Here is a 56,229-nt window from a genome sequence, read left to right on the forward strand (position 1 = left end):
TTGGGGAGAGTAGCAAGATACCCATCATCTCTAATACCCGTAGAACCACCAGACCCAAGAAGCCATCCATCGCAGATGTCCGAGAGGTTGGTTAAAACTTTTCACCCAATCATAAAATCTATCGAGTGATGCTTTATGACTGACATACCCCCCCTTTTTTTACAGACCTTATCCTTCCTCATCGAAGAAAACGACAGCGGAATGGTCGAACTTTCAGATTCCGACGACGGCGAGCCAGCAGAAGCATTCATGCATAAACGCCGCAGAACAGCAGCGACAGTGGTCATAGACCGTGTCGCCGCCTCAAGATCCAACAGTGCCATGAGCGAGAGCGCGAAAATGGCTTTCCAGTCAGCCACCGAAACCCAATTCCGAGTTCCAAGTCTGCTGCGCAGAGCCACGACAAACATGTCTTCTACAAGTGGTGATTCTCAGGGGTCTTATTCCGGCGCCTCCTCCGCTACCGCTAGCAGTGGTAAATCTATGGAGGGTGCCATGGGGATCAAGCGGGGCGGGAAGGCGTCTAGCTCTATCAATTTTCACCAGAGGGAACAAGTTAGGGCTAAGGTTGAGAACGAACGCGAGTTGAAGAGGAAGCAGGAAAGGAAAAAGCAGGGTCAAGAGAGGCAGGGTGTTTTGGGGATGCTGATGAAGGGGAGTTTTACCTAGGTTTTCTTTCTCTGTCCACCTGTCCGTCTAGCTATATTTTCAGTTCTTCGTTTATTACTTTTGCATTGGTGATTAGCTTCGCGAAGGGATGGAGGGGTTTCTGGCGCTTTGCTGTTTGTAGGATATGGGACTACAATATCTCGCGAGTGTTCATGAAATAATTAGAGAATACCATGTTGATAATGCTCCGATGTCTGTTTATCCCCGCTTATCGTAAAAGCACATTCATTACTTAGCCGACCCCATCGAAATCATAACCATAATCATCATCGCATTTCCTTCTCCCCCTCCCCCTCCTCCACCCTCCAGGCGACCAAAAACCTAAACTTCACCCCATCAACCAAAACCTCCCACCACGGCGACCCATAAACCACCAAACTCCCAACTGCCAACCCCCTGCCTATGCCACCACCCGCAACAATCGGGAGTAGAAAACTCCCCGCATCTTCGCTCTCTCCCTTGACAACAAATACCCCATCACCACTTTTCACTCCAGCAACCACCACCCTACCCCCCCCACCAGCATGCACGCCAAGGAAGCCCTTTTCAAGAACCCAGCCGGCAACTTCAGCCGCCAGACCCCCGGCAGTCCAGCGCTTTGCAGCACGAGTTTTAGCGGGTGACCAATCTAGTGGTATCGCTTCCTCCCCCCCTCTTCCCCCTCCCCCCTCTCCTCTTCCGGGAGGGGGCTGGATGCTGCGATGGTAACTGACTATCGTATGACCTTGTGCAGCAACAGCTGTAGTCGTAGACGTGAATAAGAACCTATTCCGTAGCTTCTCCGCCTGGGGTTCCTCGGTATCGGATTCGTGCGGCGAGGGTGGTGGTGAGGATGCATTTTCTATGTCTTCACCGGGGTGGAGTCTTCGTTTCTTTTGGAGGGGGCTAGTGGGCTCTTCTTCGCTGTGGATATCGGCGTCGACTGAGTCGCGGTGGTAGGATTTTTTAAACAAAATGGTTGTGCGTGGGGGTGCTGGTGTGGTCGGTTGCGTACTACCGCTACCACTAGGGGCATAGCTAAAGCGTGCCCGTGCGGGCGCTGGGGTGCTGGCTAGAGCTGGTGATGGGATGTGAAAGCGGCGAGCTGTGGATAGGAATGGTGGGGATGCTGAATTTGGTGTTTGAGCTCTTGAGGGCTGGGTTACTGGTGGCAGCCGCGATGGGGGGAGGGTTGGCACAGGGAGGGTTCGGGGTGTCGGGATGTAGAAGCGTTTTGATGGGGCGAATTGTGGTTTTGGGGTTGCTATTGGTTTGGGCGTGGGAGTGGGGGTGGAAGCGGAAGCGGGTGGTGGTGAGGGTAGGTATAGGGTTATAGAGCTTGATGTGGGGTCTGATGTGGTAGAATCCGGAGATTTAGGCTTTTGGGAAGGCTTAGTGATGAAGCGGAAGGGACCTGGTGTCTAGGGTTGTTAGCTCATATAGTGGGGCTGGTGGGGAAGAGAGAAGCTTACTACTGGTGGCATTCGGCAAGCTCGAGGGGATAACGAAGAGGAGTTAAAAGAAGTGTTGTTTGCTGTCGCAGAGAGCAGTAGAAGGAGTCGAGGGAGGTGAGTAACTAAAGTGTCATAGGTGATTGAGTGGGCCAGTAGACTAAAGTTGACTCGGAAGTCTCTTGTACCTGACAGGGTTAGGGTTGTGCTAGTGAACGCGTAAATTCTCGCAACGCCAGGGTATCACGTGAGAATCTTTTTTCTTTTGCTTGCCATGATAATGTTATGATACCTTCGTAGTTTTAAGTTTGGGTGGAGCGTATCGGTGGGGCGTTTGGACTTTGGAACTTTGTTTGTAAATGCCATTTGAGGGTTTGTGATTTCTCAATCACAATATTATCATAGCATTACGATACAGTATTATTTGACATACGACAACTGATATTGTTAGGAGGCCTAATGCGAGGTTTCGCAAATTTGGCTGGTCGAGTTACTGGTGTCGGTGAACATAGTCTAGCCACCGTAGTTGCCGATACTTGTAAGTCCGCGGTGCCAAAACATCAAGCAGAAATTCTGGGCTTTGTAACTCGAGAGAACCGCCATGGTCGCATGCCAGATTATCACTGATATCGGCCCTCGAGCACTCTAGAGATCTTCACATCTGCCAATCCAAAGCCCTCAAAAACACCAATCCCGTTGAAACATTCCCGTTCATTGATTCGGTAACATTCTGTGTACGGAAACTTAGGGAGAAAAAGAGAAAAAAGAGAACACCGCTCCCAGATTTTATAAACTCCCCCGGGGGCCCCCTCGCGCCCCCAGCCGCCGAACCGACATGATTTATCGCATCTATTACGAAGATCAGTAACCCCAATCCTACATGCCCAGCACGAAACTTCACAGGGAGAAACATACCTTGACGAAACCGATATCGGTGGACTTTTCCCTAAAGCACTGTCTGCAGATGTTGAGTCCGTACTTACGGATCAAACCGGCCCTGTGAGCGCATACGCGGCTACCCCCCAGAAAATCAGCCCTTGATTCCGCAAATTATAAAAACGTAGAGTTGAAAAAACATACCAAGATCTGCTACCCTTTCCGTAGGAGCGAGGGCGAGAGTACCAAACTGTCTCGTGAGCCATGATTGTCGAGTGTTGTGTTTATTTTACCTAGGTTCGCTCAACCGAACGTTAATTTCAGGAATCTAATAGAACCTCCCAAGATGTCTTTTTTGGAGGGGAACCGAAGGGGACATACGTTGGAGCTAAAAATTGGCCGTGCGTTAGCGGTTGGATTGGTATCGTCGTCGTCGTTGGCTGTGGTGTACTTGTTCCGATGACGGTTGTGATAATATTTGGTAGGGAAGGTTGGTCGTGGGCGTGACGGTTGGTGGTGTCCAGCACGGGGGTTAAAACCCTAGGTTGGTTGATTTGGCGTTTCCACACAATGTCAGGCTTGAGTCAATGCCAAGAGTCGAGGAAGTCTTTGATGCCTTACTTAAGCGATCCGCATTGGAAACACCATAACTTCACAGTATACTGGGGAAGGGATCAGTTAAAAAGCACCAAAAATTGGGAATCTGGAAATCTCAACCGACGTCCAACAGTAGGAAGAAGAAATTCAGAAGAGTAGGAGATATTTCTAATAGCGCAGTACCATGTGCTATATTTGCCTTTTCAGAGTTGCATTCCGACGTTTGATTTGTTGAAAATTCTGTAGTGAGAATTTGAGCAAGATTCACACTCAAAATGATTTACTTCTGTGTCTAACCAGCTTCCCCCAGTATGTTATCGTAAACTAACAGAGTACAGTGTAGTACATGTGGTTGTGATACGGTTTCTCAACAGTGTCTCACTAACAACCTGTGATAGTATTCAGGTTTGTCGGTCTCCTCAAGCTAGCACTTACGCCGCCAGGTCACGGAATCCTGGTTTGCTGACCCCCGGTGTTTAGTGGTCTGACCTCCAGATTTCCGCGGTTAGAGTATCATATTTGAAAACAGCATAGCCTCAGGATTTGATTAAATCAAGGCCTTTTCTTCCTCTCTTGGAACAATCCTGCGAGTCCGGTGATCTTTGGTACGTAATTCTAAAGGAGCCCGGAGGTTTAGTGCTTTAGATTTAGCTAATTGAGTGTCCGTGCATAGGCTCTCATACTTCTGTGGATAAAGTTCATAAAGAGTCACTCGTACAAATGTTCTATCGCAACTTTGAGGGTCAAAATTTATGAGCTTACAGTACTCGAGTATAGCATCCTAACGCCTAACCAAACTAACTGCACTTCCGGAAAGGAATAAAAAACTCTTAGGGTAAAGATCATATATTTCAATAGGTTCTAACGAAAGATAATTTTCTCTCTGAATCAATAACACAATGCCCGCTAATTTTGAGAATAAAAAACTACTAAGATCCAGCTCAAGTAAAAACACCCCCTCCTTCAAACAATAAGAAGATCCCCATCACACTCCGAAACAGACAACCCATAGTAAAGGTGCTCCTTGTTATCCTTCTTCTCAAGAACATACCCTCCAGCACCGAGAAAAGCGCACTCGGTGAGGACCTGGTTCAGTATCTTCTCGCAATCCTCGCGAGAAGCCTCGACGTCACCGACGTTACCACGGATCGGGTGAGTGATGTAGACCTCGTATTTGAGTCCATTGGTGACATGTTTCCAGGGAGCCCCGAAGCTATTACTGGACCTGCTCCTGTCTTGCTCGGGGGCAGATTTGATACACATCGACGCCGAGACACCGTTCTCGCCAGGCTTCTTCGTACTTCTCGCCACCAAAGTCAGCCACTCTCCGAGCTAAACGGGAAACCAACCCTCAGCAGCTGGACATACAATTTCTTTGGCCCCTCGGGAATCATAGCCTTGCACTCCTTGGTGACCAACTCCTGCCCTTATATCCCGTTCAGGACCTTCCCGTCTCCAATCAAAAGCGGGTAAGAATCCAACGAGTTAAAGAACCCTCCGAATCCAAGATCGGGACGCACAGCACAGTTTTGACGGTCACGCATGCGATCCGACACCACCGTTCCGATGGCAGGGATGAGTGATCCCGCGTTTACTAGAGGGCGCCTCAGCAGGTCTTCGCGCCCCGTGAATACCCTTGACGTTGTTCCTAGTATTCCGCTAGAGCGGGTCACATTCTTCGATGGATCGGACGCTGGTGGGAGTGCGGTGGCGGTAGACATAAGGGTGGGAAGGAGAGCAGATCTGTAGAGCATCCTGGTATTATGTGGTGTATTTTTTATTTTTTATAAAAAAAAACCCCCCAAATATGAAGTGAGAAAAGAATACTTATGCACTAGCGGAAATCGGATAGAGAAAAACAACGAACGTGTACAGAAGCTCAGCCAGGAGCGCCGTGTTGAATCTTGCTAGTGAAGGTGATAATGGGAGAGTGGAAATTTTATCTGGCTTGGGATTCTGTCATTTATAATACCTACATGGTGGACGGAGTGCTTCATCCGCCGGGGAGGACTCTGCACCGGTCCACGACTTGTGCAATGAGGACTCGGTCACTAGTGTCATTTTTCTTGGGGTTTGTGTGGGAGAGGAGTGTTATTCCATTTATCATATTCACCGGAAGTCTTGAATGAAGGGGTAGATATAGGCGGGTGGATATATACCGGTATATGGTTCCTCGACTCTGTGACCTGTTCCTAGAAGATTTTGCATCCTACGGCGGTAATGACTGTTATCAACTTAGCCCCCGGGGAGCAACCTTAAATCTCATGGATTGAAGCTAAGCTAACGGCGTCCAAAAGCGCAGAATTTATAGAGATGACGGGGATTGTTTAAAGTTTGCACCGAATGACATTTTGTGAAGGGTTGCTACCGGAGTTGACTCAGTTGGGCCTTCGGGCAAACAGTAAAGCAAATGGAAAAACCTGTGACCTCCCCCAAGCGCGGTAGAGTAGGATGGCGGCCGGCGGAACGAATGAGGAGTGGTCGCAACATATAAATTTACCAGGGCTCTCTTCGCCTGGTTCCTGAAAGGTGGAAGGTAAGAAAAATATGTCGGAATGTTGTCCTTAAGAGTGTTAAGAGTGTGAGGCCTTGCTTTCCCGTGCATGGGTACCACTACCCGGGAAGCCTCCGCCTCGGGTTGTACTGTGTACAGTACTTAAGTTGGCCGCAAGTCGCCGGTTAGTTTCCATGTAAGTTTTTTTTTTTTTCACACAAAACAGACGTATTCGAAGGGTATGGTACAGTATAAGGTATACCCTAGTTAGGCTGAATTCCCCTCTACACTTACGGTAGAGTAATATCATACTAGTAAGGGGCAGTATATGACTGCGGAGTAGTGATAATGTGGGCTGCTTCCCACCACGGGTTCTGTACGAGCACTGTACTATCATAGTACTCTACTCGAGCACAGTGCAGCCCTATCTACGTTCAAGCTACTCGAGCACAAGCACTAGGAACAGAAAACTGCCTAGGATAAGACAAGCTTAGCTCCAGTAGCTTAGCTATGGGAAGACCCAGGAGGTTCCCCGTGACCTTAAGCTTTTTTTATCTGTTGTGGGGGTTCCTTATCTGCACATTTTGAGGCTGAGGATAACAATGTTCTGTGCCGCGGGGGATTGGTTGGAATGTTCAATACCGGTAAGTATCGTATCAGCACGAAACCTTAGAATAGCCTTAGCTCCAGGCCACCATCATCTCCTTTCATTTCATGTCGCTCCAGGGAGCAATTGCCACTACTATGATATATCCATTCAGAAGTCAGAACGTCTTAACTCTTTCAACGATCGCACATAGTATTCCAACGGATAAGATGCAGACTCTGGAGAAACACGGTGTTAGACTACAGGATGAAAAGGAGAATGTCGGCTCGTTGCCCTGCAGACTGGAACGTGGCACAGTTCGTGGCGTCTAGCGAACAAACACACCCGTCGGCCCCGACAATCGGAAAAACCAATGTCCCGCGGCACCTTTTGAGCACCCTGCGGATCAGACGTCACCTTCCCTTGGAGGATTGAGCTCAAATGCCCCGAGATCCTCTAGCTTTAGCGATGGAGACACAACATTAACTTGCTTAACTTAAATACAGAATGGTACAAGTATCGACAACGGTAAATCTATGATACGGTACAAATTATTGGAACTTGCTGGAAACAAGCAGGTACAGTACATGTTACCTTCTTCATCTGGCCCGCCGATATAATGGTGATTAACCTTGACCCTGCTGCCTCGGCCCGGACAGCAATCGGGTGGAGGACCTCCAGACCCGAGCAACCACTACGATACTATGATATATCAATTCAGAGGGAGCACAAATTAGACCATTCCAAACTCAAAATCAACCTTTTATTCAGCTCCGCAATACCTTTGATCAGGCTAGAATTAAAGGGCCTGCTTCCGTCCTTCTCTTGATGCAATTCCTCCTACTTCCTCCAACTCTCCGTCTGATAATCTTAAGGCTTCGTTGACCATTAGCGATCTCTCACAAACCGAAAACCACCATATAACTATCATACATACACGACCACCACCAACTCTCCGCTGTGCCAGCAAGCAAACTCCGAACCCAATCTAAAGTCTGAAATGGCTTCCGATCTTTTAATCCCCTTCAGTTCGACTCCGGTGGAGTCCATCGCCCCGGCAGTTTCACGTGTCCAAAACACTTTCACATCGCTCAAGACGCATCCTCTTGCCTATCGTGAGGAGCAGCTACGCAAACTCTACTGGGGTGTCAAAGACAATGAACAACGGCTCATCCAATCCCTTAATGCTGACCTCGGCAAGCCTTATTTTGAGGCCGTGACAGTAGAAATAGATTGGATTGGTGCCGAGATCCTCTACGTGCTCAAAAATCTCAGAAAATGGGCTGCAGATGACAAGGTGGATTTACCCTTTCTGCACAGGCTTGTCTTGTCCCCGCGTATTCGGAAAGAGCCCATGGGAGCGGTTTTGGTTATCGGGTATGTACTAGTACTTGCACGTGCTGCATCTTGGTTTCTGTTACAGTTGGTTTTTATTGCTTTTTCACCTCCTAGGCCAGATATATATATATTCTTGACAAATATATTCCCCTTTCCATGCTTTATATTAGGCTGACGCTCTCAACTCTCCGGTATAGAGCCTTCAACTACCCAGCTCAGTTGGTTTTGGTTCCCCTCATAGGTGCGATTGCTGCTGGAAACACTGCCGTTATTAAACCATCAGAGCAAGCTCCGAATTCGGCAGCCATCATCACTCAAATCGTAGAGAGCGCTCTTGACCCCGAAGCCTATGCTGTCGTCAACGGTGGCATCCCCGAGTCGACCGAGCTTCTAAACCAAAAGTTTGATAAGATCTGCTACACAGGAAATGCCGCGGTTGGTCGTATCATTGCTGCTGCTGCTGCAAAACACTTGACCCCGGTGCTTCTAGAACTGTAAGTTGTCACCGAATTGATGGCAGCTCCGACATGACCGAGGTCCCAGACTAATCGACCTCTTTCCCGGTGTTTAGTGGAGGCCTGAATCCGTGCATTATCACCAAATCAGCAGATGCAAAGCTTGCTGCGAAAAGAATTGCCTGGGGGAAAGTTCACAACTTGGGACAAGTTTGCCTTTGCCCCAACTATGTCATTATACACCCCTCTCTTGAGGCCGAATTTGTCGGCGCATACATCCAGGCCCTGAAGGAATTCTTCCCTGAGGGAGCATCCAAGTCACCAGATCTAGCACGCATCGTCAATAAAAGACATTTTCACCGCATCACGGAACTGTTGAATAATACCAAGGGAACGATCTTGTACGGTGGCGAGCAGGATGAATCGAGATTATTCATCGAACCAACTCTAGTCAAAATCACCAGCCCGGAAGACAGCTTGTTGAGTGAGGAGATATTTGGGCCTCTGCTTCCGATGCTCACTGTTGAAGATTTGGATAGCATGATATCAGTGGCTAGAAAGGTTGGAGATTGCCCTTTGGCATTGTACATCTTCACCAGGGAAAAGGAGGAGGAAGAGAAAAGTAAGGGGACCACTTTGAAAATTTGTTGGGGGGCAAGAACTGACCCGTTCGCGTAGTCCTGAAAAACATTAGGTCTGGTGGAGCGACTGTGAATGAGTAAGTCTGAGCCTTGACAAGTCAACCACTCATCTAGACCGAATCTTGCTGACAATCGATACTTTGACGATGTAGCGTACTTTTCCATGCGGCAATTCCATCAGTTCCATTTGGGGGGGTGGGAGAGTCCGGTACCGGGTCCTACAGAGGTGAGTTTGTTGCCCACAACAGAAAAGTCACGATTGTTTTTTTCTTCGAGTTCCTCTTCCCCTTTGTTGTGCGCTCAAGGCTTGTATGAGAGCCACCGACAGTGGAGGAGCTCCCTTCCTGCCCCTTGCTTTTGCGGGGGAACACTGGCACAGGCTACCGCAGGCGACACGGCGGCAGGTGGACGGCGCCGCACCAGTGATCAGTCTAATGCAGCATGGATTTCATCATTGCTATTTTCCCTTGACGACCACTCGAGTACAATGGGGCTCGTGCCGAATTTTGACTGACGATCACACTTCATCCCAACAGGGAAAGCCTCTTTTGATGCGTTCGTTCACAGACGACCCGTGGTGAATCAGCCGTTGTGGATGGAGGGTCAACTTCGCGTATGTTTTACCAGTACTCGGGTCAGGGCGTAAATGATGAGACGGACGGGGGTCGGAAAATGTATGTATCTCCATACATTTTCCGACCCCCGTCCGTCTCATCATTTACGCCCTGACCCGAGTAGTACCCTTTTATTTTCCTTTTTCCTTTTCCCAACTTTTGAGCTCTTTTCTCCATGCACCCCAGCTCCACCTTGCCAATGCACGATGAAAAAAGAGTACGACTGTCGGCCGCTCGGCGCCTTGTCGGCAGTTTCAGGGCACGGACTTCGGTTCTAAGCGGACTTCATTCTATTTCTCCAGCCGCTTTTAGGATAGCTCTGTACGAGTACTCGAGTCGGTGTTGCTAACCAGAGCCCCGTTGTGAAAATGGTAGATGCGGTACCCACCATTTACGCCAACGAAATTCGACTTGATGAGGAAGGCCGGCGGTACCGTCAAACCCAATTTTGATAGAGATGGAAAACTTCTACGCAGGTCTCTGGTTTCCTGGATCCTTCTACTCGTACTAGGAGCCTACAGTAGGAAGAGAGCCATATTTAGGTATCTACTATTGATGATCGGTAAGCAGCATACGCCCCCTCCGGTAATTTGGTTCCAGGGGAACGAGAAAAGATGAGACGTCATATGGTCACGATGTCACGATGTTCGTTACAAGTGCTGATGTGTACCGTATGAGGATGCAGGAGCTGCGTTGGTGAAAACTTTTCTGTCCGCCAAGAGCCAGCTTGACACCTCCCTGAATCTCACGATGCTTTTCGCCATACTCTAGAGGAAGGGCCACACGAAAAACGGCTCGGTGAACTATTTGAGTAGCAAGCTGTTGCGCCAGTGATTTATTACATGACCTTTGTATTTGTTACTGTTTGAAGTCTTTTCTTTCTTTTTTTCCCATCTGGAAAGGTTCTGCGGGCCATACGCCTCTTTCTTCTTCTTTTGTGTTCCCCTTTCCCTTTCCTAGGGCACGGTTTTACAGGGTTCGATGGGAAGACGATGTTCAATGAAATACCAGAAGGCTACAAGAGCCTCTCTTGTGGTTGTCGGTGACAAAAAAGAAATGAAACGCACAAAAATACATTGCCCGCTTCTTTCGCATGATAAGCCCTGCCCGGATTGCTTGTTCGTATCGCTTTTTTGTTTCCAGTTGGTTTCCCTGGTTATCCCTTGCCAGCTCCCGGATCATAAGCAGACGGCAACGGTGTCCGCTTGGAATGAAATTTTTCTCGGCTCCTTGATGAAAGCAGAGAAACAGCTACCAGTACGATATCATACTTGAAGTATGGCTCCATTGCATCAACTGATCTCCCACTTCCCAGCAGGTTGAAACGGAGATCACAGATCTCACTCACCTCTTCAACAAACTTGAACAAAGGGAGCGTGAAAAAAGCTGAAAGAGAAGCCGTCTTGGAAGAGAGCTCCATGGAAATATTTCAGGCCGACACCAACAAATCCCTTCGCGGAAGTCCGAACCTCGGCAGGTCCCTACCGTTTTAGGCACCTGACTAGCATCATTTCCTTTTTTCTTTTTCAAGAAATTTTTTTTTCCCCACATTTTAGAAAATATTTTGGAAGGAAAAAAAATTTCGCCATCGATCCCAGGAATGAAAGCTTGGCGGTACCTTGCAGCTTGGGGCAACTGTGTGCGATGCGCGTTGCCTCGTGGGTCGATTTGTGCCCTCCTACTCGAGTACCTTATTCATAGAATCATGAAATAGTGGAGGAGGCCTCCTCCTGCAGCTAGCCTACTCGAGTAGTCTACCGTGACTCAAGCTTGAGGGTGGGAGGTCTCTCAGCTCTCTGCCCGCACCTCTGGTAGCCACGAATGGCAAACGCTGCTCGGGAGCTGGATCGGGGCGGGGGAGCACCGGTAGTCTAAGGTATCATACCAGGGCAGCTGGGAGGAAGAATGAGAAGGTTTTGGGAGGGATGAGAGATTCTCAGCATATCATACCAAGAGGACACAGACAACCAATAGTGCCATGCTGCAAGAAATTTTCCTTCTCTCCCAATAGGGAGCTTGCACGCTGTTAGTTCTTGAGCAACCTTGGGATCCACTGGTACAGGTGCCAGGTGAGGGTACAAGTACCGTACTTTAAGTTACTCACAACTAATCCTAGGAGGTGAGCGAACAGTTAATTTGGGTTCACCCGCGAAATAATCCCTGATTATTTGGTCAGTCAACCTGAATTAACTGTTCGCTAACTTCCTGCGGGAGCCTGGCAGTTTCGGGAGCCAATCCTAGCGCAAGCTCCCCCCGTACCGTATTTGTTTTTTTTATTTTTATTGGTAATTACTTCTATTTTTCTCGCTTGTTTGTCTGGGATGACGTTGTGGATCTGACAACTTTGATAGAAAAATCTTTCTCAAGTGCTCCTCAGCGCACCATCACCCCGCCGCCACATTGAGCCACTGCAATGCCATCCGTCTGATCATTCGTTCATCGCGAGAGCGTGTTTTTCTTCCAAGTTAGTAGACTAATGCCTCTTCTCGATTGCTTGCGATGATGGTGTAGAGGAAAAGGCTTCCCCTCCCGCCCCCGCCAAAATTCGCCATCCCTCCTTACAGTCACTAAAATGACGAGGCGAAACTTGTTCCTTTCCAATTCCGGGTTGTCAATTACGAGAGAAAATCTCTCCAGGACCCACCAGGTGGGAAAAGGATAGGGAAGGTGAGTACTGGTGGGAAAATACTCGTACAAAGAGACTCTTAGTGCGAATGGAGCGAAACGGCGGTCTGTTGTTCACATTAGCTATTACACTGGGTACGCTAATTTGTGCTTCCAATCAAGGTACCCAACCATCTGACCTCAAATATTACAAGAGCTCTCAGTTTTTTTTCCTTTCTTTTCTTTCTTTCCATCATACGGTAGGCGAGGGGAAGGGGTGGGAAGCAATAAATTCAGGGGGGAGGAAATTCGTCATTTTCACGATGTTCGATGGAAAAACTCCTTGCCATACATAGGACGTTACGTCTTTATGCCTCCACAGCTAAGTTGGTTTCTACTAAAGTTAGCTGTAGCTGAACCCTATCTGCATCTCCAAGCGAAAACGCCGAACAAGCGGGTAGTCTACCACACTTCCAGCATGGGCTGGCGCTTGTGTATGGGCTGTCGGCGCTGAGAAAAAAAAAAAAGTTTATGCTTCCTTTCGACGAGTAACGCATACGGTACTCGAGTACACACCCTGCCTTTTTTTGCCTGCCTCGGATTTCTTTTGTCCCTTCAGCCAATCCAATTTCTTCTGCATTGGATCTGGGATAGTTTATTGATGGGCTGGCTTGTTCCCGTGGACTTTGGCAGCTTGCTCGACCACATCGACCCACCGGTACTCGAGTACGGTAGATCCTAAAGGAAAAGGGAAAAAAAAAAGGGAAAAAAAAAAACCCTTTCCCTCTCTCCAAACTTGTGCAGTACCGCACGCACCTGCTGCGCTTGGTACGCCCGGAGCCTCCCACCCCTCAAAAAATGCTTGCACCGTATGGGGTAACTAGTATTGTTCGTGCGAGAATTAGCTCCATTGCCGGTCGGCTCAAGCTTGAGCCATCCCTCCCCACCACCAACCATTCACCCCCCCTGTCACAAGATCGTTACCCCTTCAACTAGCTAGTCTATGCCGCAAGGGCGAGGCTGGTGAGGAATGGATGATGTGGTGGTGAGCCACCGCCTGGCGACATACTAAAGAGTTTTGGAGGCACAATTTGCCCCCATTTGCTGTTAGCGGGATCGTCAGGGCAGGCCTCACCTGGAATATAAAGGCCTCTTTAGTATCCACTCTGGATAGCTTTTTATTTTAAAGCCATTGACTCAGACCTTCAGACTACTATTCCGCAGTTTATATATTTAACCTTGCCCACCTACCACTACCTACTACCATCCACCACCACCGGTACAATTTGCTACTGCCTCGCTGCTGTTCTGCTTCTACTGTTACTACCCATCTTATAAAGCGATCGATACTTCCTACCTTACTGCTCAACTAGTAGCGTTTAAACAAAGCTTCTGCCTTCTCCCTCTACAACTACTACTACCACCACCACCTCCTCCACCAAATAACTGCAATGCCCTTCCAACTCACCGAAGGTACCCCCGTCCACGACGCCGGCTCCTACTACCACGCCGGCCGCGGCGGCGCAGGCAACTACCGCCGTCTCCCGAGCACTACCTCCCTCCCCGCAACTGTCGCGACAGCCCTCCCAGCCGCTACCACCCCTTCAAACCCCCGCGTCTTCTTTGGCGGCCGCGGCGGCGCCGGAAACATCAAGCCCAAGTCCGAGCGAGCAATGTTCTCCTTCGACGAGGAACTCGAACGAGACCGTCTCTTCCACGAGCACCACGCGCCCGTGTACTCCATTGGCCGCGGCGGCGCTGGCAACATCGTCCCCTCAGAGGCCATTGCTACCAGGTCACACTATAGCGTTAGCCCCGCTGGGTCCCCGGATTCTACCCCGAGATCTAGCACCAGCTCCCCCAGCTCGTCGCCCAGGTTTTCCTCGCACAGCTTGAGGAGTGGCGCAGATAGGGTTTGGGGGAGCATTGCTAGGGTTAGATCTTCCTCTTAGATTTGAAACTGCTAGAGTTGAAGAGGAGGGTTTTAATAATCGAAGAAAGAAAAAAGTTCATGTTGGTGGGCTTTCTTTTAGTTTTGTTTTCTTGTTTTCTTTCTTTATCTAATGGGGATTTGCTTGGAGTCTGGTGCATGACTTGTGCACGGCGTTTATAACTTTTTTTTCCCGCATACTTCTTTCCTTTCTTTCCCCCCTTGTGTAGTTGTGGTTAATATGTTTCCGTTTGTCGATTGGTATCTTAAGGAAAACCGAAAAGAAAAAAACAAGGGATATTAGGATCTGAACTGGACATTTGGAGATACGGGATTTTTATTTTTTTGCCTTACCCAAGTTTTATTTCCTTGACACCCTTATCCATTCTATCCGGTCCTTCGTCCTTGAAGGATAAGGAAGGGGGTGGTTTGTTAGTAAGGAAGGGATAAGGGACCTATCTGCCACCATACTGTACTTTACTGCCACGAGTTTCTCTCCTCCATTCTCATTACACTTTGTTTTTTTATTCCTATGTTTTGCCTTTCCTTGCTCTGATAGTGTAATTACAGTACAGCACATTAACAAGTATCATATCATACAATACGGTACGGTATCCTACCAGGTGCCGCTATTCACATTGTGAGACCCGGAAGATTTTGCCCTGGACCTGCAGTCCTCGAGTGTGTTCGCAGAGATCGGAAACTAGGAGTTGGCAAAATAGGAACCGAAGGGATCGGGAGATAACGGTGGGGCCGTTCCCTGAGCGGTCGAAGGGGGGATGGGGGGACCTGGAGCCAATCAGGGGAAAGTTCTAGTCTACAGACTTACCCTTCATACCCGCTGTTACACTCCCGTCTCCTGCAATACCCATAGTGCCGGTAGTATGATTATTACTGTGCAGCGCCTTCAAGAGGCTTTCCACCCTCCCACCATCACAAGGCAACCCGTAGCGAAACCCTCGGCAGGCGTGCCGTAAAGTACCCCGCATTTTCATCCAACAATAGACTAGATCGTACGGTACTGTACTCGAGTATACTACCGGCACTGTACTCGTACGTACCGGTAAAAAGGTAAAGGTTAAACTACTGTATCGATTTTCCAAAACCCTTATGGAGGGAGTCAACGGGGTGGGAGGAGGGGCGGAAGGATGCTTCGATAAAGTTTTGGCCGGCTTTTCCTAAGCTGGTGAAAGATCGTGTGTGTGTCCCAGGAGGATAGGGCACGTGTAGCCAGGTGACACTGAGGAGGGGGGGGGGAACTCGAAATTAGAATACGGTAAGTATAGGAAGTGGCCCGTGGAGCGGGCAAAGAGAGGCAGTGAGAAAATGTTACTCTACTCGTACGAGAGCAGTGGGGCAGAGGAATGGGGGAGGAAGGCAGTTTGGTTGAAAGGATTGTGTAGAGAGAGATGTGCCATAGCCATTTAGCTAGGTGCATAAATGAATGGTAATAATAATAATAAACTCATAGTTGCCCTTCTTTCTTTCCGCTACGCTACTTGTACTTGTGGGCTGCTTGTACTCGAGTACTGGTACATGCAGCACAAGATCTCACTTGCCCGCTTGTGAAATGATGCGGTACCGGTATGCCATTATGGGGCTACCGGTACGGTACCCTGTCCGGGAGTTTTGGGCAAAATATAACGTAATGTGGTATGAATAATGCAATGCAATGCGACAACAACAGCCCTTACACGGTGTGGTGGGTTTCTCTTTAAAATTTATTGGTCCTGGGGGAGAGAGGGAAGGGAGGGAAGAGGAGAAGGGAGAAGTTGTTTCCGGGTATATATTTCTCCTTGTCTACGTTGCTATGGTGGGGTACTGGGGGAGGCTAACTACCGGTGCTCGTGTAAACAATGGTGGATCTGGCTTTCGCTTGCTATCGAACAACAATAACCGCCAACTAAGAGAAGGGAAGAGGATGATAAGAAATAAAAAAGGTCTAAGTAAACTTCGTATGGATTATTTCCGGATTCTCGTGCCAGTCATCGATGCTGACCCACATCTGCGAAATAACCGTATCAGCATCATGGTATAATTAGTGGTGACGCATATTTTTCACCATGTGGGTTGTGCGGTATTGGGATGGAAGTGTGCGGGTGTGTGGAGAGGATAAGAGGGGTAAGGGTTCCAATATGGAAGGAAAGCGGGCGGGCAGCAAAGGTAGGGGGAAGGCGGGAAATTTTCCTCTCGTAACAGATATGCGGGGCAGTGATACGAAACGTAACAACGCAGGACGGTAACCGGCGACCATGAGATCAACGACCGGTGAAAAGGCGTGATGTGGTAGCGTCGGTATATGCATGAAGAAAGAGAAAGCGTAGGAGTAAATCGATCATAATAAGATCATAATAAAGAGTGTATGTGTGTGGTATGTGGTGTGATGGAATTTTCAAACAATGAAAGCACTAACCTTTCTAAAAGTACTCAAACCAGCCAGAATTGAACCTCCAATCCACGTGCTATATTTCCGCTCAGGAGGCGCAAAGATCTTGATTTTCATGTCCTTAACCGCTAGTCTCCGAACTTCAGAAAGCAGTCGATCACCGAATCCTATCGTTCGAACACACCATGAGTTCATCCGTCAGCCGTTAAACTTTGGCGGAGAGGCGGGAATAATTATATATATAAAACACAACTACTGCGCAGTAGTTGAGCTCCGGTCGAACCGGAAGTGCAGGGATTTTTTTCCCCGTGAAACCCTGGTCTGGGTGGGTTGCGCACCTTACCTTTCGTTAACGTCGAGCCACCGGACAGGACAATATTCCCAAATAACGACTTTCTCAAGTCCATGTCAGTCCTATTAATCGCATCAACCACAATCTGATGGATGCCCGGGTACTCGAGACCGATGATTTCAGGGTCGAATAAAATCTCCGGAGCCCTAAATCTTTCTGAACCGAGCTGGCAGGGACGCACGCAATTCAGCGATGTTCTCGTGCACCAGACTATCCTTGCCCATGCGCTGGCATGAATGAAAAAGGCGGTGAATCGGGAGTCTCACCTTGAGGATGTGTCCGTCCGGGAGTCTGTATTCCTCGATTCTCGCGGACCCACCACCAGCCCACTCCTTCTCCTCCTTCTTTGGATCCAGTGCGATGTAGCATGCCTTCTCCTTCATCGACCGGACAACTTCCTTCTCAGCAGAAGTGTGGAATATGGCTCCGGCTTTTCGCAACAGGACTTGGAGGTTCTCCGTCACGTCACGGCCGGCAACGTCGATTCGGCGGATAGCAGAGGGCATCGCGAAACCCTCGTATACAGGAACGGCATGGGAAACACCATCTCCGGAATCGAGAACGATACCCGTTGTTCGGCCGGAAGCGTACCTAACGATCCACAATTAGCTAGGAACACCGCCAATGGAGCTTGTAAAGCTAATAAAAGAGCTAAGGTTCCATACAGTGACAAAACAGCTTGTATAGAAGTGAACAAGGCAGGCACATTAAACGTCTCGAAAAATATCTGTGCAGCGGTATCTCTATTTGTCCGAGGATTTAAAGGTGCTTCAGTCAGCAAAACCGGATGCTATTCCTCCCCCAGCCCCGATCCCACAATTAGCTCCCTTCTATAACCTCTCCTATACCACCCGACAGCCATATATCCTACCCCAAACTCACCTCCTCGGATAAAGTCTTCAACTCCTCGCTATAAACATACTGCCATATCCTCTCCATATCATCCCAATCCGTAACGATCCCATGCTCAAGCGGGTACTTTATCTTGAGCAGCCCTCGCAGCTCCTGTGCCCTCGATCCAATGAACACATCCCCTTCCAACGCACCGGCGAGCACACGCGTGTGTTTTGGCCGACCGACGAACGACGAGAAGAAGCATTTCGGCAAGTCCTCACCGGCGAAGCCAGCTTTGATAGTACCCGATCCATTGTCTATCACAACGGGTTGGTTGAGCAGTGAGTCTAGGGCCATCTTTTTTCGTCAGCTCGTTCAGCCCCCTACCCCGTTATTTGGGATTTGGGTCCCCGGGGGAATTAGCTACAGCAGGGAGCTTTCAGACGCTTCGCTCAAGGGAGGAAGGAATTGCCGACTAGAGATGGAATTCCAAGGGTCGAAGTCGATAGATGTAGATCAATCAACAGTTATTTTATGCGGGTGGAGGGGAGAAGGTTTTCCTCTTGGTTCGTTGTCTGCGATTGTCGAGGATTGTAACGCTGGGTCACTGCGTTCGTTGGTTGGTCGGTTACCCTGCAATTATCTGCCAAGCCACTTCTGATAAACAGGGTCGGCCCGATATGCTTAAATTTTGGGGTCCCCTCCCCCACCTTGGAACCCCTCTATCGCAATCATTTCCAACCACCACCGATTACGCATTAACCATATTTACGGGATCTTTGTTAAGAGAGAAGGGAAGAAAATGGGCACAATTGAACTCCCTCCAGCAGCAGACTTCCACACTCACCTCCGCGAAGGAGATATGATGCGTGTCGTCGTTCCCACGATCAAAAAGGGCGGAGTATCACTCGTTTATGTCATGGTATCCCTCCTCTTCTTTCCCCCTCGTCCTCCCAAAACCCAGAACTAACTCTCCGTAGCCAAACCTCGTCCCTCCGATTACAACTGTACCCCAAGCCCTCTCCTACCACTCCGGCCTCGCAGACCTTGAACCCTCCGTGACCTTCCTAATGACCTTATATCTCTGCCCGGCGATAAACCCGGCAGTAATCGAACACGCAGCTTCCACAAAAAGGATAATAGGAGTAAAGTCCTACCCGAAGGGCCTGACGACAAATTCCGAAGCAGGCGTGGTCTCGTACGAGGAGTACTACCCTGTCTTCGCGGCGATGGAAAAGCACGACCTGGTACTAAACCTGCACGGGGAGTCACCATCCAGCGAGACCACGACGATCCTAAATGCCGAGGAGACCTTCCTACCAACATTGCTAGACCTACACGCCCGCTTCCCGAAATTAAGGATCGTGTTGGAGCACTGCACCACCGCAGCGGCAGTAGAGGCGGTCCGGAAGTGTGGCGATACTGTCGCGGCAACCATCACCGCGCATCATTTATTCCTCACGATAGACCAGTGGGCGGACAACCCGCACTGCTTCTGCAAGCCCGTTGCCAAGCTCCCATCTGATCGCGCTGCACTCGTCGAGGCGGCCACGTCCGGGGATGCAAAGTTTTTTCTGGGAACGGACTCGGCGCCGCACCCGCGGGAAATGAAGATTGGGTCGAAGAACGGGAGGACTGCCGCTGGGGTGTTTACGCAGCCGTACGCTGTGCAGTTTGTCGCTGAGGCATTCGATAAGGTGGGGAAGTTAGATATGTTGAGGGGGTTCGTGTGCGACTTTGGGAGGAGGTTTTATAAAGTGCGGGAGAAGGAGTTGGAGAGGGAGCTCGGTGCCGAGGTGGGGATTCTACTGAGGAGGGATGGGGATGAGGTTGTTGTTGGTCAGATTGGAGAGAAGGATAAGATTGTTGTGCCGTTTAATGCTGGGAAGGGGGTGTGGAGCTTAGCGTGGAAAGGGGAGTCTAGTGGGGATTATTAGATTTCTTTCTACTAAGTATGATATCATAATAATAATATTATGAAGGTCATGGTATCATAGCACCTTGAAACAATCCCCAAGTTTATCAAGTGTCACTCCTTCTTAATTCCCAGCAAGCTACACCTGCCTTCCGAAAATCCTCAGACCTAGTCAATATGCTCTCCAACAACACCTAAACTTAAACCACAAGGTGCCCCCTCCCTCCTCCCCACCTTCTCTAAAGTCTAGAAAGTACTACTAGGTACTAATCGAGTGACACGTGATGATCAAGGTTCAATCTAAAATTCTTGGCAAAAACACACAACATGATCCATCTCATCCATCCGTCCGTGCGTGCAGAACCTCACGTTTATCCACGCCTCCTCCGCCTTCCTCCCAACAACTGTCGCAACAACAACCAAGAGCACAAAACGACCACCCCGACCAACGCCACACTTTCCAGGCAGCAAGAAGCTCAGCTCGCGAAATAAACAAAATGTCCCTAAACCACACACCCCCCGCGAAGCCCGCAACAAACATCTGGTCGGTAATGAACTACCAAGTGCCTCGCGGCAAATGTGTCCACAAAGTACCCTTTCCCCCCCCGCCCGTAGGGTCCCCCCCGCCGGCACCCTTCCCTCCTCCAGCCTTCCCTGCTAACATTCACCAGCTCGGTGTCCTAAGCACCTCCTGTCCCTGCCTTCGCTTCATGCTAAACCCGCTACAAGCTGCGAGCAGCTTCGCATGCGACGGCTGTGGTCACCACGCTTCGTTTCACAATCTGAGTAATCCGGGCGAGGAGTACGAGGTTACATTGATCGCCGAGGGCGAGCGTGACGGGAGGAAGATGGTGACGAATGGGAGTGGGAACGGGAGTGGGAGGAAGAGGAGTTCGATGGTGGCGGGAAATGGGGTGCGGGGGCAGCTGAAGAATGGGAATGGGAGGGAGAGGGGTGGGGATAAGGATAGGGGGGATGACAGGGAGGAGGGGGAGGAGGGGGATTTGGAGTGCCAGGTTGTTAAGAGGGTTAGGAATTAGTTGTGTGCTTGTAAGCTGTGGGGGAGGGGCCGTTGGGGGGTAATATGTCACGATACGGGTTCAAGTCTTTTCTTTTTTTTTTCATGCTGGAGTTTGATGTTGTCGTCGTGGTCTGTTTCCCTGGTTTCGCTAAGCTACTACTGACTGCTACTACTACTATGTCTGCCTTGCTCGTCTGTTTGTCTGATATAATATATACCCACCAATTTCTGGGGAAGGTCCGTCTCTGCTCATATCTTTATTTGCCTACCGGCATCTATGGCCAAGCCAAGTAGTAAGAACTTAATAAAAAGTCGATAGAAGTATGAGACCAACGATCAGCGGAAGATTGTCCGTGCTAACCATCCATCCCTAATCCCACTCCCACTCCTCAGACCATCTCACAAAACATCTCCCTCCCTTTCCCTATCCACCGCCCACACACTCCCGCAAGTGCAGTACCATGCGTACGCGTCCCCAAGCCCAAAACACCACGCACACACACACAAACACACCCTTCACCGCCAATCACTCACAACCAATTTGAGCCAATTATCACGTGAATCACTCCACACTTTTTGTGATATTGAGCAAAACTCGTTTAACGCGATCCGGGAGAAAGAGAGAGGGAGAGAAAGAAAAGCCATTCTTATCTAAGCCGATGAATCATGATGCCGGTATTGCCCCTCAGCTATCCACGGTGTAATCTAAAGATCTTATCCCATTATCAAAGACTCGGGTTGTCTTTTTTTCACTTTTTCTTTCTTTCTTTCTTTCACCACGAGAGATGTCCCGCGGAGTTATTCCTCCTCCACTTTTGCGGTCGGGACTGCACCTTACGAGTATACCGTACAACATCTCCCGCCGATCCGACTCATAAACCGGTTAATTTACAATACCGACGAATTGCCGGGATCGGGATTAATGTACTATATCGTGACCCCGTCAAGTCAAAAGTTATGAGCGAAGGGGCGAGGGAAAGAAACAAAGAAGAAAAAGAAAAAGAAAAAAAAAGTTTTCTGATAGCTATTTTATATCAGGGATGAGATTCCCATCTGCGAAGTAGAAGAAGTACTACCGTAGGGGGTTGACAAAAGTCGGGTCTCTCCCAAATAAGATGCGGCATTTGTATGAAGACTAAACCAGGTTTGGAAATTCGAGTGATAACTAGTGAATGACTTTTGGTGTTGGCAAAAAGTCAGGTCTCTTCCAAAATGGGTTATGGCACAAGTGATATATTATGGATATGCTGGGCAAAGGAAAAAAAAAGAAAATAGGAAAAAAAGAAAAAAAGGTTTATATAAAAACCAAAATACAGGAATCAATATCTAGTAGGTCCACCTTTGACATCAATGACTGCTTGAAGACACTGTGGCATATTCTAATGAGGCTTTTGAGCTGTTCATTTGGAATTGATGGCTAAACAATATCCAAAGCTCTTTTCAATGTAGTTTTATCTCCTATCCAGCTCCAAGTTTCTCCCAGCTCATTCTCCATATCCAACCATACCACCTCAATTAAATTGAGGTCTAGTGATTGTGCTGGCCACTGGGTGGTTTTCCTCTCATTAAGGTTTCTGTAGTGGTCAGCAAAATCATTATGATCGGGTATGCTGTCCTCAATAACTGTAACCGATCAACAATTTTCACAACAATGGTGCCAAAAGTGGATGAGTTGAGGATGTATGATTTCACTAACATAGAGTGCTGGGTCCACCTTAGCCTTGCTAGGTATTGTTAGATGGAGATGATCTGAATAGACTCAGAATCATCTAGGCCAATTGAGATTTGTTTTGTAGATGGACATTTGTCTAAGAAGGCTCAAAGGGTTACTCATTTTGTTTATGACTACTAAGAGTATGATAAGGTAGAATTGAATCGTAAAAACAATATTATATTGTTAAGGTCTCTTCTATGTTGCTTGATGATATCTAAAAGCTCAGGAGAAACTTTGATATTTATATTCCATGTTAGAGTGTTTGCGGACTATAACTATTTCTGATACAAATTATGTATCTTTCTAACTTCTAACTATTTCTTGTAACATTGGGTATTCTCCTAAAGTCGAATACTAGGAGATCCTAAAAACCATCATATCCTCTTTGGGAATTACTATTTCGCCAATTGGGATTTGTATAGTTTCTAATAGTAATTATCTGTTCTTTGGAATTATTAGACTTCTGGCCAAGTTCTTAAGTTGACTAACATCAGCAAAAAAAACCCTCTCGCAGGATGAAGAATGTCTGTGTCCTGACATAACCCATCAATTTTCTTCGTTCTAAGCATCCTAACTGTCTGGACATTAACTCATTTCATTCGTTCCACCTGACATGTTCCCACCCTACTCTCTTCACTTCCACTATTTTACTCGCATGTTGCTAGCTCCCTTTATCCCAACACTGATGGCAATTTTACTCTATGCTCCTATTTTGTCTGACACCCTTCACTCTATTATTCACGGATTATTATCTCTTGAATGTGACCTTATTGGCCCAACTCGTCCATGCGGCCCAGATCTGTCTAATAACATTCTATAATGAATTCTTCACGTATAGTACGCCAGTATAATCCTAGAAACTGCCTGTCATCCCACACCTATATGCCTACTCCGATCACCCTTCTCACACTAAGTGGTTGTTTCTACTACTCTCTCTTGTCCTCTTTACTTTGGCCATTGTGCTGAGACGGTACCAGAAAAACCTATATCCTATAAAGATGATGGTAGGCATTGGTGTAAAGGTACCAGACAGTTTATGTTTTTTTTTTTTCAAGGCAGCTGTCACGAATATGGCTTGGCATGAAAAAAGTTTTCACGTGATACATGATTATGAGTCACAGGTATGTTATTATTTCACACATATGACTCATTCGAGTCATATGATTTGTTATGTGTGGGATTTGTGACACTTGTGCACATGGCTCAAATATGAGTCATGGGACGTGTGCCTGGTAAGTATACCTTGCGAGTGTGCCTTGCGAGTACGCCTTGCACATATGGTTTATATTTCACACATGACCTCGTTATGAGGTCATGGGTTTCACGCATATGACTCAGTCCAGTCATATGACTTATTTATTGCGTTATGATTGGTTTATGAGTTTTTGCACATGACCTCGCTATGAGGTCATGGGTTTTGAGCATGTGACTACTTTAGTCACGTGACTAGTTTGTTATGATTTGGTTTTGCACATGTGACCACTTTGGGTCACATGACTATGGGTGGGAAGAATACTATATAAGGAGGCCGATGCGGTCGAGGAGGATAGGTTCTTCATGCTTTGTTCTAAGTACTTTCCCTACTTATTACTTTAATGAATATAAAACACCTTTACGATCTTTATCTTTATTGCAATATTATCATTATGCCAAGGAAAGTTCTTCTCAAAGAAGAGTTAGAGAAAGCTTACGATAGGCGTCCTCAATAGAAGACAAAGGTCTTGTACTATTGGTAACATAGGCAGAGGCCTAGTGCTATCGTAAGATGAAGGAAGAAGAAGTGAGAGAAGAGAAGTATCGTTCCCCATCGCCAAGAACTAACCATTCGTGGAGGGTTCGTTACAGCTACTCACAGAATGAATTCTGTCCAGCCCCAATTTGTACTCTTGATATTAGTACTACTTGTATTACTTCGATCTCTGTACATCCTTTCTGCTGCCAGTTTTAAATTTTCAGTTTACTTAGCTAGTAGTAGCATAATCATAATCTTTATATAATATTTATTAGTATACTAGTATATTCAAGAATTTAATATAATGTATTTGACCTAGTAATGGAACAATCACTAGTTATGTGACATCATATGAAATATGACTACTTGAGAGAAAAATCATTATAACTCAGAAAGTATTATATTATATGAGCTACAAATTTATATACAAATAGCCAGTACTCATAGCAACAACCTCCTTTAATATCATCTCTATTGAAGGAGTATAGCTATATCTATGAGTAACTATATACTGCAAGTGAGAATTCATAATTGACTTATAAGGTTAAGGTTTTTGAAGAGAGAAAAAATTGTAAAAGCATTCTACTTCTTGGGACAGGTAGAGCTGGTTCAGGGCCTCAACTGGTAAGTAGTAGTATGTGGATTGGAGCTCTGTTGGAGGTAAGTCATTAGTTTTACTAAAAGTAAAAAATAACTAAATAGAAGACTTACCTTATGAGTCACTTGATATAGTTGAGAATTAACCATTTCTTCATTACTACTGCTCTTAGACTCCCCGTTATTAGAACTAGATATGTTAACCTCCTCGGCATCATCCAGGTATATCACCTTTCTTTTGTTGGTCTTAGATTGTGCCTTTGTCCAAACTAGAGCTTTGGTCTCCTTATGCTTTGCTGCTGCTTTAACCTTTTTCTTATCGAGTTCCATACGCGTGTGATATAGTATACCCAAGTGCTTGGAACTCAGTAAAAGTCTACCACATAGCTGTCATCTAGCCACCTGGACCAGATTTGCTAGTTGGCATACTTTATCAACCTCTTTCTCTGCAATAATCCTAGCGTCATTGATAATGCGCGCTTCTTTAATACACTGAGTTAAAAGATTTTTAAGGATCTTAGTAGCTAGCGTTTCTTCAATTTGCTGACTACTTAGCTTGATATGATTAGGCTTGGGTATTCTAACAACTCTCTCTGTTGAGGGTCAAAAATCAGGGCATCTGGTTGCGAAAGGAATCTTTGAAACCATCTTTGCCTGCAAGATAGGATCACTTAAAACGTGATTTCTGTTAAATGGGATAAGTCCGGAGGCACGCCAGGCTGACCTGATGGTTTCGGGCTTCAAGGTCTTGGTCCTTGACCTCTGAAGCATGAGAAAGATATTTTCCTTCATGATAGTACCATAGGGGTCTTGTTGACCTACATGATCTTTAAGCTCTTACTTGTAGTAGCTTGTAAGAGGGCCAAAGATGCCGACATCAAGAGGATGGAGAATATAAGTCAAATAGGAGGAGAAGCAGACAAGATGAATATTGTGGTAGATGACATACTTGATGAACTTATATTTTTCTACATGTGTTGAATGGTCATCTAATACGAGAATATAAAGCTACTTGATACTGCTTACAGGAAGTATTCTTAGTTCAAATACCTCCTGAAACTACTGAAATGTTACTTCAGTATTAGTATAACCTTTAAGAGAGGTGGCAAAGAATGCATATTCCTTCTCTTCAATCTCAATATTGGTGTGGTGTTCTATCTGGTAGGTATTAGCCTTGAAGATAATCAGAGGAGGCAAGACTTGTACTTCTCCTGATATTGCTTCAACAATAGTGATTCAATCACGACCATCATCTTGGATGAGGCTGGGATTTCAGCATAAGGCATGGCAGATCATGGTTCCTGTTCCTCCTAATCTAATAGCAAATTCCTTCTCATTTGTATTCCAGTTATCTTTATCCTTGTTGTGAAACTTATACTGAATGTGATAGAAGTGATCAAGATGCTTTCGAAAGATATCCAGGTCAGTGGCCAGAGTCCTTTCTCTATTCAGACATCATCCTACCTTGGAATTCAAGTCAGGATAGTGACCCAGAAAGTACTTCAACCAATTCTTTCCAACTTGGTCACTCAAATTCCGTGCAGGAAGAAGACTCTGAACCATTTGATAGACATGTTTGCGGCGAGTTGGAAATCCATAGTCATCTCACTTCTTGATCCCGGAACTTAATGCCTTCTTCTCTGTATTGGACAGGAGCTGTTGCGATTTATAAGCAGTCTTTGCTGGTGTTGTCTTTTGTGAGATTCAATTCCGGAGGGTAGATTTTAGTACTTCAAACTGGGGAGACAGTTTGTGGACAGAAAGGGTTGCATCAGCTCCATGGGCCTTGAGGGCTTCTTGGAGATATATCTTACTGGTATCCTTGGGGGAAAGCATTTATATTTGTTGAGTATTCGAGGTAGTATTTCGAGAGGTTGGTTGCTTTGTATGTAGTATGAGAGAGGTGTAATCAGAAGATGACAAAAATAACCACATGTTAAAATCAACGACTACAGTTAAATAAGAAAGGAACTGCCACAGTTTTTTAGAGTATTATAAAACAGACCGTAAGAATAGTCTACATAGAAAAATATTTTCAAATTTACTTGTTTTAGTCTGTCAAATTACTCATCAATATTGGTGTTGCAAATTCTTTATATATTACTATTTTAGGTCAATTACCAATATTCATCTACAGAAAGAACAGATTATTTTTTCATAGGCTGAGACTAGAGATGATATTCTACAATATACTTGAGTATTAGGTTCTTTAATCTCCAACTGGCTATGCTATTTCAATTTCAATTTTGTATGTCAGATTTTAAAAAGTATTCTATAACTAGTGAGTGTCCTATTACTAGGTCAAATACTTTATTTTATTAAATGTTTGCAAATCAATCTAGTAATTTACTATAACCGGTATCGGTACTCGGTTATTGGTTTTGTTTTATGCTTTGTTTTAAGTATCGCTTTGATACTTGGTTTGTTTTAAGTATCGTTTGATACTTAGTTTTGTTTTATGTTTTGTTTTACTGAACAGATTCGTGTATTTAAAGACTGCCTGATTCTACGATGGAAAAGGCAGACTTCGACAGACAGTATTTCAATATACTTCGTTGAATGGTTACTTCTTTGTTCCTCAGTACATCTTCGAAATCTCCTTTAGTTCTCAGTTCTCGCCTCCTCTCTGATAGAGCAGGCCACCTGCCAACTATCATACCATTTACCGATAACATGATTAGTACCTTGCGAACACGTTACAGGACTCCCTTCCATACACCTCCAACGACATGGTAATCAGTGCCCAAAGTCTAGAATCTTCTGATACTGCTTCAGCTTTTTTCCTGTCTATCAAACGTCATTGAATTGTTATCCAGTCGAAACTGCCAGTTATGAGGTGGTAATGGCAGTAGCAAGAAACCTTAAGATGTCGTCCTAGGAAAGTGTTGATAATCAAAACATGTTAGGTAAGGGTCATCAGAGGTCTGGACACATCCAGAGGGGTAGAGTGCAGGTAGCTCATACTTGAGTATGAGGTGGCTCCTGGGGCACATTGGGGTGCACCCTATGTATTCAGAAATATATACTGTGTCTGGACACAATAGATCCTTGCAGATTTATCTGAATTGAGAGTTTACATTATGAGCATATAAAGCGTCTGATGTACAGCATGTACAGGACACAGGTATTTATTTTTGCTGATGAAGTCTGCCCTAACTGTTGCTCTTATTGATGAAATGATCAGTTTTATCTACAGGTCGTGTTTAAAGAAGTAGTTTTAGATACAACTTTCTTCAGTCGTCATCTTCAAATTTCTATAACCCCTGATTGAACCAACAGACATTCTCCGAATGACTTCCTACTAATTTGCAGGAAGCTACTCTACTGAATTAGCAGATTATTCCTCTATTGGCAATGTTGTTAAGTTGTGTATATAACCTTCTTAGGTTACTCATCTTTGAAGCTTAATATCTCCTGATTTAACCTACAGCATTCTATAAAGTAACTTTCCTCATGTAGAGGAAAAGTACTTCTAAAGGATAAAGTTATAATTCTTCGGATGGAGGTCCTCAGTTGTCATACAGGAAGCCTTGCAGTTACAAGTATTATTGGTAGAAAATAATACAATACTAGAAATAACTATAATGATACTTAGAGTTGAATATGTGACCTTCTGTGAGAAGTCACATGACTTTCCAATTGAGTTATACAACTATGATCAATGTATATAATAATGTATAGGCCTAGTAAGAAGACTAGCTAGAAGTGTTGGAGACCAGAGATTCTATTTCCAAGTGAGGTTATTCTACTTACGGTGGTTGCTAGGTATCAGATTCTAGTAGTACTCCTAACAAGGATCCAGACTAGTCTAGATCTCATTGTCCCACAGAAGACTCCCCAGACCATTTTCTATTTGTATCCTGACTTAAAGATTTTGTCAATACAATTGGTATTGTGCTTCTTACTTGTCTTGCGTATAACTCACAGAAGGTTTCCAAAGCTGATAGTGGATGACGTTGACTTGTCAGTCCCAAGCTATTAGGTGGAAGTCAACAATAGTAGATGTCGTGAATACTTAGGCCGGAATCTTTGATGTAGTCCAAGATTGTCTAGGAAGGCTCAGTAGTATTCTTTTCCTTTATGACTTGTAAAGTGTTCACAAGGTGCTATTCATATTATCGATAAAAGGTACAATAGTTGGCAGGTGGCCTACTCTACTAGAGAGGAGGTGAGATCTGTGAACTAAAGAAGGCTTCGTGGGTGTACTGAGAAACAACCAGGTAACCCTTCAACAAAGTATATTGAAATACTATTTGTCGAAGTCTGCTGTTTCCATCGTAGAAACTGGTAGTCTTTAAATATACAAATCTGTTCATGTCTAGCATAAATGAAACTCTTCAAAGGTATCAAATGATATACTTTGGTAAAACAACTTAAGTATCGAAATGATACTTAAAACAAAACATAAAACAAAACTAAGTATTAAATGATACATAAAACAAACTAAGTATCAAAGTGATACTTAAAATAAAATATAAAACAAAATTAAGTATCAAATGATACTTAAAACAAACTAAGTATCAAAGTAATACTTAAAACAAAGCATAAAACAAAACTAAGTATCAAATGATACTTAAAACAAACCAAGTATTAATGCGATACTTAAAATAAAATATAAAACAAAAACTAACTAACCGAGTACCTGTACCGGTTACATGACTACTAAGAACTCGCTAAGACAATAAAAATATTGTGATAAAGATTTGTAGGTATGACAATTATTATAGTGTTAAGATTTCTTCTCTATTGCTTGATGATGTCTGTAAAGCTTGTAAGACACTTTTATATTTATATCCTGAGTCTGAGTATTTGCAGGCTACTTCTAACTACTATACAACTAAATACCTTTTTCTAGTTTGTGCGTAATAGTCTTTGGTCTTAATAAGCGTGAACACTGTTTGACCCCGAATTCTTTCATACCATCTTTGTACTCATTAATAATAAAATCTTCATTATCAGTAGATGCACTTTTATCTTCCAACTGATAGTCTTCAATTGATAGAGTTGAATAGACATCTTTCTTAAACTTTAGCCTATTTAACTATCATTCCAATAGTCTCTTCCAAATACACCAAGTAGCTAGCTAATTTGTTGAACACCTATGCATAATGCTGGCTCAATAGACAGCATGCCAATACCATATGTCTACTGCCTATAAGGTCTTCTGAGTCTGAGCAGCTTTTCCTCAGTTTGCCTCACCTTTAAGAGAACCATCTCTCAAGAGATCCTGTCTCCAGGGTCAACCAACATACCACAGCCTTCAGATAGGTATTAGTGTTATCTCTTTCTCCTATGGCTTCTGGTAAACTGTAGGAATAGTTATGGATTATTGTAACAAAATGTCCCATTACTTTCAGCCCATAATTGGGATACTCAGCTTTGAAGCCTAGTAACTCAATACACCTCCAACAGATTTCCTCTGTTCCACTTCTCAGAGATACTCAAATGTACCCAGAAGTACCATCTTGTATATCCTGTGAACAGCTTCTGGTTGGATAGATGGTAGTGACATATATGGCATTGTAAAGTGAGATTTTTATTGAAATAACATTATAGTCATGGGACATAACTGTTCAAAATCTTGCTAAGAATGTGTAGGCCTTATAAGGGGGCTGGAAGGGGGTGTTGACAGCTCCGATAAATGAGGGTCTGCGTACTCTCATATGTCTAACAAAAGCACTCTGACCCAGTTATCATAAGTCCACCTCCAGCATTCACTACACCATACAATCCGAATTGGATGATTGGCAGGTTGTATGGCAAATTTCTACCATCATACATGGTGATGATAACTCATGGACTACTAGCATCATGCTTTTTACAGTCAGTGTACTGCAAGTACAACTCACCTCCAGAACAATCTCTTCCTAGCTAAGCCGTCTTATTTACATATCATACATTATAAATGCTTCTAATTACGTGTTTCTCCATATTATTAAAATTAGGTGAACAACTGGAGCAGTGAGTATTAGATGGGGTTCAATTCTCCTTTGCTTATTTGTATATCTATAAATATAAAAGTTAGTATTCATTTAATTCAATAAGCAGACTCTGATATTTACCTGTTGATATGTGCCTGGATAAATATTTAAATGTTGACCAATTCACGTCCATGTCCATTCCATATTATCTCTCAAAGTAGTAACCTTGAGATGCTCATCTCAAGTTACTTCATGATGGTAAGCACCTTCTTGGTTGTGCTTACGAGTTCTCTTTTGCTTTATGGTTCCAGCAGTATACGATTGTATTGGAATAATATAGAATCGAGGGGTATGTTGATATGTTACAAGTATGCAGTAGAAACTTTCTTCTTAGGATGTTAGTGGAATTGTTGATCGGGTGTGAAGGACTAGTGTAATGAGACCCCAAATACCCTTACACCTGGGTACTTGTACATACCAGTATGATATTATACCAGCTGGCAAAAAGAACGTGGTACTATATCAGTACTCGAGAAACATACTTGCTCTCTTAGAAAAACTGATAGTTGGGTTCCTACTACAATACGGTACCCCTTTATTGATATGATAAATTGCAATATTATTGTTCAAAATAATTGATACATGTGGGTACTATGGTTACGGTACAGTTGTGTCTGAGAAGTCTACATACCCCTCTTGGCAACGCCATAACCATTGATTACCTCGACACCACCCCCTCCACCATGGCGCTACCACATTTTTAAACCCCTAGAGAAGCCTAGAAATGGGAAATCTATGCCATATATAAACATAGTGATATGGGGTATGGTAAAATTTCAAAGCTTATGAACCTCACCAAGTCAACTATTTCAACAGTAGTCAAAAATACAAAATCCAGAGATGGAAACACCATTGATGCCCCCAGATCTGACAGCTCAACCAAGATTACTGATGCCAAAAGGCAAGTAATTCTTGATATTATTGATGCTGAGCCTCATTTAGCATTAAGAGACATTACCCACAAAGCCAATATTGGTTTTGGAAAAGATACTGTTAGCAAGATATCTAAAGAAGCTGATTTTAAGCTTAAGATACCTAGAAAAAGGCCTTTTTAGAGAAAAGAACAGAAAAGAGTTTGCTAGGATCAGGAGGAACTGGACAAGAGCTTGGATATGGGTTGTTTTTGTGGAGGAGGCTATAATTGAATATGATTCAAATCCAGTGGGAAGGAAGATCAGTCTTAGACCAGGTGAAGAGTTGGAAGAAAAGAACTTAAAGTCTAGCTTTAAGTCAGGATGCACCAATATAGGTGTATATGCTGCAATGATGCATGGAGGGAGAACTGAGCTGATTCTTGTAAGGAAGAGGAGTAAGGAGGAAAGGACCAGGAAGAGAGACAGGCTTGGTCTCAATGTCCACCAATATTCAACTGAGATCCACTAGCCATACCTTATCCCCTTTATAGAAGGGATAAATAGGACTTCTGAAATCATCTATATGGTTGCTGATAATGCATCATAGCACAATGGAGCAGAAAACAAAAAATTGCAGAAGGACTGTGGATATCAGTGATTGGCTTGGCCTCCCAACTCACCAGATCTCAACCCTATTGAGAATGCCTGGGCAATTCTCAAAAAAGACCTCAAAAAGCGATTCTCCAAGGTTGAGAGAAGGTCCCATAGTGCTGCTAAGTTATTTCAAGCAGCAAAGGAAGAGTGGGACCTCATTCCCCAAGGGACATTTGATGAGTGGATTTAGAGAATGCCTGAGAGAATTCAGGCTGTATTGGATGCAGATGGAAGCCATACAAAATGGTAGCATTAGGAAACTGTTATTTTCTATTTCCACTTTCATCTATTTTCAAATTGTACTCATATGATTTTTTTGGTGTAGTTAATATCATTATTTGTGGTGGCAGTGCTGTTGCCATGAGGGATACGTAGACTTTTTAGACACGACTGTACTGGTAGTGGGGGCAGGAATACAGTTACCGTAGCAAGCATTATTATGCAGTACTCGTAACTGGTATAATATAAGAGTGGAGGAAATGAGAATATTGGTATACTGTACTGTACTGTACTCGAGTACAACAGTAACTGGAAAACTCGGGCAAGGCAACTCCCGCTCAGCTAGATAAATAAATAACATTATAATAATATTATTATATAAAAAAGTACGGTATCATACCTGGGTTAAAAAAAAAAAAAAGTATTGATGAAATACCCCCCTTTTTTGCACCCGCGATTAAGGTGCTCCAATCACTTCCATATTCATTGTATGATGGTTTTCACAAGGAACTGTATAATATCACCACTTGTGAAGTTAATTTCATATATGGGATTGAGTTTTTAGTCTTCAAAGTCGACACTATCATACCGTACTCTACCAGTTGCAATGGAAATTTTGTTGACACTGTATAACTTTTTCCATATTCCCACCAGGCTGACTAAAAAAAACAACGGGCCTAAAGTGACTCAGTGACCAGATGCAAGAAGTCGGTTTGGAGGAAAACAATAATAATAATAGTACAATGTATCGTAGGTCATGAACTGTGTGGGTATGGTAGTTGAATCCGGCTTCCTTTGGTATGAAAAGCTCTTTCCACCAAGACCTTTTGCCACAATACTATCATAAGAGAGAAAGAAGGACATCAATTCAAACAACTCCAACTAGCCGAAATAACCACTTCTCACCATAGCTTCCAGCACCTTAGGAACTAGCAACGGAGCTGCGAGTCCACAACCTATACTTACGATAGTCTCTCGGTTTCGTTCGTATCATACGTGGAAAGGGAAGCGTTATATGGTGTTGCCACACGATAGCAAGCAAGCAAGCAAGCAAGAACACAGCCAGATGGTTAATTACTTATCACAAGAAATCACTCGTGGCGCCGCTCCGGTCCCGGTCCCGGATGATTGTCTCGTTTTTTATGAGAATAGTAGTGCCCGTACTGATGCTGTAGGTACGGTATCATATTCGGGACGAATCAATCACGTTTTCTATTTGCCGTGTCATGGCGCGATTTATCGTAAAGGCGACTGCCTGCCTGCTTCTCTGCCCTCATCGTCGCCATTTACCACAAGGGCCAACCGAACCCCTACCCCCCCCACCAAGTCGATCAAGAAATCCTTTAGATATATACACACATGCAAGAAGAAAACATGCAAGAAAGCAAGCAAAAAAGTAGAAACTAAAAAATAAAAAATAAACTTCTTCCCAGCGTTATTTGGCGGTGCGGGTATGATATACGCCAACTCATGCTCTTGAATAAGGAAGGAGATTCAAGGTGGTGACGAGTGATCCTTATGTTGTTTTTCCCTTAGTTTCGTACATCAGTTTGCGTTGCCCCATCCAAACTGCCCCAATCCAAGAGGAAAGAAAGAGAAAAAGAGGAAAAAATAGAATATAAGCTAACGCTATACCAAAACTCAAGAAAACAGAATCAGAAAAAGAGAGAGAAAAATCTGTAGTAGTTATAAAAAGTACGAGGCCGAAGCAGAACAAAGACTAAAAACTTGGAGGGGGGAAAAACATGGAGAAAACCCTGAGGAGATTCGTATAGATGGTCTCCGACGCGGTGCTCGGAGCAAAAAACAGATAAAAGACAAAACCTAAGACAGCCCGAAAATGAGAGTACCACGCGGAAAAGAGAAGGGGAAAATGATGCCAGGATACAGAGCACAAGGAGATTAGTTAGTGAGAAAACAGTAAAAATCAATTCAACGCCGGTGTTTTTTTATTTTTATTTTTTATTAGCGAATTGAATCGCAAACCCAAACCAGTCTTTATTTCGTGCTGAGGACGACGCCTACTCCTCGGGAACCGTAAAAAGACCCACTCTCATGCGGTGGCTCTATACACTAAGTTAGCAAGGTAACTCTGGGGCTAAGTGTAACTTGCATGTGCAGGGCGATAAGATGAATCTGTTCTCGGATGTGCGAAAATACCACATCTGACGATAGCAGCAAGGGGGGGCTCACGGAAGGTAGTTTAGGAATTACAACGGCCAGTACCGCCAAACAATTGATGATGAAATAAGTGAGGTCGTAATGTGTGTAATGTGTGCTCATCAAAAACCTATGGTCCAAGAAGTCAGCCCAGCCCCCCCTATAAGACAGAGCTAGTCCCGAGACATCCGGTGCTCGGACACAAGCCACGGGAAGCTGGAAGATCCCGAGAAGCCGCCGGTAAAGGGGTGAAGAATGAAGAGACAGGGCAAGGAAGAAGAAAAAAAACATACAGTACTATCGGTACCGTCAATAGAAACTTCTTCGTCGGAGTGTACTGATCGCCATTGTCGATTTGTTCCCACATGTTGAGATTATCGTATGCCCCCGCGTTGAACTCGAAAGGAATGCCTTGAACCCAATGAAACATAAGATAAGAGCCCTACGACATCCCGATATACTCGTCAGCATCTCCATTCCAGTGCAAACCACGTAGAAATATAACCTTCCAAGCTCCCGGAAGCAGTGTAAGAAGTGGAAACCGAACGGGTAAATACGCACAGCCATGTAGGAGATATTGGTCAAGGTCCAACTAGTCTCCTGTGACACCCCGGGCATGGTATCGTAGAATATCTTCAAAGCGATGATCAAGACGACATGGATCGTCCAAGCACCTGCAATAATTCCCCGTCAGCTACCCATCACCCTTTCCCCAGATCGCTTCCGCAGCTAGCCGTACCTTTACTGTTGACCCAGCTCGCATTCAAATTTGGAAGAGCAGCTTGATCAGACTGCTGCTCGATCGTCTCTGGAGGCTCGGTGTATATGAGCGAGCTTGAGCGACGTCTCCGTCCATGAGCGGCGTCCGACATGGCGCCAGGAGGGGTTGTGCGGGGAAGGAGAAGAGAAGGAATTTTGAAAGCTTGTGGTGGGGATGGCCGTATAAGGCGACTGGTTGGGTTGAGCTGAGGTGGGGAGGGGCTTAGAGATAGGGATGAGGCTGAGAGAGTGTAGAGGGAAGGAAGTCGGGTTGAGTAAGCTTGAATGGGTATGATAGCAGAGGTTGTGGGGAAGGAGGTGTACGAGAGATGCTCCGGAGGCTGAATAGAACCGGAAGATCTCAAAAAGGACACGGGTGTCGGAAGCGAAACGGAATTGATGAGAGAGCGAAGGGGGTTAAGGGCAGCAATTGTAGGGCCGGGGGATTAAAGCGAGTGTGGGTCCTTATTTTAATTTTTAACTTTTTGCCTTTTCCTTTTGCCTTTTTGGTGACAGTTCGTGCGGGGGGTGGAAGGGTAGGTCAAGGAAAGGAAAAGAAGGGGAAAAAAAGAATAGAAGGAGGAGGGAAGAAGGGTGAAAGGTCAATAATTAAAAGAGTGATTGTAGGGAGAGATGGTGGAAGGGTCAATCGAACACCAAGAGAGGTGGAAGAAGGGGAAGAGAGGGAGAGAGAGAGAAGGCGAGAAGAGGGATGATGACGCGTGAGAAGGGAAAATGTGAAGACTTGAAAGGCGGAATCGGGAAGGAAGAATCTCGGGTCGGAAAGGGTACAGAAGTATCATAAAAGAGGCACTCAAATAACGAAGGGTCAGAGAGGGAGAGGGAGCGCGATTCCGGCTCTCTTCTAGAGCATCAATTTCCGGGTCAGTTCACTCTTTTACGATGCTTTTAGAGTGAACCTGGGCCACCATCATGCTCTAAGACTGCCCGATACCGGTATGATAGAGGAACTCCCTTGGTGTTTTACCCTACGATACTGGTAAGTTACAAGTACTTTACTCGTGGTACATTAATTACTCTATCGTACTATTATGGAAACGAGGAGGGATGAGGAGAGACTGCCTCAGCTCAATTATGGTGACACCCTCAAGCAAGCCGCTTACCGCGCATCTCTCCAAACGAAACTTTCTTTTCCCTCTCACCACTCATCAAAAAAAAAAAAAAAAAAAAAAAAGGCGATCAAGCCCATAATAAGCTTCACACCAGGTACTGTACTGTACCGCACTCAAGCGCACGGTACTGCACTGTACCTGCAGATGGCCGCGATAGCAATTCTACAGTTCACTCTTGGCAACATCGCTTGACTGTACGAGCATACCAAAACCCTATCAATGGTCTATCTGAGTTCGTGAGTTCGTGAGTATGAGGAATAGAAAAGGAGATGATAATTTTGGATGCCAGGCGGTATGAGTGTGATACTGCTGTACCCCACTTACATACTGAGTACGAGTACATCATAATAGTACGAGCACCAGTACTATACGTCTTATCACAGGGGATATGTTTGAGTACAAGTATACCGAAGGGTAAAATTGTCTCATAAATACTCGTACTGTACAGTACCAGTACACTGAACGAGTGGAGTAGGCTTTAGTGCTCTACTGTGGTCGAGTCGTCGCATACGCCCACTTCCATGCCAAGATATTTTGCTTGTCAAGACTTGGGTAAGTGGATATTGGGTAAATAAACCATGTGAGGACTCGGCGAGGCGACACCCTCAGCGAGGCGTGGCAAAACTTGGCATTCTTGGTATTGGTGACTAGTTAGTAAAGTGAACAACATCACCGAAACCACAGTAAAGCTGATGAAACACAAACTTTTATTGATTCCATACCAATCACTTTAATCATGCCTCCAATTCTCATACAAGTTCAAGAGCAAATGGCCATTGAGATGGCTGCTACTGGAATAGCCCCACGTTTGACCATCGCAGTAGCCATGGTGGGGTTGGTGCTGAGTACAGTAATGCAATAGTGGCAAGGATGGAAAAACTATAACAAGGAGTCAACGAAGAGAGAAGTTAATTCCCAAAGAGGAGTGAATAGTAGAAGATCAATGTTACTTTCACTGGCATCTTGGATTCCCTCTTACAATATGGCAATTGTGTGAAATTGCCACTTACATTGTTCAAAATTGAAACCCTAGCAGGGGTTTAAAAAGCGACATAGAGAGGTGAAATCAAATTTATCAAATAATTGGATTTCAATCACAATATTTGTAGAAATGATATACAGTTAATGAATAGTTTTTTTAATAAAATACTTTGATGTAACGATCCCTCTCTGGATAGTTAGTTCTTGGCGATGGGGAACGATACTTCTCTTTCTGTCTTCTTCTTTCTTTATCTTATGATAGCTCTAGGCCTCTGCCTACATTACCGATAGTACAAGACCTTTGTCTTCTATCGGGAACGTCTATAGTAAGCTTTCTCTAACTCGTCTTCATGAAGGACTTTTCTGGGCGTAACAATAACGGTGCAATAAGGGTAAAGATCGTAAAGATGTTTTATATTCGTTAAAGTAATAAGTAGGAAAAGTACTTAGAACAAAGCGTGAAGAACCTATCTTGCTCGGCCGGCTCGGCCTCCTTATATAGTATTCTTCCCACCCCTAGTCATGTGGCTTAAAGTGGTCACATGTGCGAAACCAAATCATAACAAACTAGTCATGTGACCAAAGTGATCACATGCTCAAAACCCATGACCTCGTAACGAGATTATGTGTAAAAACTTATAAACCAATCATAACGCAATAAACAAGTCATATGACTCGACTGAGTCATATGCGCGAAACCCATGACCTCATAACGAGGTCATGTGCGAAACATAAATTATATGCGCAAGGCTTACCCGCAAGGCACACTCGCAAGGCATATTCACCAGGCGCACGTCCCATAACTCATACTTGAGCTATGTGCGAAAGCATTACAAATCCCACACATAACAAATCATATAACCCGAATGGGTCATATGCGTAAAACAATAACATACCTGTGACTCATAACCATGTGTCATGTGAAAACTTTTTCCATGCCAAGCCACGTTCGTGACATTTGAATTCTGTTTTTGTATTATTATTATTATTATTTTTAATATTCAACATTAATGTTTATATTTAATAACTGTAATTTAAATAAACACTAATTATATATTATAATAGTATATAGCTAGAGACTATTAATAATGAGTATAATATTCAACCTCAGAATATATATAATATTGATGATGTTAAGTTTCTACTTGGTTTGAGTCAATCAGAGCAGGTATTTGAAGTAATAAGAGATTTAAGGGAAAATAGGAAATTGAAGTATTGTGCACAGAGTTTGTTTCTCAATTTCTAAATATCATAAAATTAATAATTAATGAAATTACTTACAATAAAATAGATAGTACATGAGAATTTATAATAGTGATTAAAGGAATTTGTGGTGATAGAACAGTTTTAAATTCAACAACTGTTTTGAAGGCGGAGAAGTTTATTGCACAATAGTTTATGAAAAAGAAAGGCATTTCAGAGGATATCTTGTTTAGACCCTCATAAAATGTTTGGACTGACGAGATTATTGCTAAGGAGTTGTTACAGATGCGATACAATTTCACATATGACTCAATTATGAGTCAATGGATCTCATGCATTTGACTCACCCAAATCATATGACTTGTTCATATTATGATTTGTTATGTTTCGCACATGACTCAATTATGAGTCATGGGTCATGCACATATGACTCACTCGAGTTATATGACTTATTTAAGTTACGATTTGTTATGTTTCACACTTGACTTAATTATGAGTCATGAGTCTTGCACATATGACTCACTCGAGTTACATGACTTATTTATGTTATGATTTATTTCTATAGTTATTTATTTTACAATTTAGTGGTATGTTTTAAACATAATAACTAGTAGAATAAATACATCTATATTTGAGCCTGTTTTAGTAGAAAACCCACTCTCGGGCCACAACTACAAATAATTTATTTAAGCTTAGCCAACTAGCTAGACATCTAGAGTATATATTCAGTAGCTCAGAAAATATTATTTGTCATCTAATGACCTCTGTAGCACATTTTATACAGGAAAAACTGAAATTTTGAGATTTTCACTTTTTGCCATATAAAATAAGTTTTGCTCTCTGGGATTCTTGTGGTCAAAGAATTATTACAAAAAGTTTATTCCTTGCAGCACTATTTCTGTTTCATGTTAGTTGCTTATATTTTCAATAATTGTATTTCTAATGCTACTGTTTCATGCAACTAATAGATTGTGCTTATATAATATGAGTAATATGATATGATAGATATAGTATTAGTTAAACTACAGTGAAAATGTAATAAAAGATAGATATATTTACTATGAGTATTAACTTAATTGTCATGAACGTGGCTTAGCGAGGAAAGGGTTTTTCACGTGATACATGGTTATGAGTCACAGGTATGTTATTGTTTCACACATATGACCTATTCGGGTTATATGATTAGTTATGTGTGGGATTTGTGATGCTTTCGCACATAGCTCAAGTATGAGTCATGGGATATGCGTCTGACGAGTATGCCTTACGAGTGTGCCTTACGGGCAAGCCTTGCGCATATGATTTATGTTTTGCACATGACCTCATTATGATGTCATGGGTTTCGTGCATATGACTCAGTCGAGTCATATGACTAGTTTATTGCGTTATGATTGGTTTATGAGTTTCGCACATGACCTCGCTATGAGGTCATGTGTTTTGAGCATGTGATCACTTTGGTCATATGATTAGTTTGTTATGATATAGTTTCGCACATGTGACCACTTTAGGTCACATGACTAAAGGCGGGAAGAATACTATATAAGGATGCCGATGCTGCCGAGGAAGATAGGTTCTTCACGCTTTGTTCTAAGTACTTTTCCTACTTATTACTTTAACGAATATAAAACACCCTTAAGATCTTTACCTTTATTGCAACGTTATCGTTACTCCAAGGAAGGAGCTTTACGAAAAAGAGTTAGAGAAACCTTACGATAGGGGTTCCCGGTAGAAGACAAGGGTCTTGTATTATCGGTAACGTAGGCAGAAGCCTAGAGCTATCGTAAGACAAAGAGAAGAAGAAAGACAGGAAGAGAAGTATCGTTCCCCGTCGCCAAGCACTAACTATTCAAAGAGGAATCGTTATATTACAAAGCGTCACCTAGTGCGAAGTTAAACGATACAAGACGGCATCCTTCAACCCAGACTGGGAAGGAGATATTGACATCGATGATCAAAATCTTAATCTAGGAGGATTCAGCAACGCCCGAGATCACGTCTCAGCAGAACACACGAGAGCAGCAAGCCCAGTAACCCCAGAGATAGGATCACCAGTCGATAGCTCTCCTGCTGGAACGCCACGACCTGAGAGAATGTCGGGATCCGCAGTACCTGGGCCACCGGCCCCAGCCGCTCCGGTACCAGGAACCAGCATCCTTGGAATGACTGAAAATCAGTTTCAGCCATTTCTTGCAGCCATGCGAAATACAGGGCAAGGAAATGTCCAATGACCAAAAGCAAAGGAGCCCGACACATACGAAGGAGCCGAAGATCAGCTACGAATATTCTTAGCGCAATGCGAGGGATATTTTGCAGTTAAGGAATATGGAGATCACCATGATGAAATTAAGATTCCATATGTGGAATCTCTACTCAGAGGACGTGCGGGACAATGGATCATGCTCTTCCAAGATGGACGGAAACAGACGGAATGGGTCACGTATGAAGAGTTCAAGGCGACACTCTTCGAACAATTTGGAGACCTCAACGCCAAAGAAACAGCAAGACGAAAGCTGGAAAAACTCCAGCAAGGAAAACAAACGTTCTCAGCATACTGGAATGAATGTCAACTGTTGGAATACGAGTCCGAGTTTGATAATGCGACTCTCGACATCATCCTCCCGAGAAACTGCAGTGAGAGACTCCAAGAGGCATGGGGAATCTCTGACCTGCGCTATACGACAGCTGAACGATTTGCAAGATGGGCAATCGACAAAGAAAGCAAATTAAACATGGTTCGGAGCAACTCGGAAAATACTATAGCACATAGGGTGGTCCAATCATCCAGGAATGTGGACGGGACCTTCAAACCGCAAGCACCTCGAGGAGAAAGTCGAACATTACCACCAGGTGAACCGATGGAATTGGACAAGTCAAGAGCAGGGCCTGCACTGAATCTTTCTAAGGAAGAATACGCCAGAAAGATGAATGGGAAACTATGCCTAAGGTATGGAAAAGCAGGGCATCGGATACGAGAATGCAGAAGCCGACTGGACAATGGATACCAGGGAAACAGAGCTACTGGAAATAATTGTTTCCAAAATCAGAAAAGAAGCAACATCCGCGAAATGATAGCAGAGGATTCACCGGCGAAAAACGAATAGGGTCCCCAGTAAACGGTGGTCTGGGAGACCCAAGATGTGGACCTGGAAAACCCATCAAATTAGCGAACTACTACACGGCACTACACACTCAAAGAGGAGAAGAAGATGGAGATCATGTGATGATCAAAACGAAGATATACAACAGAGAAAGTGAAGAAACAACAATATATGCAATGCTCAACTCGGGGGCCACTGAAGACTTTATCGACAAAGAAATATGCAACAAATACGGCCTCCACACCAAACAAGCAAAGAAAGCAAGACAGGTCTACTTAGTGGATAGAAAACCAAGCGCTATGGGTCCTATAACCCATACGGCGATAATACCCATGGACATTGACAGCCATAGGGAAACGGCAACCTTTCTAGTGGCAGATCTGAAGAACCATGAAATAGTCCTAGGGATGCCATGGTTATGGAAGCATAATCCGACGATCGATTGGAAAGAGAACAAGATGACCTTTACAAGCGAACTATGTGCGACACGATGTCTCAACAGTTCACCTGTGGCCTACTCAATACCAATATGAGAAGCGGAGGAAGAAACTTTGCATGCAAAGTTTGCCGAGATGCGGCAAGACAAGAGGGTCTGGATACAAAGACTGGACCAAGAGGCAAAAGTGCCTACCAAGGGTTCCAAAGGGGCAGCAGGACACGACCTATATGCCAACGAAGGAATCAAGATACCGGCCAATGGGCAGGCAACGATAGTGACGGGAATAGCCATTGGACTCCCAGAAGGCACCTATGGACGAATAGCACCCCGCAGTGGTCTAGCAGTCAAACACCAACTCATGACCATGGCAGGGGTGATCGACGTCGACTATACCGGCGAAATCAAAGTGGTCCTGGCCAACCTAGCTTAAGACGACTACCAAGTCCAGAAAGGTGATCGAATCGCACAGTTGATAATCGAAAAAATCAACAAAGAGGATCTGCATGAAGTAGATCAACTGGAAGAAACCATAAGAGGAAACAAGGGATTTGGAAGTACGGACCAAAACCAGCTCGATACAATAAAAAGAATTGCGATCAAAGAGATCACAGCACAAGCCTTTGGACGATATTATCGAAGAGGAGATATAACAGGAATTCTCAAATGGACATACGAAGACGAAAAAGCGGTTCTAGCAAAAATCAACATTAGCACAGAGCTAGCAATCCAGGACAAGAAATACCAAAGCAAAAAAGGATGGAAAGAATTGGTTCCAAAAGAATATCACCAATTCACAAATCTATTCCAAGAAAAGGAAGCTACAGAGCTACCACCTTGAAGACCAGGAATCGACCACGAAGTTCAGCTGGACAAAGACGAAAAAACGGGAAAGACAAAAGAGATTCCCTATAAGAAGTTATACCCCCTAGGGGAAGCAGAGCTCGAAGAACTTAGGAAGTACATCGAGCAAAACCTAAAGAGAGGATGGATCTGAGACTCTTTCGCGTCAGGAGGATCCCCAATACTATTCGTCAAAAAGAAAGACGGAAAAATGAGACTATGCGTGGACTACAGAGCCCTCAATTCGGTTACCAAGAAGGACTGATATCTACTACCCTTGATTGGGGAAGCACAGGACAGACTACGATCAGCAAAATACTTCACCAAACTTGACATCAATGATGCATACCACAATATACGCATCAAGGCAGGAGACGAATGGAAGACTACATTTGCCTCAAGATACGGAATGTTCGAATACTTGGTTATGCCCTTCGGGCTAACCAATGCACCAGCTTCATTCCAGAGATGGATCAACAAGGTACTTAATAAGTACCTCGATATATATTGCATTGTATACTTGGACGATGTACTCATATACTCGGAAAACATACAACAACACCAAAAAGATATCAGCAATATCATGGCGGCAATACAAGGATCAGGAATGAAGATCAAACCAACAAAATGCGAATTCCATAAGGAAGAAACAGAATACCTTGGATTTATTATCAATCGAAGTGGGGTCAAGGTCGACCCGGTTAAAACAGCAGCCATATGGGATTGGGCCAAACCAAACAACAAAACAAATGTCCAATGCTTTATGGGATTCTGCAACTTTTATCAAAGATTCATAGAGGGGTTTAGCAGACTTGCAAAGCCACTCTATAACCTAACGAAAAAAGACAAGAAATGGGAATGGGGAGAAACGGAACAAAAGGCATATGATGCAATACGAACACATCTAACACCGGCACCCATATTGGTCCATTTCAACCCAACCCGAAGGACAATGATTGAAACGGACGCCTCAAAATATGTATCCTTAGGCATACTATCGCAACAATGCGACGATGGAAAATGGAGGCCAGTATCCTATCAATCCAAGACAATGACCCCAGCAGAGTGCAACTACGATGTTGCAAACAAAGAACTATTAGCAATAGTTCAAGCATTAAAAGAATGGAGAAGATACGTTTCGAACAACGACCATCCAGTCCGAGTTCTAACCGACCTCAAGAACCTGGTACCGTTCATGACTACGAAAGAACTGAACGACCGCCAGATAAGATGGATGGAACACCTTAGCCAATACAACTTCAAAATCGAATACCGACCAGGCAAAGAAAGTGGAAAGCCAGATGCTCTCACAAGGATTGCAAGCGACAAACCACAAACGAAAGAAGACGAAAGGATCAAACAAAAAACACGGACCATATTACCAAAAACCTACTTCGAGGCAATGGAGGTTATCCAATTCACATTAAAGGAAGAAAGAGGAATTGAGAACGCAAACAAGAAAGACAAAACAATCCAGGCAATAAGAGAAGCCCTAGAAGGAGGAAAAAAGGAGATGAAAGGAATTGCACTGGGGTTATGCCAATGGAAGGACGGAAATATGTGGTACGATGGAAAACAATGGCTCCCGGAAGAAGAGGAGATAGGGACAGACATCATACGACAACACCACGATATCCGAATGGCAGGACATGGAGGGACGGCTAAAACTATAGAATTCATCATGAGGTCGTTCTATTGGCCAGGACTGCGCGAAGATGTCAAACGATATGTCAAAAACTGTGACATATGCCAGAGGACGAAAACGGCTAAACACGCACCATATGGATTACTAAAATCAAACGAAGTTCCTGAACAACCATGGGAAACAATTACTATCGATTTCATCACGGACCTACCAACATCGGAAAATTGCGATAGCATCTTGGTCGTGGTGGATCGCCTGACCAAAATGAGTCATTTCATGCCGGTTAGAAAAGACATCAACGCGAGGAATTTTATACAAACATTCTTCTGAGAGGTCTTTCGACTTCACGGCCTCCTAAAGAATATCATTACCGATTGAGGAACACTATTCACATCAGGACTATGGAAGAAAGTAACCAGAGAAATGGGGATACAAAACAGAATGAGCACAGCGTTCTACCACAAATGGATGGACAAACGGAACAGGTAAATGCGATACTTGAACAATATTTAAGGGCCTATGTCAACTATCAGCAAGATGATTGGTACAAGCTGTTATCTATGGCCGAATTCGCATACAACAATGGAAAGCAAGAAACAATTGGCACGACACCCTTCTTCGCAAACTACGGACAACATCCACAAAGTCAGACTACATATCATACGATTAATGATGTGATACTGGATAAAACCGATATGGGGAAACTACACGAAACATTACAATACGAAATGAGGCAAGTACAACAATGACAGAAGGAACAATACGTTAAGCACCGAAGACCAGATCCGAACATACGACCAGGAGATATGGTATGGCTAATACCACGCAATATTCATACAACGCGACCATCAAAGAAATTGGACTACAAGAAAATAGGACCATTCCGGATACTGGAAAAAGTGGGCAGCCGAGCTTATAAACTTGACCATCCCCCCTCAATGCGAATACATAATACATTCCACATCTCACTCCTCGAACTACATAACGACAATAAGTTTCCTTCACAAACACTTATTCCTCCCCCTCCAATCGAACTCGACAGAGAACCAGAATACGAGCTCGATGAAATAGTCGATTCCCGCTTCTTCCACGGTCACCTCCAATACTGAGCCAAGTGGACAGGATATTCTCCTGAACACGATAAAACTTGGTACTTCGCACACAACTGCGAAAACGCACAAGATGCCATCTCAACCTTCCACCAGCGATACCCAAGCAAGCCCGGCCCAGGTGACGATCACGTTCAACCAAGACAAAGGAGAGGGAAAGACTCCCGCACCATTGCAGCAACACGAGGGCTGGGGTGATAGCCCCCGTCAAACCACACCCACCAGCCCCGAATACTCATTCATGGGGCCAACCGATGAAGAACTCAAGGAAAGGGAAAGACAAGCATAGCATAACGCCATGTCATGGACGGTATGCTACGATGACGGTTGCCAAACACACTTTGGCAACAAGGAAGGCTCGGGATGGTTCCCGAGGGAATGTCGAAAGCGTGGTCCACGCCCAGACCACGTTCTGAAGCATTGGCAACAATGCTTCAGAAATGGGTGCAGAATGCACAGGGCACAAAAAATATCTGCGGGATTCTACCCGCAGAAGGATGGAAGGCGAAAAGAGTTGGAAGGAGAAGATGCCAGAAAGGCATGGGCCGCGAGGATGTGGTCCAAGGAGGGAGGGGCCCAAAATTCCTCTGCAGACACGGAACCGGATGTCAGGAGCCTACACAGGCAGATCCGGGGACTCCGAGAACAACTGGGCCAAGCCGAGGCTACAATTTCGGCAAACGACAAAACGATCGCGGAGCTTAGACAGCTGAACGACAATCAGCGGCACACGATCGAGATGGCGAATCTGACTCTGGAATCGGTAAGGGTCAGATGGAGGATGGCAGATGAAAGGTTCCACAAGCTGAGAAGGACCATGCGCTTGGCAGGACGGGAACTATTGAAACTGGGAGAAAAAGCCTGATGGGACTCAGGCTTAGGGGGAGGGGAGCTAATGTCACGAATGTGGCTTAGCGAGGAAAGGGTTTTTCATGTGATACATGTTTATGAGTCACAGGTATGTTATTGTTTCACGCAAATGACCTATTCGGGTTATATGATTAGTTATGTGTGGGATTTGTAATGCTTTCGCACATGGCTCAAGTATGAGTCATGGGACATGCGCCTGACGAGTATGCCTTACGAGTCTGCCTTACGGGCAAGCCTTGCGCATATGATTTATGTTTTGCACATGACCTCATTATGATGTCATGGGTTTCGTGCATATGACTCAGTCGAGTCATATGACTTGTTTATTGCGTTATAATTAGTTTATAAGTTTTGCACATGACCTCGCTATGAGGTCATAGGTTTTGAGCATGTGATCACTTTGGTCATATGATTAGGTTGTTATGATTTAGTTTCGCACATGTGACCACTTTAAGTCACATGACTAAAGGTGGGGAGAACACTATATAAGGAGGCCGATGCGGCCGAGGAAGATAGGTTCTTCACGCTTTGTTCTAAGTACTTTTCCTACTTATTACTTTAACGAATATAAAACACCCTTACGATCTTTACCTTTATTGCAACGTTATCGTTACGCCAAGGAAGGAGCTTTACGAAGACAAGTTAGAGAAAGCTTATGATAGGCGTTCCTGGTAGAAGATAAGGGTCTTGTACTATCGGTAACGTAGGCAGAAGCCTAGAGCTATCGTAAGACAAAGAGAAGAAGAAAGACAGGAAGAGAAGTATCATTCTCCGTCGCCAAGCACTAACTATCCAAAGAGGGATCGTTACATTAATGATTAATTAAACATTTACTTAAAGTTAATTTAACTTTTGTAGATATGATAATTCAAGTCAAATTATGATAATACTATTTGCTTTCTGTAACAAAATTACTTGAGTGAGTGATAGCTTAGTGATAGAAATCTAACAACTCTTCACGACAGCTACAACAATGTCAGAGCTATTGTTATTATGAAATGAGTCAGCCTCCAGCTGTAATTCAATCACAAATGAAGAATATGCATGGGAAAATGAGAGAGAGATTGAGTATAAATCTGAGTATGAAGAGATGGAAAGAATATATGGTATGTATACTATCCAATTATAAAAAGCGATTTTATACAGAAAATAAAGTCTTTAATCCTAGTTGTATTATTTATTACTAACTAATATAAAGATTTAGGAGATGAGAGTAGTAAATCTAATCAAAAGAGGATTGAGGGGTATATTAAACAGACATACTCAGAGCAACTAGGTAAGTATAGAGTTCACCTTTCTAAGATTGATGAGGCTTGTTCCTGCAAGAGAGAATGTTATAAACAGGCCTCTTATATGCAATGGTTTACTTAGATGAATGCCAATTGTGCTATGGAAACAAAGTAGCATAACCTGCTAGCAAGTTGTCTTATGGCTAGTACTATGACATTTGCAAAGCCGCATAGAACTAGGAAATACAATAAGAGATCCTTTCTAGAGATGGAAGATGGTGAAATAGATTTATGTAAGCGTTTACGCCAAAATAAGTATGCAATCTCCTTTGTTGGTCAAGTGTGCTGTTCTTTTTTTTGCTGGTACCGGATTTTAGGCAAGTATCAAGTACATGGATTATTAGACCACTTGAAGTTAGGTAAGTCAATATGCCCTTCAATCCATAAGCATACTGCACAGCCCTCGAATAGAGGTTTGACTAAAGAAGCCAAGGATCGTATGGAATTATTCCTTTTGCAGCTTGAAAATGATTATGGTGAGCCAGTAGCTACTAGGTCCTATAAGCAATATAAACAGGATGGGACTATAATTACCAGAGTAGAGCTGGATAATCAATATTTACTTCCTTCCTTTTATTCTTTACATATTCTGCATGCTGAACTGAAAAATACAAGTTTAGTAGAACAGTCTATATTGCTTGCCAGCTTTGACTGATATTGGAAGAGAAGTAAAAGATTCAAGAAGATGTCTATCCGAACCCCTGCTAAAGACATTTGTGATCATTGTACAATTCTAAAAGGAAAGCTACACTCTCCCGAGGGAATTAACAGAATGCAAGGTGAGATTGCACATGATGAAAAGTTAATACAAACGCAAAAGGAACTTGATCAGCATTGTAAGGAATATCGAAGGTGTAGAGACTTTTATGAGGCCACTATCTTACAAGCGACATGCTATCCAAAGGATACAGCTTGCTATTTATTTGACTTCTAGCAGGTAGTTGAGATACAAAAGCTTCCTCAATAGCCTGGTCAATAGTACTTCTTTTCACCTTTTAAGTTATATTCATTTGGAATTGTCGATGAGAATAAGAAACATAATCAGCATCACCATCTACTATATGCTGAGGCACAGCAACCAAAAGGCCCAAATCAGGTAGTATCTCTCCTTCACTATTACTTGATATCTAGAGGTAAGATAAAGCCCTATATATATCTTTGGGCAGATAATTGTGGAGGCCAAAATAAGAACAAGACAATGACAGCATATCTCAGCTAGTTAGTCCAACAGGGGTGGACAGACAGTGTAGAACTCTGCTTTCAAGCTAAAGGTCACACTAGAAACTCTGTGAATCATGGATTTGGCACAGCTAAATATAATGCTTCAAGAAAGAATATCTGAACTCTATGGGACTATAGTGCAGCTGTGGCAAGTTCTACCTCTAATCATATGATTAAACCAATTAATCTCTTTGATGATGGAGCAGATCATGGGGTATTCTTTGATTAGGAAGAATCACTTAATTCACTCTTCAAGCCACTAAAAGGAATTCAAGGCTTTCATAACTTTCTTTTTCTTAAGGAATTCCCAGGTACTATATTGGCAAAGAATCTTCCACTAGATGAGTGGAAGCAATTTGATCTTACTAAGTCAGGAATAACATTGGAACAAATGAGTACTCTGGCACCAAGAGAGCTAGAGCCAATTGGTTTGAAGCTTGAGAAGCAGTTTGATATATGGAGTAAGTACAGCTCTTATACTCTAGAGCATATTCAATCTACATGGCTATATACCAAGCCCTCACATGATATTATTCAACAAGCTCAGTTAGTCAAAGTTGAAAGAATCAAGCAATCAGGTAATGTAACTACATCTCACTCAGGGTCAACTACCAGAACTATAGAAGATATAGGAGATAAGCACAATGATACAGCAGCTGTTTCAAGTATAGAAGGTGAGAGTTCAACTAATATTCCAAAAAGAAGAGGCCATCCACCTGGGTCTAAAAACAAAATGGCAAGGAAAAGTATATAGTTTAGTTGGTTTTAAAAGGGTTAAGTTCATAGAATTATAGCAGAAGTATCAAACTAAATTGTACAGCATTCAAATAAATTATTGAATTTTTTTTTGAGTGTATAGTAGTATTTTAAAGTTTGTGTTATTATAAAACTAATGCTATCTCAAAATACTTTTTGCGGGTCACTCTGGTTGCCATGTACTTTTCTGCTAACAACAACTTTGCCCAAGAGTGGGTTTTCTACTGAGACAGGCTTATTTGTTAGAAATACTGGAATCCAATACCTAGGAACTATCCTAAGTAGGGTAATCCTACTTGGAATTGGAATCTCTAGTCTCCAATACCCTCTTCCAACTCTGTTATGGGGCCCGCACGTCCTCCTACATACCAATCTCAATTGTATAACTTAATGGAAATATCACGTGACATCTTTCTGAAGATCACTTGTTCAACTCCTGTTGTCAAAGTTATCCCTGGTATTGAGTTATTTTCTACCAATATCACTTGCATGTGCAAGACTCCCTGCGCAACAGCCTCTGACTTCTGACGGAAAGGTTTTGATTCTATCCCATAGAAATGCTTCTCCTCTATACGAGGGAAGTTACTGGATAGGAATCTATTAGTTGGATTAAGAAATATTGAACTTTAAATTAAGCAACATAAGAAGGTTGCACATATGACTTAATAGTATTGCTGACTGTAGAATTATTTGCCAATCTGGTAGAATTGCTACCTACGATTTATAGGAAATCCTCTGGAAGATATCTGTTGGTTAGATCTGAAGCTATAGAGGTTAAAAGTCAGGTGACCTAGAAAGGTTGAAATTGTGACTATCTCTACAGGTACAAACCGCAGAGGAAACTGATCATTTTATCGATAGGAGAAACTATTGGGGCTAACTCAGTTCAACTTGAGAACTAGGCTATAAGTCTAGTGACTCTGAAAATTGGATAATTACTATTGGGAACATTATATCAGCAAAAATAAATACCTGTGTCCTGTGCATCCTGTGCATCAGACGCACCAGACACTCTTAACGTAAACCCCTAATCCAGATGAATCTGTACAGACCTATTATGTCTGGATGTAGCCTATATTTCTGGATACATGGGATGCATCCCAATGTGCCACATTAGTCACCATCTCCATGAGCATGGGCTACTGGCGCTCTACCACTCCAGATGTATCTGGACTCCTGGTGCCCCTCATCTAATGCATTTTAATTATTAATACTTTCCTAGATTGACCTCTTAAGGTTTCTTGATACAGCCATTACTACCTCATGACTGGTAGTTTTGTCTAGGTGATGATTTAATAACGTCTGGCAGATACAAAAAAAGCTGAAGACTCATCAGAATTCAGTAGATGTCAGGCGCTGGTTACCACAAAGTCAGGGGTGTATGGAAGGTGTCCGAACAAAAAGATGCAATGCTGGCAAATTACTAATGATATTAGGCTGCCTTCCATACACACCCAATCCAGTTACTATAATGTTGGGGGTTTATAGAAGGTGGCCTGGTATCATTAGTAATTTGCCAGCCTCCCATCTTCTTATCCAGACACCTTGCATACGCTCCCAATATTGTGGTAACTGGTACTCAACATCGACTGTCTTCTGACGCCGGTTCAGCTATTTTTGCTTCCACCACACATCCTTGGATAGTCTTCCAGGATTCTTCATATCATCCACGAGTTTTTTCCAGATAAGGTTAGTCACCACAAGACCCACAACTTCGTAATCAGCTTACGATTGTCCACTGGACCACTCCTGCCAGCGCTCTCCAGTTATCTCTGTCTCTGGCTTCTGTCAGAGTTAGGACTACCACAGCACTCAACTCGTACTGAATTTCACCCGCTGGCTTCGATCTAGACTTGTTTTACCTTGTTTCAGACTATTTTAACTAGCATAATACTAGTACCTTGTAATATATGTTATAGATGTGTGATCATTATACTACTACTAAGAAATTCAACTTCGCCCTCTTCCTTTATGTTACTTTCATCTACCTGTGAAGAGGGATCGGCTGGTGTGCTGACCTGACTCAGGCCATTTATACCTGCCTGTCAATCTTGTGTCTCTACTTGTTACCACTCTTGCAGACTATATTTTCTCAGAGTACGTGTGCTGCCCATACCGTTGGTATTATTCCAGCCTGCTTCAGATAAATTTCAAACTCCTGACTTAACACTTAGAGATCTTCTGTATATCCAACAGTGCTCTCCACATATACTCGTTGATTTCTTGTAATTCTTACCTCCAATATACTTGTGATCCGCCTGATAATTCTACTCTGGAAGTCCACTGGCATGTTGGCCCAAGTTTGCAATTGGTGCTCTTGCAGACCTGTCTTCACATTAGCTAGATTATCACTTATCCCAACTGGATATTTTTAATCTTTACCTCGAGAACCTGAATATGTGAAATTTACATTGTCAATAAAGATTCCTGTCTGCCAGTACCGCAGAGTGGGATATAATATAGCAGCACTCAGATAGAGAAACAGGCCATTAATTTTTCCCAGAAACCTATCCTCCATTATACCTCTTCTTTTCTTGCCTGAATAAAGCTGTTCATATATCATGCCCGAAATCTGTGGGGCAAGAAATCTAAGAGAAAAGTTCTGCCTAAATTATTAGAATAATTCAGTCTTATTGGGGACTAAAATAATGGTTAGGAATATCAAACAATATCTTATATCCATTTGGCGAGCAATTGAACTGATACTTTCAAAGCAGGTACCTTACTTGTTACTCACAAGCTGTAGGGTCTTCAGTATTAAGCTTATAGAGATTCAGTATAACCTTTTTCGTAGTATATAGATACTGAGATCAGCAAGTACTGTGGTTTGCCTAGATCTGTTTCTAAAGTAGCTACTGGTCATATTATTAAATTTTAGTCTTGCAGACACAATATTGGTTATTAATCAATGTGAACTTACTTGGTCATTAGAGGCTAAAGTAGCATCATCAAAGTTGTGCAACTCTAATTCACATCTGGCATTGCTGTAACAATTGCCTATCCTTTCTGTTAGGGTAATTGGATTGGGAGATGGATCTATGAACAATGTCCAGTCTTACATTATCTCACAGGCTTTGATCTAGATAGTAAGCTCTATTCCAATTGTTGTATTTTGTCAGCTGCAGATCATATATGGACCTATGCTATTAGATCCCAGTATTGCCAGAGTTGGGAGTAGGGCTAACAGACTCAGCTCTACCAGAGAGGTGGCAGACACCTCTAGTGTGAATCTGTTTTGTCTCTTGTATGGGCTCTGGTGTTTTCTGTTCGAGATAACTAACCATTTTTTCAGAGATTTGTGTAGGAAGGTGGTCGCTTGTGGTTAGGATAGACTATGGTGATTTATGCCTAGTTGTAATTAGTCTCTATGCTCTGTGACCAGCTGTTAGACTCTCACCATCCTAAACTGGCTCTAACAAATCCTCCTCCTCATTCTCCTTGTATTCTCCATCGTGTGAGTCCATGCTATCATCTACTCCCCCATGACCCTACCTTCTATCACACGGAATATCAGGCTGTAGTACCCCATGTCATGATAGGGCCAGTATAGTTGCTGGGGTCCCCTGACCTGCAGACTGATGGAAGGTGATTGAAGGTAAAGATGGTAGCAGTGCAGCCAACACCTCCTTAGATTTGAATTTCTGGATATATCTACTGTGGACATCATTTTACTTTCATCTATGCTGCTGGGATAATTGCCTTCTTTCCATGCTAATAGTGGATCATGGCTGCTCCTGCAGCATAGTAAGCTGGTGAATTCATAGAATTTGATTAAATATTATCTAGTAATGCAGAATAGTATCTGGAGGGGTAGCCAGTATCAGAGAACGTAGATTTTTAGAAATTTAATGGAGGCTATGGAGTTTGTACTTAAAAGACAGAAAAGGTCAGAATGTGTTCTTTAAAGAGCTGTTATATTCACAGGCTGTCACTCGGGTTTTCTATCTATGCAGAATACGAAAGATTGGAGACTAGTCCCGAAGTAAACCTTGTTGTATAGACAAAAAGGTTTATTAAAATACACAGACTAATCTAGTGTGAGTAAAGATACTAAAGTGACAGAAACATATGTAGTTAGTGGAAGCAGGAAGATCATGATATTATAATTGTAAAAGGTATAGGATGCAGTTAATGCTTGTGAACATTGGGTCAAAAGAGAATAGTACATAGAGAGAGGACAAAGGAGGTAATTTCAAACGAAAAACAGTTGGGAAAGAATAGGAACAATCTCCAATATTCAAAAAAACAAAACTCGAATCTGAATCAGATAAATGAAAACCAGCCAGCAAAGAGCAGGAACAATCCAAGTCTGCTAAACTTGGGAAAACAAAACTCCAATCTGAATCCAGCAAAGAAGAAACAGCTAGGAAAGTACATAAATAATCAGCAAAACTTGGGAAAATAAAACTATAATTCAAATCCACCAAACGAAAAACAGCTGAGAAAGAATAGAAACAATCTGAGTCCGCAAAACTCAGGAAAGTAAAATCCACTAAATAAAGAACAGCAGTGAAAGAATCAGAAAAAAAAAGCAAACCCCAAAAATACAAACTTACAAAAAGCAAAACTCCAATTCGAATCTACTAAAGAAAAAGTCCAAGTATACAATCAGCCTAATATGGTATAAGCAAGACTAGTACATTGCCTATAAGACTTCATATCAGCTATATTGTATCAAAGTATTCAAACTTTGTTAAAGTGGACTAATTCAAAGCAGAAATTAGGGCAAAAAAAAAAGAGTTACAAACTAGAGATTGGGATGCCAATTGGAGGAGCAAATCTCCCTGCTTAATGATCTCAGAGGTAGAATCAGAATCTGGATTATTGGGAGACAGGAAAGGACTTTTCAGTGGACTGGGTATGTTTAACATCTGAGCCACCTTCATTGGAGGTTCTCTGACATCGGCCGGTTTCCTTGAGCTATTGAACCCTGTCATTGTGGCCAGATCGTACTTCCTGGAAGTGTTGATAGCTACCAAGCCAGATGGTTCTGCTATTTTCTTTTGGTCAGCATTTCCAATAATGGCTACTAATCATATTCGCCTACCGGACCTCAGTATACAGGTATTTGTGTCCGTTGAATGGAGTGAAGCTTGCTTACCTTGGGCTGATAGGTAAGTAGCATGTGTTGTCTTAGCCTTCGACCTTGATGTCTTTTTTGTAGCCGGCGCTAATCTCCCAACCCAGCGGACCTCCGCATTGTCATTGTTGTCTTCATTACCATCTACCCTATATTCTACCCCCTCCTCCTCCTCCTCCTCCTCCTCCTCCTCCTCCTCCTCCTCCTTCTCTACCTCCACCACCACCACCACCACCTTCTCCTCCTTCTCCTCTTCCTACTCCTCCTTCTCCTCTTTCAACTTGTTCTATGGCCTATAGCGCTGGCTTTGCAGTAGAGGTATCTCAGACTCATCATCCATATGGTGATGGTATTAGAACAAGAAGTCCATCACTTTATTACGCTGACACAACCTGCAGCAGATGCTAACGTGACACTTTGACAAGATTGGAATCATCTTGGATCTTGGTAGTATCTCATCTAGATTGTCGTGGCGCAAAATTGTACTGTACCGCATAGTGCTAATGAGATGTTAAAATCCATTCCCATTGGTCACTATTCTTTTTATTTGAGAGAGCAAGTGGGACACTGTATGCTCAGTTAGCTCTAATCAGGAGACAGCTCCACGGGTTTGCTACTGGATATTGTCTAGCTTGGACAGGAGTAGAGCGCGTGGGCAGACCACGAATGGTATGTTGAACCACAGGTGGACAGTATGCGGTCTAGTCAAACCTATAGGATCAGTACTAGCATAAATGATACTAATCTGCTATGGATAGTTATAGAAAACTTAGCATCATTTCCGGTGTCAATAGTTGTAGTAAGAGGAGGAGAAGGAGCAACAGTCAAATCAATGGTCAGTAATGTTCTCGAATGCTGTTTTGCTACATCTTTGCGCAAAAAATCCTGACATTTGGTGAATAGCCAAGCCTTTGATATGTCAGTCTACCAGTGGTATGCTGTGCTATTACTGGCAATTGGCTCTACTATAATAGTGTAGGATTGAATGACTGCCCATTGGGTAGGAGTAGCTCTCCTGTACCCTTTAATCCACTCACTCTCCATCCTGCGCTTCACAGCATTCGTCCAGGCACTAAATTTGGGACTAAAAGTAGCCAGATTTGGAACCGACTCTTTCCAGCACACTGCGCCGCCGACACAGCGGCCGGAAAAAAAA

The 56,229-nt window shown here is 43.6% G+C and overlaps 8 protein-coding genes, besides 2 other annotated features; 5 read left to right on the forward strand and 3 right to left on the reverse strand.

Annotated features, from left to right (window-relative positions):
• Window positions 1-129, forward strand: part of GSTUM_00011866001 (uncharacterized protein) — a gene marked incomplete at both ends in the record, with an annotated part of 3,675 nt that extends 3,546 nt beyond the window's left edge. Inside the window, one exon of the mRNA XM_002842195.1 lies at window positions 1-129. This exon is cut by the window's left edge and continues 3,546 nt beyond it. Coding sequence (XP_002842241.1) covers window positions 1-129 — 129 coding nt within the window.
• Window positions 130-2,790: 2,661 nt separating this feature from the next.
• Window positions 2,791-3,411, reverse strand: GSTUM_00011868001 (40S ribosomal protein S29). XM_002842196.2 has 4 exons: window positions 3,357-3,411; window positions 3,180-3,268; window positions 3,015-3,114; window positions 2,791-2,948 (listed from the first exon to the last, which is right to left on the reverse strand). The coding sequence occupies exons 2-4, from the start codon at window positions 3,239-3,241 to the stop codon at window positions 2,940-2,942; spliced, it is 171 nt and encodes a 56-aa protein (XP_002842242.1). The 5' UTR covers window positions 3,242-3,268; window positions 3,357-3,411; the 3' UTR covers window positions 2,791-2,939.
• Window positions 3,412-7,205: 3,794 nt separating this feature from the next.
• On the forward strand, window positions 7,206-8,734 carry GSTUM_00011869001 (uncharacterized protein; the record flags this gene model as incomplete). XM_002842197.2 has 4 exons in its annotated part: window positions 7,206-8,029; window positions 8,188-8,484; window positions 8,562-8,576; window positions 8,608-8,734. The coding sequence occupies exons 1-4, from the start codon at window positions 7,653-7,655 to the stop codon at window positions 8,732-8,734; spliced, it is 816 nt and encodes a 271-aa protein (XP_002842243.1). The 5' UTR covers window positions 7,206-7,652.
• A 29-nt stretch (window positions 8,735-8,763) lies between these two features.
• Window positions 8,764-8,772: a sequence feature (Short protein (GSTUM_00011870001, CAZ86435.1) was converted to a misc_feature.).
• A 59-nt stretch (window positions 8,773-8,831) lies between these two features.
• Window positions 8,832-8,882: a sequence feature (Short protein (GSTUM_00011870001, CAZ86435.1) was converted to a misc_feature.).
• Window positions 8,883-8,985: 103 nt separating this feature from the next.
• Window positions 8,986-11,719, forward strand: GSTUM_00011871001 (uncharacterized protein; the record flags this gene model as incomplete). XM_002842199.2 has 7 exons in its annotated part: window positions 8,986-9,067; window positions 9,124-9,163; window positions 9,239-9,312; window positions 9,623-9,699; window positions 10,076-10,262; window positions 10,386-10,957; window positions 11,019-11,719. 6 exons carry the CDS (start codon window positions 8,986-8,988, stop codon window positions 10,469-10,471), a joined length of 546 nt encoding a protein of 181 aa, XP_002842245.1. The 3' UTR covers window positions 10,472-10,957; window positions 11,019-11,719.
• Window positions 11,720-12,443: 724 nt separating this feature from the next.
• On the forward strand, window positions 12,444-14,836 carry GSTUM_00011872001 (uncharacterized protein). XM_052355845.1 has 1 exon: window positions 12,444-14,836. The coding sequence occupies exon 1, from the start codon at window positions 13,756-13,758 to the stop codon at window positions 14,254-14,256; it is 501 nt and encodes a 166-aa protein (XP_052211810.1). The 5' UTR covers window positions 12,444-13,755; the 3' UTR covers window positions 14,257-14,836.
• Window positions 14,837-16,082: 1,246 nt separating this feature from the next.
• Window positions 16,083-18,386, reverse strand: GSTUM_00011873001 (uncharacterized protein). XM_002842201.2 has 6 exons: window positions 17,855-18,386; window positions 17,638-17,762; window positions 17,239-17,563; window positions 16,964-17,138; window positions 16,648-16,787; window positions 16,083-16,239 (listed from the first exon to the last, which is right to left on the reverse strand). The coding sequence occupies exons 1-6, from the start codon at window positions 18,161-18,163 to the stop codon at window positions 16,177-16,179; spliced, it is 1,137 nt and encodes a 378-aa protein (XP_002842247.1). The 5' UTR covers window positions 18,164-18,386; the 3' UTR covers window positions 16,083-16,176.
• Window positions 18,387-18,515: 129 nt separating this feature from the next.
• On the forward strand, window positions 18,516-20,976 carry GSTUM_00011874001 (uncharacterized protein). XM_002842202.2 has 4 exons: window positions 18,516-18,728; window positions 18,787-19,933; window positions 20,015-20,311; window positions 20,393-20,976. The coding sequence occupies exons 1-2, from the start codon at window positions 18,609-18,611 to the stop codon at window positions 19,741-19,743; spliced, it is 1,077 nt and encodes a 358-aa protein (XP_002842248.1). The 5' UTR covers window positions 18,516-18,608; the 3' UTR covers window positions 19,744-19,933; window positions 20,015-20,311; window positions 20,393-20,976.
• Window positions 20,977-33,775: 12,799 nt separating this feature from the next.
• GSTUM_00011875001 (uncharacterized protein) lies at window positions 33,776-36,071 on the reverse strand. XM_002842203.2 has 5 exons: window positions 35,393-36,071; window positions 35,215-35,327; window positions 34,947-35,095; window positions 34,687-34,783; window positions 33,776-34,559 (listed from the first exon to the last, which is right to left on the reverse strand). Exons 1-5 carry the CDS (start codon window positions 35,523-35,525, stop codon window positions 34,515-34,517), a joined length of 537 nt encoding a protein of 178 aa, XP_002842249.1. The 5' UTR covers window positions 35,526-36,071; the 3' UTR covers window positions 33,776-34,514.
• Window positions 36,072-56,229: the final 20,158 nt, after the last annotated feature.

The sequence above is a fragment of the Tuber melanosporum genome (assembly GCF_000151645.1).
Source record: "Tuber melanosporum whole genome shotgun sequence assembly, scaffold_91, strain Mel28".
Taxonomy (NCBI): domain Eukaryota; kingdom Fungi; phylum Ascomycota; class Pezizomycetes; order Pezizales; family Tuberaceae; genus Tuber; species Tuber melanosporum.

Bases quoted from the DNA above. Each gene is read 5' to 3' on its own strand.
- GSTUM_00011868001 (XM_002842196.2), bottom strand. From the start codon at position 3,241: ATGGCTCACGAGACAGTTTGGTACTCTCGCCCTCGCTCCTACGGAAAG. The intron at 3,115-3,179 runs GTATGTTTTTTC...TCTGGGGGGTAG, and splicing joins GGAAAGGGTAGCAGATCTTG to CCGCGTATGCGCTCACAGGG.
- GSTUM_00011872001 (XM_052355845.1), top strand. From the start codon at position 13,756: ATGCCCTTCCAACTCACCGAAGGTACCCCCGTCCACGACGCCGGCTCC.
- GSTUM_00011873001 (XM_002842201.2), bottom strand. From the start codon at position 18,163: ATGGCCCTAGACTCACTGCTCAACCAACCCGTTGTGATAGACAATGGA. The intron at 17,139-17,238 runs GTGAGACTCCCG...CGTCCCTGCCAG, and splicing joins CGGACGGACACATCCTCAAG to CTCGGTTCAGAAAGATTTAG. The intron at 16,240-16,647 runs GTTAGTGCTTTC...GTTATTTCGCAG, and splicing joins GTTTGAGTACTTTTAGAAAG to ATGTGGGTCAGCATCGATGA.
- GSTUM_00011874001 (XM_002842202.2), top strand. From the start codon at position 18,609: ATGGGCACAATTGAACTCCCTCCAGCAGCAGACTTCCACACTCACCTC. The intron at 18,729-18,786 runs GTATCCCTCCTC...AACTCTCCGTAG, and splicing joins TATCACTCGTTTATGTCATG to CCAAACCTCGTCCCTCCGAT.
- GSTUM_00011875001 (XM_002842203.2), bottom strand. From the start codon at position 35,525: ATGTCGGACGCCGCTCATGGACGGAGACGTCGCTCAAGCTCGCTCATA. The intron at 34,784-34,946 runs GTATGTTTTTTT...CTTGGACCATAG, and splicing joins TTGACGGTACCGATAGTACT to GTTTTTGATGAGCACACATT. The intron at 34,560-34,686 runs GTGAGCCCCCCC...CTTAGTGTATAG, and splicing joins TAATTCCTAAACTACCTTCC to AGCCACCGCATGAGAGTGGG.